Here is a 72,089-nt window from a genome sequence, read left to right on the forward strand (position 1 = left end):
ACTGCCATATCTCTCAATGTTGCAAATTTATCTCCTCTTTTTCTAAATAAAACGAACTTTAATTAATTACAACTAATTAACTAACTAACTTGTTACTCTTTTTTTTATTGATTTATGTGTTGTCATCGCCAATGAATAATTACAAATATATTAAACTTGATCCGAGAAGCGGAAGTGGAAGACAATAGTGTAATAGAGACCTACACATTAACAGACAGACAGGTGCATGATAGAGACCTACACATTAACAGACAGACAGGTGCAAGGAGTCTATGTAAGCTGTGTAGACAGAAAGAAGACTGGAATAAATATTGAAAAAAATGAGATTAAAAGAAAGAATAGAAGAGACAATAATAGAGAAGAAAGAGACTTAGATGGAAGAGACAGAAAGAATATTTCCATACTAAAAGTGCAACACGAAAAACATATTAAATACATCTCTCTTCCGAGTCTCGCTGGCGAATGAATATTGGGTGTTTATCCATTACTTTAGACTGCAAACAAACGAGTCACGTGGTATACTTTGTTTTGGCTGCTATCTCTAAAGTCAACTAGCACAAGAAAATCTGTAGGTCAGAGAATTGGTCATTTTAGTTATTTATAATTATTTGTATGTTCGAAACGAACGAGAGAGTCATTCTCTGGCACTGCCAGGGTCGAGTTTCGTTAAAGAGAAAAAAATTGTAGTCCATTTAACAGTTTCCACTGAGGAATTTTCTGCAGATGTGGCAGGTCTGAAGAAGTACCGTCCTCTGACAGGCAACGAGAGAGTTCCTAGGAATGTTGAGGGTTTTGAAGGTGTCTGTGAGGTCAGTTGTCATTATCCCTTCGGTTAATATACCAATGGGCTTATATTGGTCTGAAGGTCATGACCTACTTCTCTTCTTATCACATCAATTACTTCTTTTATTATTCTTATTTGTCACCGTTTGTTTTATATGTTATGAATGTGGCTGTGGTTATCAATGTAGGCGTGGTGGTGACATTGGGTTCTTGTTACAAATCACTGAATAATGAAATGACGCTGGGTGTAGCAGATACAATAAGTTTAATATAACACCACATAGTGAATACACCATACAATTCGACCCAGGAATGGTCAGTATTAATCCAACAGTAATATACGAATATCACAACTTAGTACTTGTTCTATAACCAACTACTTTAAACATCTAACTCTACTGCTTATATCTTAAGTGACTCAATACAAGTGCTTGCTACAAGATCTCTATGTGGACTGACTGCCTTTAACTCCCTGGTTCACCTAAGGTCAAAAGTGTTCACCTTAGTGCAACATGGGTTGTGAATAAGATTCACAATATGGAATTAACATACACAATACAGAATTAGGGTTTCTACTCTATGGCACCAACTTTGAGGTGGTGACATTACCTATCACCCCCCTTTTGAAAAAAAATTTTGAAGAAATTTTTTTTTTTAGCTTGACGACATACAATTGCAGAGTTCAAATAGAACTACAAACTTGCAATAAAATATATAATATGACAGTGTTACACAAAATATTTGCTGAATCAAAAAAAAATTCATACAAGGGCAAAATTCTCTAATTCATCATATTCTTGTAAGGCAATTCAAATAATTCTCTGAGTCAAATACTTAACATCTCAAATAATTCTTTACATGTAGTTCTAATATATACATCAATGTTCAAATGTGTTCAATATTTACAAGTCTTTTTCATAATAATATGTGCAAAGTGTGACAAAAATTTCAATGACAATCTCCTATGTCACAATGTGAAAAATTAATACAAGTTTTAATTCACAATATCTATTTATAAAAAAATCTTTGACACTATAGAAATGTTAGAAGTCTGGTTTTTGACACCAATAGTACAATATGTACATATCATGTAGAAAATGTTACAAGTAAGTCTCAATATGTAAGTGATAAGTATAGAAAAATTCAATATATGTGTCAAAATTCAACATCAAATTGTTTAATGATCATTGTTACAAATTCAATGTATCTGTTTACTTCAATATGAGGTTTGACATCTCCATATAAAATTGTTGTGCATTAATATTACACAAGTAAATATGTATAATTCAAGTATCAAAATATTTGCTCAAAAGTATGAACATCAAATCAAAATAAATATCTTTCATAGTGCTTGTTACATGCACCTTATGTTTCAATTAAGTATTTCTCTATATGCCAGTTCAAATAATTTGTAGCTAGTAATGGCAAAAGTTTAATATTACATTATGTTTATCAAATAATTATTGAGTACAAAGTTCAAAAAACTCTTTTGTCAAAAAAGATTCAACTGAGAAAATGTGTCAGTTGTGATACAATCTTTGAGTTTACATTAATTTGTTCAAGCATATATATACAAGCATAACATCCTAATGGTTTAGTTGTATTCATTTTTAATCTGTTGTGAAAAAATGTGTAAGTCCAATTTAAAAGAATAATATCAAGTGTCTCTTTCAGTACTTGAAATATCAAAAAGTTTGTACAACAATCTTCTTGTTTACATCAATGATTGTTACAAAAATATAGTCCATAAGAATAGTTTGACAAAAATGTTTTCAAAAAAATACAAGTGTATGTCAATATTTGATTACACTAATTGACATTAAATAAATAAGTTACATTATGAATCAATCTCCTTTTTTCAATAGTATTGAAAAATGTGACTAAGTTATATAATTGTGATAAATGACATAGTAAAAAAAATTGCAATCTTGTTTACAATAGCTGTAGAAAAAATTTTGTCCAAGTTGTTCTCAATACAATGAGAAAAAATAATGTTTACATTGCATGGAAAAAATTAAGCTAGGTACTGAATAAGTTGGGAAAAATTCAATATTTGTTTACATTGTTGAGTACAAAAATGTTATTCTTGTTGACAAAAGAATGTGAAAAAAATTGTTGGTTACAATGTAGTAATCAAATTCCAAAGTTTGTTTACAAATAGAGTTTGTTTTTTTTTTTTTAAAAATGAAGTCTTAGTTCTAGTTCAATGTTTACAAATAGTACTCATTGTTTACAAAATAATGCTCAATGTTCACAAAATGACATCATAGCTGGTTGTAAAAATAATTTTTTACTTTAAGGTGTGAATCTTAAATCTTTGACATTTAGCAATACAAGTTTTGACTAACATGACATAGATCATTATCTAAGTCATTCTGATTATCTTGAATATATCTGGACATAAAATCAGCAATAACATTATCTTTCCCTTTTATTTGTTTTATTTCAAAATGGAAATCAGCTAGGATCATGGTCCATCTTGTAATTCTACTATTAGTATTTGCTTTAACATTTAGAGTGGTTAATGGTTTATGATCTGTAAATATTAGGAAAAATCTGCCTAACAGATGTCTTTTTAGTCGCAGTGTACACCACACTATGGCTAAACATTCTTTTTCTATGGTACTGTATCTTATTTCTGCCCTGGATAATCTTCTACTAAGATATTCAATGGGGACCAGATTATTGTCATCTCTCTGCATAAGACATGCTCCTATGGCAGTGTCAGATGCGTCTGTGTATAATTCAAATACTTTATCTTTACTGGGTATATGTAATCTCTTATCATCATTAAATATTTCTTTGAGTTTATCTACTGCTTCTCTACATTCTTTAGAAGCTGCAATTATTTTCTTATATGTGTCCTTGTTGCTGTTCTTTACTTTTAATAAGTCATAAAGAGGAGATATTAATTGTGTATAGTTACTAATAAATTTCTTGTAAAAATTAAATAATCCTATAATGGCTTGAATGTTTTTTTTAGTTTCTGGTGGTTTAACTTGCATTATTTTATTTAGGTTGCTTCTAGTAGGCCTTATTTGTTTGTTTCCTATTTCATAGCCTAAAAATTCTATTTTAGTTTTCCCTATATGTAGTTTATCAGGGGCTATAGTCAACTTGTTCTCCCTCAGCCTATTTAATACTTGTTTGAGAGTTTTAATGTGATTTTCCCAAGTTTTTGAAAATATGCAGATATCATCCACGTAGAAAACTACATCTTCTATTCCCTGCAGCAACTTGGCCATACATTTTTGGAATGTTGCCGTACTGTTCACTAAGCCAAATGGCATCACATTCCATTGGTACACTCCTACTAGACCTGGCAAATTGCAGCTGAACGCGGCAAACTTTTTGGATCTCTCCTCCATCTCTATTTGCCAGAACCCACGGTTCAAATCACAAGTGGTAAATATTTCTGAGCTTCCTATTTTTTCTATCAACTGTTCTGGTAGAGGTAGTGGTTCTGCATCAATCACTGTTTTGCTATTCAATTCTCTAAAATCACAGCACACACGTAGAGTGTTATCTTTCTTTTTGACTATTACTATTGGGGACACATATTCACTTTGTTCATCTACCCTTCTGATTGTTCCATCCTTCAGTAACTTATTTAATTCTTCTTTAACTTTGTCACAGTATGCTGTTGGTATTGTATAGTTTTTTTTTTTTTATTGCAGAATAGTCTTTCAATCTGATTTTATGCTGAATTATGCTTGTCCTCCCTAGTTGATTTGTAATCACATCCTTGTACTCTCTCAATACATTTTCTACTTGCTCTTCATTTGCTGCTGGTGTTTCAATATGTTGGGATACAGCACAGGCATGAAGAAAAAAATTTAGTTCGCTATCTGTCTCATCTTCAAATATCTCACATTCTTCCGCATCATTGCCTTGTACTACCATAGCATGTTCTCTTCTGGGGCTACCTTTCAGTTTGTTGACATGTAATTTCCTCACTATTCCATTCATCTCAACTTCATATGTTACGTTTCCTACTTTCTTTTCAATAGTATATGGACCATCATAAAATTCTTCCTCATCTCGCATTTTTACGTAAACTGTATCTCCTTCTTCAAATTCTCTTAACACTCTATTTTTGTTTTTAATGTCTCTGTGTTTCTTTGTGCTTCTTTTAATATTCTCTTGTGCCGTTTTGACCGCATATGTTAACTGATTTTTGTTCTTCACTATAAGTGGGAAATCTTCTTCTTTAATCTCAAGCATGTTTTGTTTCCATAAATGTAATGGTCCTCTCATTTTTCTGTTATGCACTAATTCATATGGAGAGAAACCTGTTGATTCGTTCTTGGCTTCACGGTACGCAAACAATATATATGGTAGCATCTCATCCCAGTTGTTTGGGTTTTCCATACATACTTTGTCCAACATAATCTTCATAGATTTATTCCAACGTTCTACAATACTGTTCGCTTGTGCATGGTAAACTGTACTAAAGACTTGATTGACTTCTGTTAACTTTGCGAATGCGGCTGTTAGGGCCGCTTTAAACTGAGTTCCGTTATCACTGACAATGGTTCTAGGAAAGCCTATCATGGTAAATAATAGTAATAACGTCTGACATATCGTACTTGCATCAATGTGTTTTAATGGGAAAGCTTCAGGCCAGCGTGTGGCAAAATCCATGAATGATAATATGTATCTATTTCCTTTAGCTGTTACTGTTGGAAGTTCAGCTATGTCCATAGCTAGTTTTTCGAATGGTGTCTCTACTGTATCTGTTTCTTGTAGAGGTGCTTTGTGTTTCCCTGTGATTGGATTTCTTCTTATGCACTGTACACAACTCTTAGTATATGCCTTCACTTCTTGCTCCATCTTTGGCCAGAAACAGTTGTGTCTTATTTTCTCTAGTGTTCTTGTGTAAGCCATATGTCCAGCCAAGGGACTGTCATGACATGTTTCAATGATGCTTTTTCTCAATTGCTGAGGTATTACTATTTGTAGCACTTCATTTCCATTTCTTATTTTCTTATGCTTTATAGCTACTCCATTTATTTTGCTGTATGGTCCTTCAGTTCTGTTGCATAAATTCTTGCATATGTTCGAAATTGTTGGATCATTTTGCTGCATCTCAATTAATTCATCTTTGTTGACATTCATGTTTGGAATTATGGCCATAAAAGATTTGTCTTTCTTGTCATTTTTTATTTTTGATGTGTTCTCCATTTGACACTCTATATGTACAGTATCTTTGTTTGAAATATACTGTTTGCCTTTATTTCTTTCACTGGTCACTTCACTTGTGTCTATGTTTCTGCTTTCCTTATCTAATTTAGCTTGAGCTCTTGTTGTTACTGCAGCTACTTCTATATTTTCTTGATTTACACTATTAGCCCATTTTACTAAGGCTTCTTCTGACAGTTCAACTATATTCTCTATGTTCCCTATAATTAGTTCTTCAGCTGGGTTGTTCATTACTATGGCTTTGTATTGACCAGTGAACCATGGTGATTCAATGAAAACTAATGCTGTTTCACATTCTTCCCATAAGTCTTTATTCGCATAAGTCAGTGTGACCTTGTCTTTTAGGATCTGTTCAGGTTTTACTAGTGATTTCTTTACAATGATTGAGGTGCAGCCGCTGTCACGTAATGCATATACCTTAATGCCATCCACATAGGCAGGATACACTTTTAATTTGGCTACCTTTGTCTGTATATATGCTACTGTTTCATATTCTATTGGTGTTTCAGTTGCTACAGCTGCTATGTTTTGTCTGGTATGATTGTTATAGTGGTAAGTATGTTGTCTATCTTGAAATTGATCTCTTCTAGACATTCTGTTGTTTTGCCATCTTCTGTTTGTTTGATGTGATCTACTGTTAGTTGGACTGTAGCTTTGCCATGTTCTTCTGTTATATTGTTGTTGATAGGATCTATTATAGTTAGGACTGAAGCTCTGGAAAGTTCTGTTATCTCTTCCATATCTATGGTTTCTATTTACATATTGCTGTTTTTCTGATGCCATTCTCTTTCTGCACTCTGCTTTGGTGTGACCCAATATGCCACAGAAAAAACATTGTATGCTCTTGGCATATTTAAATTTATTTGTAGTTCTTGGATGGTTTTCTGTCACTGTTGCAGCTACATTGTACAATTCCCTTTTGTCAATGGTGATGTTTGGGTGGGAGTCCTTGTATGTTGTTAAGTTTGATATCAATTCAGCTTCATTTTTTATTTTTCTCTCCTTCAGGAATGAGAATGCTGCATCTGTAACATTTATTAACACATTCTCAATGAGAAAAAAATCTAAGATCTGTTTGGGGTCATCTAAGTTACAGTTTGCGAGTTGTAGCCACTTTGTCATGTTCTGGCGCATGTCATGTATTGTTCTTTTTAAATCTGTATTCTTTGCTAGTTTTATTTCCCTAAAAAGTTTTCGATAGTGCTCCTCCGTTTTGCCAAAATGTTCAATTAGTCTTTGTTTTACTGTGTTGTAGTCTTTTCTTTGCTCCATAGTTAGTGTGTCGATGATGTTTAGTGGTTCACCTCTTAGGTTAGCTAGCAGTTGTTGAGCCATTTGTGCACTATTCATATTTGCTGTTTGACAGATGTATTCAAATTGAATAATGAAATTCTCTAATGTGTCTTCTTTTGGGTCAAAGTTCCTAAATTTGCTATGATACTGATGATGAGATGAAGTTTGACTTGCTGAATTGTCTTTATTTTCTTTTGCTAGCTTGGCCATTTTTTCTTCATGTTCTTTTAATTTTATTTCATGCTGGCGTTCTTTTTCTTTCTCTAAGTTTTCTTGTTCTTTCTCTCTGAGTCTTCTTTCATGTAGCCTTTCTTCCCGTTGCTTGTCTTTTTCTACTCTAATTCTATCTATTTCAATTTTAATGAATGCAGCTCTATCATCTTCTTTTAACTTTAGTTTATCCACTATCTCTATTAGTTTTTCATACTCAGCCATTTTCAAAGATTCAAATTAGTAATATAGTTTAGTAATAGATATGTGTACACTAGGTAGTTGTAAATGAATATTGTACGATAAATAATTATTATAGCTCAAATAGTAATTGCAGGTAATAGTAGATATATATTTTGTGCGAAACAATTGAGGTTATGAGGTATCTTAAGTTATTCTTGGTACTTTGTCTAGTTCGTAATGTAATACTTTACTGATCAATTATGTGATTATGTATTTCTAGTATCTCCACTTGCAATGTAAAAATTTATTGCAACAAATAATTCACAATTATGTGAGCCTTATTAGTCTGATAAATAGTGATCAATGTATCAATAGTATCAAAATAGTTGAATGTGTTTGAAGAGTATATACAATATAAATCTTGTCAATCTCAAATCAAAATATATCCCATAGTTTATCAAGTGTGTAGTGTAGTGTTGATAATAATAAAAAATAGGTTGAAATAAGAAGTAAAATAAATATATATACTAATAAGTAATTAGACAAACATAAATACACTATAGATACTAAACAGTCTGCTTTAAAGAGACATTACAAGATAGTAGAAATAGTAGACAAAAGAATTACAATGAGAAATAACTATGACGCAAAAGAAAATTCAACAGATGTAAACAAGACAATATCAATACAAGAGTTTAACAATATAATAGATACTTGACGAAATACAAACTTAACTAATACAGCTATACGATCAAGTATTTACTTTATCTAAAGAGTCCCTACCAATACCTGGATGCTTACTTGAAAAAAAATATAAATGCTCAGACTCAATAGATAATTAAATTTAGTCCCTAAAGTCAAATGTATATATAAATACAAATGTAAACAATGAAAAAAAATTGTGGTGTAGTTTAAAGAGAACTAATCAATATTGATAATACTAAGGGTAATTAAAGTTACTTCCCTTAAATATTCACTTGATGCTTGACTTGTACATAAAGTTCCGGTGATGCTCCACATAAAATATGTCCACAGTACAGTTCATAAGTAATCCACTTGCTAAATCCGCAGCACAACGGTACAGTTCATAAGTAATCCACTTGTTAAATCCACAGCACAATGGTACAGTTCATAAGTAATCCACTTGTTAAATCCACAGTACAATGTTACAGTTCATAAGTAATCCACTTGTTAAATCCACAGTACAATGTTACAGTTCATAAGTAATCCACTTGTTAAATTCACAGTACAATGTTAAATGATACGGTACTCAAGTTCTTGAACAATAATAATCCAATAAATACTTCATATGTTTGACAGATAATCCATTAAACAATTCATATAGTTGACAAGTAATCCAATAAATAATTCATGTGCTTGATAGGTAATCCACTGTTTCGTACAGTTGCTGAAACAAATATAAATAACTAAAAATGACCTTAGGTAGTGACGACAAGAGAGGTCTAAGAGTGAGAGCGCTCTCTTATTAAATGTGCTGTTAGACAGCGACAATAGGAGTGTGTCATTAGAATTATGACGAGCACTCGATGTAGATGATTCTTGAATATGTCAGCTACTTCGACTGACCATTGTGATGTTGCTAGTTCAGGCTGTCTTGAAGTCAACCAATTACTCTGCAATCGTTTGGGTGTAATTGTTCGGGTGTATTACGTGCAGTTGAACGACAATCCAAACAAGGACTATACAACATCTATTTTAACAAGTGAAGAGATGTAGTCAACTCTGATGAACAATTGTACATGGATTTATTCTGATAAAAGGCCACAGTAGAAGTCTCTGTCACTAAACACGTCGTTACCCTGGAGTGTTCTATCGCTAACTGATTTTCCAGTCTCTAACCCAACATATCCCAAACGTCACTAGTCCCGTTCAATATGCGTCTTCTATGGTGCGTCGCTAAATAACTAACCTATATAAATAAGGTGTCTAACAGATTCCTCCCCCCCTTGAAAAAAAAATATGTCAATATTTTTCCACTACTGTCAAGTCTTACAAGGGCATTTTCAATTTAAGGGGAAGACAAACAAACATAAAATCTTGACATCTTCATCTTGACATCTTCATCCTAACTTGACAGTTCCTCATATTCAATGTCAATGTTCATAACATTCCAGAATCATCTTCATTAGTACACAGTTCATCATAACATTCCAGAATCATCTTCATTAGTACACAGTTCATTATGGAGGAAAATGTGGCATCTTATGGGCACGTCATACACTCACAAAAAATGTTCTTCACTGGCAGTAATCTGATAAAATACAATATTTCAAAAAACAATTATAGACTTTATTTACACATTCAATAAATTTATTTTTTTTTCTTACCACCCTTTTATACGCTTTTGTCCATTTTTCTTTTATACTCACCCTTTTCCATAGAACTAACTTTCGTTAATGGTATATGAAATGATTCACAAAAAAAAAAAATATCCATACTTACTTTTAAATGCTTAACATCAAATTTACTTATCTTCCTTTTTCATAACATATAAATGGTGTCAATATATTAATATATATTACATACTCAATATAATCATAGTTTATTTACAAAATTATTTCACTTCAATGTCATTCTAGACAATAGATCAGCTACAATATTCACAGATCCACTAATAGCTTTCACTTCAAATTTATATTCCTGTAGTGCTAAGAACCATCTATAAACACGACTGTTTTTCATGCTCTTTTGCTGTATATACTGAATAGGTTTATGATCAGTTAATAAAATGAATTTCCTTCCTATTAAATAGCTCTCTAGCTTAGTAATTACCCATATTACAGCTAAGGCTTCTCTTTCAATGACACTATATTTTTTCTCTGCCTCTGACAATTTTCTGCTTACATATAATATAGGATGTAAGTTATCATAGTTCTGCATTAAACAACCACCAATAGCATTACCAGATGCATCAGTTGTGACATAAAATATTTTGTCTTTATCAGGTAGTCTTAATATTAATTCATGACTAAAAACATCTTTAATTCTGTCAATAGCTTTCACACATTCCTCATTACAGACTACTTTTTGAGGTTTTCCTTTTTTAAGTAAGTCATTTAGTGGATTCACTATTTCTGCTAAGTTCTTTATAAACTTTCTGTAATAATTTACTATTCCCAATATGCTTTTAATTTGTCTTTTTGTTGTAGGTATTTCAATATTAAGTACTTTCTTTATGTTATCTTCAATAGGGCTAATCATGTTGTTATTTACTTTATGTCCTAAGAAAATTATTTCTTCCAATCCTATTTCTACTTTTTCTGCTTGAATTGTAAGTCCACTTTCTTGTATTATTTTGAACACTTCTTTTACATCTACCAAATGTTCCTCCCAACTATTATTAAAAATACATATGTCATCCAAATAGCAAATAACATTTTCTTTGTTTCCAATTATCATGTTCATCATTCTATTAAATGTGGCAGGTGCATTTACTAATCCAAAACTCATATAATTCCATTGAAAAATACCATATGGTGTTACAAATGCTGTGTAAGGTTTTGCATTTTCTGTTAAAGGTATTTGCCAATAACCTTTAGTTAAATCCAATTTAGTAAAAAATTTTGCTCCATTTAATTTATGTAAAATATCCTCTATATTTGGCATTGGATATGGGTCAAATTCTGTGATGTTGTTAAGTTTCCTATAATCAATACATAATCTTATATCTCCATTCTTCTTTTTGGCTATCACAATTGGTGAAGCATAAGGAGATGTTGATGGTTCAATTATACCTGATTCTAGTAAATTGTCTATTTCTTTCTTTACTTTGTCTTGTAAATGTAGCGGTATTCTATATGGCTTAAGCTTGATAGGTTTTGTGTCTGTTACTTTAATGTCATGTTTAATAATATTTGTTTTTCCTGGTATGCTGGAAAAAATTTCTTTGTATTCCTGTATTATTTTAGTTATGTCTTTTGACTTTTCCTTAGTTAAATTATTAAGATTAATCTTTTGCCAAGTTTGATTCTCTTTTGTTTCTATTCCAGGTATTTCCTTAATATCATTTTCATTGTGATTTTCATTTGTTATTATCATTAAGCATTCTTCTCTTTCTGAAAATGTATTTTCTATTTCCTCCTGAATGTTTTGTATTAACTCATCTTCTCTATCATAATACAGTTTCAAATTATTTATGTGATATGTTTTAATTTTCCCATTTATTTCAATTTGATAATTCACATCATTAATTTGTTTTATCACCTTATATGGACCTTTCCATTGTTTACCAATTTTATTTTTCAGGTCATTTATCAATATTAATACATTGTTTCCTACTTCTAGTGTTTTCAATTGTCTTTTCTTATTTATATTCTCATGAGCACTTTGTTTGTACTTCTTATTGTTGTTATATGCTTGAGTCCATATTTCTTTCAGTTCTGTTGTGATTGTTGTTTCACTGTCATTATTTAATTTATTCTCATTGTCTATTAGATTTTCTTTAAAAACATCTAATTCATCTCTAGGTTTTCTTCCATGTATTATTTCATATGGTGAAAATTGTGTTGCTTCATGGATGTTGTTTCTATGAGCAAATAGTACATAGTTAATGTAATGATCCCACTTGTTCTGATTATTCTGAATTATCTTTGTTAGTGATCTTTTTAATGAACCACCATATCGTTCACATAAACCGTTACTCTCCGGGTGGTAAACCGAAGAGTATATGTGTTGTATATTGTATTGTTTAGTCCATTTCTTAAATTGTTCTGACTTAAACTGAGATCCCTGATCACTCAATATAATTTTAGGTATACCATGTCTTGTAATTACTTTTTGAGTTATGGCATTAATGATATTCTCTGCACTTGTATTTGATAATGGGATTGCCTCTGGGTATCTACTAAACATGTCTATTACTGTTAGAATGTATTTGTTATTATTTTCAGTTTGAATTAAAGGTCCTATTAAATCAATAGATACTTTCTGAAATGGTTCTGTAGGTTCATCCATTTCTTGAATGGGTGCTTTATTCACTAAGCTTTTGTTAGATCTCTTTTGACATATGTCACATGAGTTTATGTATTTGTTTATTGTTGCTTTCATTTTGGGCCAAAATACTTGTTTTGACAAATTCCTATAACATTTCTTTACTCCCCTATGTGCTGCTAAATTATTATCATGTGTCATGATTAAAACATCTTTCCAATATTTCTGTGGTAAGACAAGTTGTTTTATTTTCTTGTTATCATTACTTGTTTGTCTAAATAATATTTTATTCTCTATACAAAATTTTTCCATTGGGTTATTATTGTTTTTATCTGATATTCTTGAATAAATTTTCCCAATAATATTGTCATTCATTTGTTCTAATGCAAATGTGGGTGTTGTTTCTTTTTCACTTTGAAATATTTGTGTTTCAAGACTATTTTGTGTTTCATTTTCTATCTCTCTTTCCTTAACATCTGTATTTTCTATTTGTATTACTTTACTGGTTTCTTTTTCTTCATCCTTACTTATTACATTTATTGTATTTTCCTGTTTCTCATCTTGTTTATCCATTGATCTTGTTATTACCATACTTGTTATATTTTGTGTTTCTATGTTTTCATGATTTTGTCTTATGTTTTTGTATTTGTTTTGCCAGTCTTCTAATTCTTTTCTAGAACATTCTTTAACTCCTTTTATGTTTCCTACCAACATATCATATCTCATTTCTGGTATTGCAATGCCATCACAATAACCAGTGAAAAATGGAGTTTCAATGTACACCCTTATAGCTTTAAATTCCCTTACAGTGCCATCTGCTAGTTCTACTTTCTTAGTAAACCCTTTATACCAATGAGGTTTGACAAATTTAGTTTTTACTGCCAAAGTGTTACAACCTGAATCCCTAATTAATTCCACCGGAATTCTATTTACAAACCCTGGGTACACTGCAAAATTGTTCCTATTTCCTTCCATGAAATATACCCTATCTGTACCTTTATTTTTGTATTCCCTACTGTAACTCCTATATCTATAATTTCCCCTGTCATTCCTATCTCTACTCCTATATCTACTGTTATTTTGTTCATTGTATCTATTTCTACTTCCAGACCTGCTATTCCCTCTTCTACAGTTAGCTGCTATATGACCTTTTCCTTGACATTTAAAACAGGTTATTTCACTATATTTTCTATTTCCACTATTTGATCTGTTTCTATTTCTACTTCTATCAACATTTTCTTTGGTGTATCCTATTAAATCTACTTTGCTCTTATCCCTATCAGAAAATGGTTTATTTGGATATGCATTTTTGTATACTCTCATTATTTCTGTTATTTCATCTATAGTTTTTGGATTTCTTTCTCTAATAAAAGATTGTAATTGAGGATCACATTTATTTACAAAGTTGTCCACTAGAATAAAATTTTTTAATCCCTCATAAGAGTTATTCACTTTTTCTAATTTTACCCACTTATTGAAAAAATCCTTTTCCATATTAATAGTAGTTTGGGGTTCTATTCCTAATGATGGTATATTGTCAAAGTATTTCTTTCTAAAAGTTGTAGCATTATGACCATAGGCATTCAATAACTCTCTTTTTAAAACCTGATAGCTATCATCAATATGATGGTCATGATTTTGGCATATTGTTAGAGCTTGACCATGAACAAAGTCTATCAGTATTTCAGACCATTCTTCTTCAGGCATATTAAATGTAGACATTTTTGCCTCATATCTTTTCAAAAAATCACCAATGTCATCCTTCTGTTCATCAAAACTTTGTATCTTCCTTTTTAGCCATGTCTGCGAATTAGGGTTGTCTCTTTGAGTGGTATAATTATTTGAGTTATTTGTGTTATTTCCTTGTTCAGTTTGGGCTCTGGCTTGTGCTGCGTCCAATCTCATCTTCTCCATTTTAGCTTCATGTTCTCTCTGCCTTTCTTGGTCCTCTTTTTGCTTCTCATATTCTTCCTTTCTGATCCTATCTTGTCTCTCTATCTCTTGTCTTTTTTCTTCTTTCTGTCTCTCTATCTCTTGTCTTTGACGTTCCGTTTCTTCCTTCACAACTTGCTGTACATAAGCTGCTAAATCCTTTCCTTTTAACTCCATGGCCTTTCCATCCTGTATAGCTGTTTCCTTAACCTCCTTAAGGTCCACATATGATGATGTAGCCATTGTATTTTATATTTTATATATATTTTTACTTAGCTTGTGGCTCCTACGACGAAGAAAAAATATGTCCAACAGGTTCACCAACGATCTCTCACCCGTTATGAATGAACGGTTTCTCTGGTTGTAGGTCGATTCAGCATATGAAGATCAGGCGTTGATAATATACTGGTTAAGTAGACCAGACGTTGCGATGATTACGGTCCTGACGAAGGTCACCCTGAGTTAACGGCTCGTTGAACGTGCGATCAAGAACATGTAGATCTAGAACAAAGTCACTCTGCGATGATTCTGATGATTCTGTGTTCAGCCGTACTCCGATGAAATCTTATATCTTCGAGTGCACGACCCTCACCTGAGTAAACGTTCTGCTTCGAGGTCCGGTTCGATGTTCGGGCTTCGGGCGTCGGGGGTCGCCACTGTGATGTTGCTAGTTCAGGCTGTCTTGAAGTCAACCAATTACTCTGCAATCGTTTGGGTGTAATTGTTCGGGTGTATTACGTGCAGTTGAACGACAATCCAAACAAGGACTATACAACATCTATTTTAACAAGTGAAGAGATGTAGTCAACTCTGATGAACAATTGTACATGGATTTATTCTGATAAAAGGCCACAGTAGAAGTCTCTGTCACTAAACACGTCGTTACCCTGGAGTGTTCTATCGCTAACTGATTTTTCAGTCTCTAACCCAACATATCCCAAACGTCACTAGTCCCGTTCAATATGCGTCTTCTATGGTGCGTCGCTAAATAACTAACCTATATAAATAAGGTGTCTAACACCATATATCAGCTGTCTTCAGACGATGACTTGAATGACTTGTAGTACTAGATTTTCACCCACACCGGTTGTAGTATCACGGTTGTCTAGTTTCACCCACACAGGTTGTAAGATCAGGGTTGTCTAGTTTCACCCACACAGGTTGTAAGATCAGGGTTGTCTAGTTTCGTCCACGCAGGTTGTCTCAGCATATCATGTTAAAGTGACTTTGAACAATGCTGTCATAAATGTCGTTTTCGGCCGCTTCTGACACCATAAATGTCACTGTGTGGTTTTATATATTATGAACGTGGCTGTGGTTATCAATGTAGGCGTGGTGGTGACATTGGGTTCTTGTTACAAATCACTGAATAATGAAATGACGCTGGGTGTAGCAGATACAATAAGTTTAATATAACACCACATAGTGAATACACCATACAATTCGACCCAGGAATGGTCAGTATTAATCCAACAGTAATATACGAATATCACAACTTAGTACTTGTTCTATAACCAACTACTTTAAACATCTAACTCTACTGCTTATATCTTAAGTGACTCAATACAAGTGCTTGCTACAAGATCTCTATGTGGACTGACTGCCTTTAACTCCCTGGTTCACCTAAGGTCAAAAGTGTTCACCTTAGTGCAACATGGGTTGTGAATAAGATTCACAATATGGAATTAACATACACAATACAGAATTAGGGTTTCTACTCTATGGCACCAACTTTGAGGTGGTGACATTATTATTATTGTAAGCAACAACAACAACCTAGCGAACATTAATGAGCATTATAATAAAGCTTGTCTTCGAGTCCGAAGATTAATGAGGAGTGCAGTATTTCCCGTGGCTACGCAGACCCAGCTGTGAACTACATATTATGCCACGTCCAGGGCAAGCATAACAATTGTCCGCCGGTGGTCGATTTAGATTTTCTTTTCGCCATCTGCGTCTGTCCTTGGCAGCGGATTTTCTTTTGATCTCAAATGTGTATCCCGCGGCCTTTGAGAGTGAGCATTGTAAAGACAGTATAAATACTTGTGTATAAATATATGTGTCAGTGCACCTAAAACAATTTAAATTCGATTACACACAAGGAGAACACGACAGAAGAATCTGAAGTATAGTGAGTGGTGGCAAAATATGTAGGTCAATCTAGCGTCTTGGTCTTCACGTCAAATAATGCTTTATGATAACTGTCCAGTCAATATTATTTAAACTACATGAACTGATAGTCATCCTCTATCACTGAGAGAATTGAGAAGTATGAAGGGAAACGCATTCAATTTAGTCTCTTCATAACACTGTGTACTGAGATCATTGCCGGTGATGTGTGGATGTGTAAGGCAGATAATCTCTCTGACAGGTCATACAGATGTTCTTAAAAATGTTCCGGGCCTAGAAGACTTCTGCGCAATCAGCTGTCACCAAACCAGAGTCTATTGGCACATTTCTGTGTATATTAAGGCCGTTCATTCCCACTTTTATTACAATACACACATTTAACTTGTAACGATAAGAAAACTAAAATCTAAAACCTGGGTAGACAGGGAGCTCGAAAACGACTCTAACGATTTTCCAAGAACATGGCTTGATGTATATCGTTGGGAAAAGAATTAATAGATCGTTGGCCACATGACGAATGCTTTAATTTATTCTTAATGATTTTTAAAAGTATAAAAAGAAATTAGCTTTAATTTGACTAGAGGACTATTCATCTTCGGGTATTTCCGCATGTAGGCACTATTCATTAAAGAGTTAAATTAATAATCAGGAACATTTTGCGCGCCCACTTCTGAGTCTAGATCCCAATGGCTAGCATTAGAATATTATCAAGTCTTTATTCTCTAAAAATGTGGCGGAGTAAAAGTTTTTCCTTTTTCTTTTTGAACTCTAACATTCATTAGTTATTAAGATCCAAAAGAATCGCTTCTGGGATTGTTACAAAGGAAGGTATTGTCTTTTTTTTTTCTATTTTTTTTTCTTTTTATTAATTAGTTTCCAGTGAGATTCAAGAAAAGTTTGTTTTGTTGTTTTTTTCTAATAAATAAGAGATTTGTTGCTGTTTAACTAGTTGTATTATCTTATGAAAGTTGCCTTTATCTTTTTTTTTGTTCGATTACCAAAATAGCTGTTATTTGACTAGAGTAACACCTTTAGTAAAATCACTAAATTTAGAAAGCCTTCAGGACAGAAGGCTCAAAAGTAAAGTAGCAATAATACATAAAACACTGAACCATAATCTTCAAATACAAAAACAAAATTTAATAAAATACTCTGAAAGACACAAAGATAAAGGCACATTCCTCGTCCCATATGCTAGGACAAATTTGTACAAATACTCCTTCTTCCCTAGTGCTATTAGAGCATGGAATGGGTTGCCTGAGCTAGCCAGGAAAACCAGTGACTTGGCAGAATTTAAGTCATTGGTTAATATGCATGACTAAATGCATGACGCGTAGGACGTAATCATCTTCTTTTTTGAAGTAACGTCTGTATTATATAAGATAAGATAAGATAAGAAAGGACGCACTCTCTACCAATGCCATCTCTGTATTTCATCTTTTTTTATTTTAGTTTTATTTGTCATATGCAGTATTTACGGAGAAAACGACTTCGTCTGTATTAATTTTTATAAAATAAGTAGGTCACAGATGGGTCTTCGCTAACATATCAGGTGCTGAGATTCTTTAAAATATTCGACCAGGAAGACCTTGTCTAGTTCTGTAGCAAACAAAAACATTTTTTAGGTCGTAGTATTTCTTAACAAAATTTTTTTTAATGTTATTATTATTTTTGTTGTTGATACTTTCTAGACAAAAAATGTGCCGTGAAAGAAAGTGTCAAGTCTAAACAACGTCTGGACTAATGGTCTTTATTGACTTCTCTTGCATTTTGTTTCTGAAATCCACAAAATACTTTACAGAATTGACTTCGTTTTGTGAGTTTTACCTGGTGTTCAGGTATCGTTGAGAGGAAGGAGCTGAAGTAATCTTACGTAGAGCCTGGACACACCTCATGTAATCTTACTTAGAGCCTGGACACAACTCATGTAATCTTACTTAGAGCCTGGACACAACTCATGTATCTTACTTAGAGCCTGGACACACCTCATGTAATCTTACTTAGAGCCTCGACACACCTCATGTAATCTTACTTAGAGCCTGGACACACCTCATGTAATCTTACTTAGAGCCTGGACACACCTCATGTAATCTTACTTAGAGCCTCGACACACCTCATGTAATCTTACTTAGAGCCTGGACACACCTCATGTAATCTTACTTAGAGCCTCGACACACCTCATGTAATCTTACTTAGAGCCTGGACACACCTCATGTATCTTACTTAGAGCCTGGACACACCTCATGTATCTTACTTAGAGCCTGGACACACCTCATGTAATCTTACTTAGAGCCTGGACACACTTCATGTATCTTACTTAGAGCCTGGACACACCTCATGTATCTTACTTAGAGCCTGGACACACCTCATGTATCTTACTTAGAGCCTGGACACACCTCATGTAATCTTACTTAGAGCCTGGACACACTTCATGTATCTTACTTAGAGCCTGGACACACCTCATGTATCTTACTTAGAGCCTGGACACACATCATGTAATCTTACTTAGAGCCTGGACACACTTCATGTATCTTACTTAGAGCCTGGACACACCTCATGTATCTTACTTAGAGCCTGGACACACCTCATGTATCTTACTTAGAGCCTGGACACACATCATGTAATCTTACTTAGAGCCTGGACACACATCATGTAATCTTACTTAAAGCCTGGACACACCTCATGCCATCTTACTTAAAGCATGGACACACCTCATGTAATCTTACTTAGAGCCTGGACACACCTCATGTCATCTTAGTTAGAGCCTGGACACACCTCATGCCATCTTAGTTAGAGCCTGGACACACCTCATGTAATCTTACTTAGAGCCTGGACACACCTCATGTAATCTTACTTAGAGCCTGGACACACCTCAAGAATACTTCAACAAACAAGTGTAGTTATAAACGACCAAGTTTAATCAACGTTTCGTTATTGTGACCATCAAAATTTCCATTCATTTTAGTTGACGTCATATTTGGCGTAAGAAAAGACATGCAATCCTCTGGAACAGAGCTGCACAAGTTACACTGTAACATTAAAGTCATGGCAAGGCGCTTTTTCAGACGAATATGCAAAACGAACAAACACATAGGATGCTAATACATATATTTATATAAAGTTCTATAGCCAATCTCAAAGATCAAACATAAATTGGTTTCAATAGCTCCCCCATAATTAATATACGGAACAAGAATATTCTAATCGTTACTACTATCCTATGATACGATTATTCGGTATCTCTTGAGTAAAATTCTGCTTCTAGCTTATACTTGCTTATCCTGTGGAACTATTATCTTCTTACTTTCTATTTTTTAGACGTCATGCCCATCAATGGCATTAAATCTAGTATCCTCTGTTTCTCGCTTCTGCTACCAACCCCCTAAGCCTATCATATGGAACTAGTATCCTCTGACTTTAAATTGTTCTTCTTCGATGCCTGAGTCGTAATCTCCAGACTGTCCTTCGCCCTTTTCAACTTTTTCTTCCGGGCCGCCCTTGAATTCTTGACTTTACGACCTTCGTCTGACGACTTCGCCCTTATCTTTTGCGGTGTGGAAACTGTCGATGTGGCCTTCGTCTGGACATCTTTGACCACTGCTTCTGGAACTTCCATCCGGGTCACTTGCACTACTTGCAGCTCCTTCTGTATGGTGGACGGCTCGTTCAGGGCGTCTTCGCTTGGAATATACGGCCCCACTAGGTGGCCTTGACTCAGCTCTTCTTTCAGGCCGGAAATGGTCCGCCATTTTGGTGAAAGAACTTTGCGACAATAGATGAGGTTGGACACCTTCCTTGCGCGGCCGCACCACTCTCGCCAAAATAAAACCTGGTGAGTGGACAGAACATTGGTCATCAGTTACTCATTATAAAAAAAAAATCCGTATAATATGTGTGTTGATGAGCTGAAAAAAAACGCTTGACTACATACTTGAGAACTCTAGATTCGTTGTACACTTTTGTGCTCAGCGCCAATAGGCAGCAAGGGAACTTCTCCTAGGTAGCTCTGTAACAGTATTGATAACAGTAATGCAGGTGTAGGAGGCGCGGTGGCTTAGTGGTAAAGCGCTTGGCTTCCAAACCGAGGGTTCCGGGCTCGAATCCTCTTGAAGACTGGGATTTTTAATTTATGGATCTTTGGGCGCCTCTGAGTCCACCCACCTCTAACGGGTACCTGACATTAGTTGGGGAAAAGAAAAGGCGGTTGGTAGTTGTGCTGGCCACATGACACCCTCGTTAACCGTAGGCCACAGAAGCAGATGACCTTACATCATCTGCCCTATAGACCACAAGGTCTGCAGGGAAACTTTTACTTTACTTTTACTACAGGTGTGTATATAATGTCTGACTTTCTGACCTGTAGGAAGGATGAAGGACCATTCAAGGCATGCTGACTGGCTGTATAATGGCGTTTTTGAAAGGATGATTTGTTAGAGCGTCTGGTTGTTTAATTCTGAATTAATAATATGTCAGGAAGAAGTAAGCCGCTCTATATAAAGGATAATAGTTTACTAAAGTTATTTGATAGATTGCTTGAGAGTTTCTTCGCTACTTTGTGGTGTGGAGGGGAGATGAACAAGAGAATACACCATGCCATTCATTTCTATTATTATTGCATGCTTTCCATACAAGCCCCTTCCACAAAGGTCAGACACTAAACACCCTGTACCCGACCCACCCCCTACACCACACACAAGAACCTACGTGCACTGACCTTACTACTGGGTAACAATGACACCCTGTACAAAGCTACTTGTAATAAATATTTATAAAACTATGTGGATTATTGGACTTGAAATTAATTAGCATAAAAATAATTTAAAAATGAGATTGGGGGATGGGACGGAAGGAGCATGTCTAAAAAATAATAATAGATAGCTATTGCCGTAGCTCTATCAAATCATAGTTAGCGTTTTTACATACACGCCTTTTATGTTTGTTAAAGTGTTACATACAATACAATGGCAGACGTTAGTCTTTCACTTTGGCTTGATGATAAGGGAGGGCACTACTTCGCTCCAAAATCAGAACTCACTAACTGGCTACTGCTAGAATAATGCTGGTGTACATACTCTAGTGTTAGCTGGAGTTCTTTATGTACATACTCTAGAGTTAGCTAGAGTTCTTTATGTACATACTCTAGTGTTAGCTAGAGTTCTTTATGTACATACTCTAGTGTTAGCTAGAGTTCTTTATGTACATACTCTAGTGTTAGCTAGAGTTCTTTATGTACATACTCTAGAGTTAGCTAGAGTTCTTTATGTACATACTCTAGTGTTAGCTAGAGTTCTTTATGTACATACTCTAGTGTTAGCTAGAGGTATTTATGTACATACTCTAGTGTTAGCTAGAGGTATTTATGTACATACTCTAGTGTTAGCTAGAGGTATTTATGTACATAATAGAGAGAAAAGAAGACAACAAGAAACAGAAGAGAAAATGACGTGATGGAGAGACAAACAGAGATAGAGAGGAGAGATACAGAGAGTTAAAGAGAGATAGAGAGGAAAGAGACCCAGAAGGAGAGAAAGAGAGGAGATGAAAAGGAGAGAAAGGCGAGAAAAGAGAGACACAGAGAGAAAGAGAGAGTCAGATGGATACTGGGCGAGAGAGGGGGGAGAAAAGACCGAAAGAAAAGGAAAAGTGAAATACAGAGAGAGACAGAAAGAGAGACAAAGAGAAACAGAGACAGAAAGACAAAGACAGATCGAGAGACAGATTGACTGTCTCAGAGAGACAGAGAAAGGGACAGAGGAGGCAGTGAGAGAGACAGATGGAAAAACAGAGGAGAAAGAGGGAGAGAGGGAGAGACAGAGAGAGACTGAGAGACTGCGAAATAGACAGATGGAGAGACAGAGGGAGAGACAGATAGAGAGACAGAGAGAGACTGAGAGACTGCGAAATAGACACATGGAGAGACAGAGAGAGACTGAGAGACTGCGAAATAGACAGATGGAGAGACAGAGGGAGAGACAGATAGAGAGACAGAGAGAGACTGAGAGACTGCGAAATAGACAGATGGAGAGACAGAGAGAGACTGAGAGACTGCGAAATAGACAGATGGAGAGACATAGGAGAAAGATGGAAAAAGAGACAGAGGTAGAGGCAGAGGGAGAAACAGAGAGAGACAAAGAGACAGAGACAGAAAGAGACAATAAAATGATGAGAAAGAGAGAGATGTACGTATCTCTAGGATGTGCTATTCTATGGAAACACTTCTCGTCTGGTTCACCTCAGTCTTCAGTAGTATCGGCACCACACACAGGCTGTAGGTGTAGTAGACCAACCACAGACACGTCTCCACGTCCGACCGGCTAATAGACGAGTACGTCCTGACCACTGGAGACTCGGCCGTTGTGCTCGTCTTGGTGTCATTCTCAAGGTCGTCGTCCAGCTCCCAAGTGACGTTCATCTTCTGAGGCAGTGGCTCTGGGTAGATCTTGTCAAAGGTTATCTGCAGATCTGCACAACACACCAGACATGACGTCATGTACACGGGGTGAAGTGCACTGACAGTAAACAAGCAAAATGTAATTGTTTTAAAACAGAGCTTATCTAAGGGTGAAAACTCCGCACTTATAATTATATCTCCCAATAAAGTAGAAGCTTTTTCCCTTATTCGATATCAAACAAAATAATTAACTACCAATAATTAATTGACTTATTGGTTAATTTTGTATTGATTCAATAATTTTTTTTTTTAATTTCACCTTGATCCAAGAATGGGTGTGGGAGAAATAACGTGTACAATTGTCTAAGGGGATACACGCTATGTATTTAGCCATATCAGTGAATACTGAAGGATTAATTTCCAATGTTGCTATGCAACAAATTAATTAAATTACCACTTATTAATTCGCTAATTGTTGTTTTTTTAATTGATTAATGTAGTGTCTATACCGATGAATAATTGTGCAAAGTTTCAACTTGATCCGAGAATGGGTGTGGGAGAAATAAGGTGTATAATCTTTTTACCAGACAGACAGACGGAGTTGATATGAGCTTAGTGAAAATAGATCGATGATAGTGGAACAAGGGTTTTTTCTGCCTTGGATTTGGTCAAAAAAAATATATAAATACATCTCAAATAAGACTGCGTAGCCATGTGATAATAACTTGTAGTTGATCTTCAGGCTCGAAGACAAGTTTTATTATTTGTATGGTGGAACATGAACTCTTTAAAATGTGTCTGTCCCCCTGTCTGTCTTGCAAAGTTATATGGGTCTATGCAATGAGAATACACGCCAATGTTAGATTTACTTTTCACATACAACGACTTCAAAATTTGCACTGAAAAATAAGAACATTGGCTTTTAATATAAATATTAAATAGAAAAGATTAATTTAGTACATTCATATTTACTGATAAAAAAGGACAAAGGAATATTTAGAAATTTATTTCTAGTTTTGATTGGTGGAAAGTGAAAGTAGCCCCGCTTAAATGACAAAGAGCGAAAAAAATAATTTTACACTCATATTGGATTTCTCTTAAAAGAAAATAAAAAGTTAATTCTGTTCTTTTTTTAACTCTACTAAAAAAAATGTGTGAAAAATGGAGAAAAAATTAATACTTTCAAAAACAAAACTTTTCTAAAGAAAAGAACCGCTAACTACTGCCATTTTGATGAAAATAACAGGGTTTAGTTCCCTTTCTGGTAAATGCTTAACTAATATCGTTGGGGGGAGGGGAATAATTTTATTTTTATAGAAGTGTTTGCCATACCCGTACCGTACCCTCCCACCTCCCACACGTGACGCAGGTCTAGAAACCTAATAATAATAATAATAATAATAATAATAATAATCTGGCAGCGCCAGAGAATGACTACTCGTTCATTTCTAACATAATAATAATAATCTTTATTATCCGTAAGGAAATTTGTCTTACAATTTGTGCTTTACACCAAACAAAAAACATTATAACTATAAGAAACCAAAGTGTACATTCACACCAGACTCACTCATAATTTACATGTGACAACTTAAGCTAATGTCAACATGCGTGGTGGCTGAGTAGTAAGGAGCTTGACTGTCGAACCGAGGGGTTTGGGGCTTGAATCTCAGTGAAAAAAAGGAGCTTTTCAATTTCGTGATTTTAAGGACGCCCTTGAGTTCACCCAACTCTGATGGGTACCTTAAATTAGTAGTTAAGGCGGTTGGTCTTTGTTCTAGTCACATGACACCCTTGTTAACCGTCGGCCATTGAAAAAGATAAGCTTTACATTCTCTGTTCTTTAGATCGCAAGGTCTTAAAGGGATACTTTACTTTTACATTCTAACTGTATAGCTTGTACTCAGAGGCGTCCTTAGGAGGGTGGCTAGTGGGACAACCGCCCAGCGTATTAGGCGGAGGGGATATAGAGATAAAGAGAATCTTTTCTTTACAATAATTTTGGGCCCTGATATGTCACTCGCCCAGGGCCCCTTGCACTGCTAAGGCCGCCTCTGCTTGTACTCACAAGGACCGAAGACGATGAAGAGGCCGATGGGAGACGTGGCGAACAGGAAGGCCAGGCTCAGCCAAACGAAACTGCGGACGAATTTGAAGTGCAGGGTGGCCTTGATCTCCACGTACATGGCGTTGTAGTGGTTCAGGGCTGACACCCCTTTCCTCATGGCTGCTTTGAACCTCCGCTCCCTGGCCAGGAGCAGTATTAGGGAGAGCACCACGGCGATACAGGGCAAGGTGGCGAACGACATGGCGACTATCTTGTACCATGTGACATCTGGCGAGAAAACAAAATGAAGAGGCGGGGGAGTTGATTATAATGGTTCAAAGTTGGAGGACAAGACTTAGAAAAATAAAAACCAGAATCATTTGAAAATTATAAATGGTTGAGTTCTTAAAAGGCAGCTAAAATTTGCTGCAGCGTTATAAAGTAGAGCACGCAAGCATTAGCAAACACATAGCAGCACATTAACACACATGTAAATAGGTCAGGTTCTAGAATAATAAGAGAGTTCTTTTGATTTGTGTTTATTTAGCGCATAAAAGCGGCAAAGAAAACGGCAAACCTTCTCCAAAAAAAAAAAAAATCATCCCACCCACCCACCCCCTTCCTTTTCAAAGTATGACCACACAAGTGATTGGACCAGATTGCACTAAGCATACTTTAAGTGGCATAATGGCGCGCTATATACTAATAAAAAAAGAAGAAAGGTAAACATAGCATTATGTTGACGGGAATTTGGCGTCGTCAAAGATGAGGTTAAAAAGGGCAAAGGTCAAAGAACTCCTCCCTTCACCCTCCCAACCATTTCTATTTCCGGACACTAAAGATTGACATGTAAAAACTTCTAAGATGATGTATACAAAACAATATTGGCAAATAAAGAAAGAGTAACATTAAGAGTATTACAAAAAATTGGTTAAACGAGTATGTTTGTATTTGTAAGTCGCACCTTAGTGCCAGCTGATTTTCGCCCTTATTCCCGATAGCATATTTAAAAATAACTTGTTACGTAGATTTTTTAAATGTGGTCGAAAAACTAGAGATAGATGGTAGCCTTTCCGGTGCACAAAGTGTCGATAAACAATTTTTTTAATGTGCATGATCATTTTTTGTACACTTTATAGCATTGCAGAGTCAAGCGTTTGAAACTCTTCCGACTACAGGACAAAATAAAAACAATATGAAGGAAGCAATAAGATATTCATAATGTGACAAACTTAGTATAAAACACATGGGCAGCTAACAGATAATATAGATTTGATTAGAAGATACAACATCCACATATACATATATGTATGTATTTTTGAAAATACGTATCAATTCATATATGTTATTTATTTGTCAACTGTGACATTCAATTTAGCGTCCTTGACATTGATTACTTTATCGTGAAAATTTCGACGCGATGATGGTGTTATGGGAAGTAACTGCTGAAAAAAAAAAGCTTCATTATTCAATGCCAGTTCTTTCCCATTATGTCCACAGTTTATAATTTCAAATCGAGACAGATTTTTTTTTCTGACGATAACTAGTTACAGAACCTTATTTTCCTTTCAGAATTCATGTGTATGTCTTAGTGCTTTCTTTTACCGAATCAGTGGAATGATCTTATTAAGTTTGTGACGGACAAACAGACAGACACAAAATATACAATGACAGGTATACATACAAACACAATATAGGACTAGACGTAGTAGAAAACTAAAGTAGACCAACACAGTGGCGTAGCAACCGTGGGGCGAAAGTGCACTTTGCGCCCGTGCCCACAACCAATAGGGGCGCCAACAGGATCTTGTAAGGATAACAAATGTGTTGACTGTAAGAATTGAAATGTTTAAAATTAAGACATTATTTTACATTAAATCAATGTTATTGTTATTGTTAAATTACATTTCTGATAAGCTTATCAAAAGAGTCGTGAAGCAAGTTATGCATTAAAGGAAAGTAACTCTGAAACTGTAATTACAGCGTTTCATTAAATTCTAACATAGTTTTTATTATTATTACTATTAAATAGCAATAACAGAAATAGTAATGTAAACTGCAAATTTGTAAATATTATAAAGTGCTTATTAGATACTTTTATTTATTTTTTGTTTAATTGGCATATTGTTTTGTAATATTACGGTATGTATTTCCCTGTCGAAATACACAAAAACATTTTATTTGTTTACAGAAATTTATGTCTTCTTTGTTACCATAGTTTGGGCACATGTATTAAAGTGTAATCACAAATGTTATTAGTAATAAACTCATACATAACAATTATCAAATATCGTTGTTTTACTAATACATGTTGAGTTGGCTATCAATATGAAAATGTATATGCACAATTATGTCTTCACTCTTATTTAGTCTAAGAACCCTCTACTGAGCAGATCAACAAGGAGCTTGTGCTACACAAATGCTTGTTTCCTATGAAGTTGATTTGAAACATTCAGTCAGGACAATTGCGCCGTGGGAAGTCCCTTGGACCTTGATTTGTTGTCCCGACCCTGTTAGGACAATGTTTACTGGTTCCCATACCAGTGACAAACAATACACATTCAGAGTATCTGAAGATTCAGCATGTGACTCGGAATCCTAACAAGTTACATGTTTGACCAATGATACATTGACTTTGCAAATGACCCCCAAGTTTTAGGACCTCGTTCTAGTTGAGGAACAAGTACCTTGTGTAGTGTCTATCTGATGAGTAATGTTTTCTTGGAAATGTACTGTCACATTAAATACAGCTGGTGACATACAGTAGGACATCCTAGTTTGATATTTGAGTGTAGCCCATAGAACTCATGCTTCTGAGAGTGAATACATTTAGCCTTGGGCTTTGTTGATAGCAGTCAGTACGAGGCAGTGACTTTAGAAAGTTAGTAGTGAACAGTCATTGAAAGGAGCAAGAAGAGAGCAGTTATTATAAAGCGCTAGTAGTGACTTGTAGCGAGCACCCTGTTATTACTATATTTGTCAAACATACTTCTATAAAGAATTGCTACTGATTAGACTTAGATTACTATTATTGTGTATCTCATTTTCTATATGGTGATTCAAGATATTGTAAATATTAAACGTATCATTTTTTGTGTCTGCCAGAGGCGTAGTAAGGGGGGAACAGGTGAGCGCCACGCGCAGCTTATAATTCTATGTGATGTTCATGGAAAATGGGATAGAGGGCGCCCATAATGTACCTTGCACCGGGCGCACGTTTTGTTCACTAAGCCTCTGGACTGTCTGCTATATGAAGTGTTATTTCCTCATTACGCCTCTGGACTGTCTAATATATAAAATGTTATTTCCTCACTACGCGTCTGGACTGTCTGCTATATAAAGTGTTATTTCCTCACTACGCCTCTGGACTGTATGCTATATAAAGTGTTATTTCCTCACTACGCCTCTGGACTGTCCGCTATATGAAGTGTTATTTCCTCGCTACGCGTCTGGACTGTCTGCTATATAAAGTGTTATTTCCTCACTACGCCTCTGGACTGTCTGCTATATGAAGTGTTATTTCCTCACTACGCCTCTGGACTGTCTGCTATATGAAGTGTTATTTCCTCACTACGCCTCTGGACTGTCTGCTATATAAAGTGTTATTTCCTCACTACGCCTCTGGACTGTCCGCTATATGAAGTGTTATTTCCTCACTACGCGTCTGGACTGTCTGCTATATAAAGTGTTATTTCCTCACTACGCCTCTGGACTGTCTGCTATATGAAGTGTTATTTCCTCACTACGCCTCTGGACTGTCTGCTATATAAAGTGTTATTTCCTCATGAGAGATGTTCTAACGTACAAGTATTTAGCCTGATTATGCCTACATTACAATTATACATTTATCCTGATTGTGCCTACATTACAATCATACATTTATCATGATTGTGCATACATTACAATCATACATTTATTCTGATTATGTCTACATTATAATCATACATTTATCCTAATTATGACTACATTATAATCATACATTTATCCTGACAACGCCTACATTCTAACACTATAACACTAACCCTATTGTCACCAACGACCATCCAAAATGACCCAGTCACAACAGTGGTGCTTAAATCGTTAAATAAAATTGAACTATCTGATATCAACTTTTCACTTGTAAATTATGAGTGAGTCTGGTGTAAATGTATATTTTGGTTTTCTATGGTTATCATGTTTCGTTTGGTATAATTCCCAAATTGTAAGACAAATGTCCATAAGGATAATTAAGATTTTTAGTTTTACTATTATTATTAAATTTGGCTTCCCTCACATTTAACTTAACGGAAGGTGACCAAACATTGTATTTCTGTTTTCTAGCCTTTTCTACGCCACTGGACCAGATTAATACAAAACATATGGTGGTTTGATGATGACCACTTTTGTCATCCATGGGGCTGAGGGCTTTGATTTGTGAACTGAGGTTTGGTGCCTCCTCATGTGGCTGGTGAGACTAATGTGAGCCCGGAATGTGCGGCTGCCCACTGGGCAGGTTGTTCCAGCTGGAGCTAGTGTCGTTTGCCTTGCTTTTCTTCTCTGATGCTTTTCTTCTTCCAGCGCTGTTCTCTTTTCCGCATTAATTTGTGCGTCAGTTTTCACAGCACGACGCCATGATACTCTATCATGTGCTTCCGTCTCCAAGGTGGCTGGGTCAATGCTGAACGCTTCCAAAGAAGCTGTGAGGGTGTCCCTGAAGCGTTTTTTTTCCACCTTGTAATCGCGTCTCTTCTTTAATTGACTATAAAGAAGTTTTAAAAATTCAGGAGTCTTCCATTTTGCAGCTGAGACTGCAGGATTTTGTGAATGCTCTAAAGACAACTCTTCGAAGGACTTCAATATCAGGATTTTTTAAAATTAATTTTACAACATTTAGTATTTTTCTGAGACATGCCATGTGTGAGTGGTTCAGTTGTTGTTTTTTTCTGCATGTTTACTATATACTGTCCACGTTTCTGAGGCAAATAATATTTTAACAAGATCAACGTAGTAGAAAACATAAACAAGACTAGATCAACATAGTTAAAAAAAACATAAGGTAGACTAGACCAAAATTGTAGGGTACATAAATAGAACAAGATAACATAGTGGAAAACATAAAGTAGACTAGACTAACATAGCAGAAAACATAGTGTAAACTAGACTAACATAGCAGAAAACATAGTGTAGACTAGACTAACATAGCAAAAAACATAGTGTAGACTAGACTAACATAGCAGAAAACATAGTGTAGACTAGACTAACATTGCAGAAAACATAGTGTAGACTAGACAAACATAGTAGAAAACATAAAGAAGACTAGACTAACATAGCAGAAAACAAAAAGTAGACTAGATTAACAAAACTGAAAACATAAAGTAGACTAGACTTACATAGCAGAAAACATAAAGTAGACTAGACTAACATAGCTGAAAACATAAAGTAGACTAGACTAACATAGCAGAAAACATAAAGTAGACTAGACTCACATAGCAGAAAACATAAAGTAGACTAGACTAACATAGCAGAAAACATAAAGTAGACTAGACTAACATAGTAGAAAACATAAAGTAGACTAGACTAAAATAGCTGAAAACATAAAGTAGACTAGACTAACATAGCAGAAAACATAAAGTAGACTATACTAACATAGCAGAAAACATAAAGTAGTCAAGACTAGCATAGCAGAAAACATAAAGTAGACTAGACTAACATAGCAGAAAACATAAAGTAGACTAGACTAACATAGCTGAAAACATAAAGTAGACTAGACTAACATAGCAGAAAACATAAAGTAGACTAGACTAACATAGCAGAAAACATAAAGTAGAATAGACTAACATAGCAGAAAACATATAGAAGACTAGACTAACATAGCAGAAAACATAAAGTAGACCAGACTAACATAGTAGAAAACATAAAGTAGACTAGACTAGCATAATAGCAGAAAACATACAGTAGACTAACATAGCAGAAAACATAAAATAAACAAGACTAACATAGCAGAAAACATAAAGTAAACAAGACTTACATAGTAGAAAACATAAAGTAGACCAGACTAACATAGCAGAAAACATAAAGTAGACCAGACTAACATAGCAGAAAACATAAAGTAGACTAGACTAACATAGTAGAAAACATAAAGTAGACCAGACTAACATAGTAGAAAACATAAAAGTAAACTACACTAACATAGCAGAAAACATAAAATAAACAAGACTAACATAGTAGAAAACATAAAGTAGACTAGATCCACATAGTAGAGAATGAATTGCACAACAAAAGCCAAAGAAAACTATAAATAACTAGTCGACCGGTGGCGTAGCATACGCCGCTATTTTGCAGGTCCGGCCTTAGGCCACTGCAACCTATGCGACCGCAGTGGGCCTCGCACTTTCATAGGACCCGCACTTTCATAGGACCCGCACTTTCATATGACCTGCGCTAATTCAAGGTGTATAAATTATTGAATTAAACCATTTATAACTTAAAAAAGATTTCCCGCGCCCTCCTGTCGATTTACCAGGAGCTCCTGGAAATCTCACGAAATTGCAAAATATACGAAAAAGTTCTTAAAATATACGGAAATATGTAACAAAAATTGTCATTTTGGGGTGTCATTCCCTACCCAAACTTGGCCCCGCAAAATCCATTTCACATAATGCTTAAGTCCGGCCCTGCCATTTAGTGACGGGTGAATATACATATTAGATTACTTGTTCTCTTTCCATGACTTCTTGGTCACAACGGTTAAGTCCGGCGCTGTTATTTAATGTTTGTAAAATGTTTTACATGTTTCGGATGTTCCTTTAGAGTTAAAGATAGTTTACTTCCTAGTCCTAACCTCCCGCAGGACGCAGGGGGATGGGAGCGGGCAGGGTTTGATAAAATCAAACGACAGTCCAGCGCGCAAACTGCACGACCAGGCAGCCATCCGTAGTGACGGGTGAATACTACTTGTTCTCCCGCCCTCTTGTTTTTTCGTTTGATAACTATCCGCAGAAATAAAAGAGTGATCTTTCCTTTACTTCTTCTTCTTCTCATCCAAACTCTTGAGCCGTGAAGAGAATTATATATAGAGATTACCTTCTTACGTAAAACAGTAATTAAAATACAGAGACATTTTTGTAGTAGCGATAAACAGACATAAAAAAAACAGATAGAAAAAGTCATTAAAAGAAAAGGTCAAAAGAAAGGCATGTAGGCAGACAGACATAAAGTCAGACATCTCAGCAGACTTTGGCACTGCCATGGCACAGTGTCCCACCTGCTCCCAGTTCATTGTCCCACCAAGGCATACATATCGGGTAGTGGGTGTCTCCTTGAATCAAGCTCTCAATGTCCACACACAAGACTCCACTCACAGAGAACACCAGACTGGTCAGCACGAGAAGGTAGCTGATGTTACGGCAGGCGCGTCTCCAAATGTCCTGCCAGGGTCAAGAGTGTTAATTACATTTTAAAACTAATAAAATTAAAAAAAAACATTTTAACAAAGGTTCTACAAGGGAAAGAACTGTACATTTACAGCAATATATATCAATCTTGTAAGATTTATTTCCCTTTTATGTATCAGACTAAATGAATTAATTATTAACTGGTTAATTTTTTTAAATTAATTCATGTTTTGTTAATTACAATGAATAATTGTGCAAAGTATCAGCTTGATCCGATAATTGGAAGTGGGAGAAAAAAACGTGCACAAAATTTGTATCTGACAGACATACTGACAGACAGACAGACAGATTGGGTAAGTTGATATAAGCTTTGTAAAGCGAGCAAAAGATAAAACTGTTTTTAGAAAAAAAAAAGCTTAAGTATTTAAAAGTATGTCAATCTCAATTATGTACAATTTATTTCTCTTTTTCAATATTAGATACAATAATTCATTATCATATATTGACTGACTAATTGACTACTTTTTAAATTGATTCATGTTAGGTACAAAAAAGAATTGTGTAAAGTTTCAACTGGGTTCAAGAATGGGTTTGGAAGTAATACACTTAGCCAAGGGACAAAACCCAATATATTTAGCCATATATCTTAATACTGAAGGATTAATTTCACTTGTCGGTGAAACCCTAACTGTTATGAATCTTTTAAGCCATAAATGAACTCCTCCACTAAATTCCAGCCATCCTTCGAGGTTTTAAAATGTTCCATTAGACAAAGGAGTTAGGTTTTTCTGTGTGAGAAGAATTTCTAAGGAAATGTCGTGAAAGATTAGTATATTACACTGAAATATCGTTATAAGAAAGATTATACATTGAAAGTTTAAAAGATAAAATAAAAGAGTACATGATGAAAGATTATAAAATGAAAGAATAAAAGGTGGTAGATTTTAAGATGGAAGATTAACCTATAAAAATGAATGTTCATAAGTTGAATATAAGAAAATGAAACGATAAAACATCACCGGGAAAAGATTATAAGATGAAATGATTATAAGATGAAATGATTATAAGATGAAATGATTTTAAGATGAAATGATTGTAATAGGAAATCTTATAAAATTATAGTTCAGTGTCTTGCATCCCTAAAGATTAGCTTTTTTTTTTCCAAGAGTTAGCTAGGTGTTGAAATCAATCTAGGTCACACAACTACAGCACAGACAACACGTGCTTCGGGAACGCGGCGCGAACTTACCCAGACGATTTCCGGTCTGCCAATGGAGATTGCCCTCTCGATGATCATGGCCACTAACATGCTGGATGTGGCAATCATGGCGAAATTGTGAGCCCACAGGAGGAGAAAACATGGATACACCTATGTAAGAGTTGACGAAAATAAAAATAGAGTCAATTGTCCTTTGATCATCTAATACCTACATAGTTCGTATTATATTTTCTTTACGTGTAAAACTAAGTTCATAGAAATGAAAGGGAAGTAATTCTTGAAAAACATTAAGTTAAATTCTTAATCTTTGATTGTTTCCCTTTGCTTGCAACGTGTAAGGAAAAAGAATTAAATTAAAAATAACTTATTTAGAAAAGAGTAGTGATACAATTTATTTCCTTAAAAACATATCCTGCCTGGGAATGCATTTTGTTTCTGACATTGGAGGGCCTCAGGCATAGTCAGACTAGGCAGCCTCCAAGGACCTCCGACCGGTGGGTGCCTCGCACAGAAATAAAAAAAAAATGCAAACCTTGGATCAGATCTGAAACATAGAAGAGCACTAGGACTCTATGTTTACTAGTCAAACTCTGTCTCTACTTCGGAAATTGCGAAATATGAATTTCATTTATTTGTCGATTGAGGTAAAGAGATAGGCAGCTTTCTATTAAATTGCGTGATTTTTAATTTTAGCACTTTTTGATTTAGTGCCATCTAATTCTATTCGCCCTGGGCCTCCATTTCTCTAACGCCGGCCGTAACATACTACTTCAGAGGCCACTATACCACTGCTTGTACATCCTAAACAAGGATGGCTGCCTGGTCGTGCAGTATGCGCGCTGGACTGTTATTCAGTTGTCTTTAATGGTCCAGGGATCAAACCCTGCCCACTGCCATCCCACGTCGTCCTGCGGGAGGTTTGGACTAGGAAGTAGATTATCTTCAACTCTGAAGGAACATCGGCAACATGTAAAACATGAAACATTCCTTTTAGACCTGGCGATCTATGAGCCCGATGATATGTAGTTCATCTGTTTCTTTGGCCATCGGGTGAGCCGCCCTTTACCCAACTAAAGTTAGGCAACTATTAGAGTTGGTTGAAGTTAGGGGCGTCCTTAAAATTAAAAATCCAAGTCTCCACTGAAATTCGAGCCCTTGACCGCTCGGTTCGGAAGCCAAGCACCTTACCACTCATCCACCACTCCCAGGAATGTAAAATGGTAAAACGGAATGTTAATAGCTACTGGTAAACATTCAACAATATTTGTACAATGTTTAAGAGTGTTCTCATATAAATGTTTTTTCCAATGTAAATTTGAAAACAAAAATGATTTGATAATACAAAACCCGTGGTAGTTATTTTTTTTATATATAAAATCTACAAACATTCCATAACACTTATATAGGGATTTATAATTAAAGTGAGTGTAATGACATTGTTACCTGTCAAAGAATATAAATATAAGTAAGTCTCAGTGTAAATACTACTGTATGTCTCGGTGTCAATACAACTGAATGCCTCGGTGTAAATACAAATTAATGCCTCTATGTAAATACAACTGAATGCCTCGGTGTAAATACAAATTAATGCCTCTATGTAAATACAACTGAATGCCTCGGTGTAAATACAAATTAATGCCTCTATGTAAATACAACTGAATGCCTCGGTGTAAATACAAATTAATGCCTCTATGTAAATACAACTGAATGCCTCGGTGTAAATACAAATTAATGCCTCTATGTAAATACAACTAAATGCCTCGGTGTAAATACAAATTAATGCCTCTATGTAAATACAACTGAATGCGTCGGTGTAAATACAAATTAATGCCTCTATGTAAATACAACTGAATGCCTCGGTGTAAATACAAATTAATGCCTCTATGTAAATACAACTGAATGCCTCGGTGTAAATACAAATTAATGCCTCTATGTAAATACAACTGAATGCCTCGGTGTAAAGACAAATTAATGCCTCTATGTAAATAAAACTGAATGCTTCGGTGTAAATACAAATTAATGCCTCTATGTAAATACAACTGAATGCCTCGGTGTAAATACAAATTAATGCCTCTGTGTAAATACAACTGAATGCCTCGGTGTAAATACAACTGAATGCCTCGGTGTAAATACAACTGAATGCCTCGGTGTAAATACAACTGAATGCCTCGGTGTAAATACAACTGAATGCCTCGGTGTAAATACAACTGAATGCCTCGGTGTAAATACAACTGAATGTCTGGGTGTAAATAAAACAGAATGCCTCGGTGTAAATTACAACTGAATGCCTCGGTGTAAATACAACTGAATGCCTGGGTGTAAATGTGTTGATATATATTCGATTCCATTCAATTTTCTATTTCTGGCCAACATCATTTTCTTGCACCATGTTACGCCAATGTAGGTTTTGGGGGGGGGGGTTAACTTAATAATGGACGTACCTGAACGTGCTGGATAAACTGGTGAAAGGTTTGACCCATCCAGACGTAGAAAGGTCCAGTGATCATCAACAGACAGTGAAGCTCGAGATACAGTTTGAACATTGGCTGCAGGACTAGACCACGGAGGAAACTAGACTAGAGGAGGACGAGGAAGACATAACAAGATTCAAAGTTTGGAGGGGAAGATGGGGGCTACATTAAAAATATACTTCGTTAGGTCAGTGCTATCTAATTTATTATTATAGTAAAAACTTCAAACCTAATTTAAAACCAATTGTAATTGAAATCCTAACTAACGTTGAATCTTAAATTAACCACTAGTTAAATTGTTAAATGTTACTTAAACTCACAGCTGAGCTTTAAGTCCTAACATAATACCTAGCATATGTTTCAATTACCTATCATCAACTGTAGTCATCAACTGTACTTGTGTCTTAGAGACTTCACTAACTTTGGCGTCCCCTCTTAGTTCACATACATACTACACTTTTCCCCCTATTTGCCAAGAAAACAATAACAGTAACTCTGTGGTTTAAATCTCTGAGTCTAGTATATTATCAATTGTCTCCCTTTGTTCACATTAAAATATTTCCAAATATCGTTATCAAAGTGCTGGCCAACGACTTTCAATATGTTTGTGGTTCTAATGTCAGGACAAGATAATAAACTTAATAGACGATCATGTGATGTCAAAAGAGAATGAGGAAAAGAGAAAAAAAAAAGTGCAGAATTGATGAGATATTGGTCCAGGAATAGCCCCCAAGAATACAGTCTCCCTAACAGTCAAGTTTGTAGTGTAGCATTCTGAATCTTAATTTTACTCTAACATAATATATCAGTCTTAAGAGTAAAACCTGTAGTAAGATGACCAAAAAAAAAAAAAAAGGAAAAAAAAAAGGGGGGGGTGAGGTTTATCCCTCAAAGGTGTGCGCATGTGTTACTGACGTGTATCGAGGAGGGTCATGGGGACTCGTGTGGGCAGACAAAAAATTATTTAGAAGTTATCATTCTTAGCTTTGGCTTTAGATGTCTTTGAACTGATGTTAGCTAAATCTGTTTAGCTAAACACGAGTTTTAACTAAAGCTTTTCTTGTAAACGATATCTAGCAACAAACAGCTAGATTAGCTTCAGTGGCGTAACTAGTGATTTGGAGGGGGGGGAGACTTGACCTCTTTAGGGGCCCTGCATTTTGATTTTTGAAATCACGCCATGAGATAATAAACTAATATTTAATGTAAAAACACATTTCGGGCACTCCTTTGGGGGCCCCGGTAAGGAGGGGGATTTTCAAATTTGACCCTCTCCTTATAAACCCTGCGTAGTACAGATCTAGTACCTTGAGGACCCAGATGCCGAAAACGTTGAGGCCCAGGGTGATGGCGACCAGCCAAGGAAGATAGATCGTGACGAAGCAGCGCAAGTGGTCAGATATTCCCAGCGGGTTGTTCTCGTTGAAGTTGCTTCCCTTGTGCCGGCCGGACATTATCTCCAAGGGCTGATCATCCTCCGGCACGACTATATCAATGGCGTACCTGGCCATACTCATCTGACCACCGTGCCTTGAGCCAATGAATATAGCATCAAATGGTGTCAGAGGGTAACGTCAGAGGCGACATGATACAGTGTAGTGGGATCTATTTTCTTTGCTCAATGTCACAACTTGAAAACATAGCAAGAAAAATATATTAATTTCAATTTAAATTGATATGTCCCAATGTATCAATTAAAAAAAAAAACAACAACGTTTATATGGCGCAACTTTCATGTTGTAGCAAGCTCAGGGCGCTCTAGTTCAGTCTCCTTTGTGACCCGTGCGAGGGGGGAGGAATATCTGGGAGAAGGTTTCCTTGCTGCCTTTAAGCTCTCAGCAAACACATCTCGTTAGGGACTCAAACTCTAATCCCCTTGATAATCAGTCAAGCGTTTTATTCCACTCTGTCACATATTCCACATTTTAACAAATTATCTTATAAATATATATAGACTCTATATAATCCATTTGTGTCACATCGGGGCCGCAGTTTGCACATCATTGAACTAATCTAACACATTTAATTAGATGGCTTCATTGCACCTGTTGTAAAACCATGTTGGTTAATTTTGTTTTAGATATAAGGAGGCGTATTAGGGGTAAGACAAAGAGTTATACTAAATGTAGGGGGGAACAATTTAAACTTGTAATTGTGTAATATGAGATCATGAGTTATTACTGAAGCGTTCCTCAAACTGTTTTCTGCTAAGGGGCTAAGAGTTGTTTGTAGGTCAATCAAATCAATTTATTGTTTAATTGACAAAAAATATTGTATTTTTCACTTTAGTTATCAATCCAGAGATAAATATTAACCAACTGAAATGGCATTATTACAATTGTTTCAAACTTTTAATAAGCATAATATTTTTTTTTAATTCTTTATAAAAAAAAACAAAGATTATCTAATGGGGAGAACCCCGCACTTACAACTATCTTTCAATAATGTATAAGTCATTTCTCTTATTCAATATCAAACAAATAATTAATTACCAATAATTACTGACTTATTGGTTAATATTTTAATTGATTCATTTTATATTAAGTACAATAAATAATTGTTTAAAATTTTAACTTGATCCGTGAATGGGTGTGGGAGAAATAATGTGAACAATTATATGTTTTGCCATATCTTTGAATACTGAAGGATTAATTTCCCTTGTCGGTATCAAACAAAATAATAAATGACCAAATAGTTGACTGACTATTTTGTCCTTCTTGAAATATGTCTAGTTTCTGCCACTGAATATTTGTGCAAAGTTTCCACGATGCGAGAATAGGTGTGGGAGAAATAACGTGGACAAGCTTTTTACCAGACTGACAGACAGACAGACAGACAGAGTGAGTTGATATAAGCTTTATAAAAAATTTTTAATAAAAGACATCGTTTCATCTTGAAAATATGACTTTTAAAGAATGTATTTAGTTTTTGCTTGATACGTCTGCAACACTATCGACTCCTATCAAAACGCCTCTACTTGCGCAATTCTTCTCTACTTTCTAATGTCAGAACACGGTCGAATTTCTCCCGACTATCTTGTATCGTTAATTTAACGACTTTTGTGGGATCCAAATAAAGGTCAAGGGGACAATCGTCTTACTCCCAACTCAAGATGACATTACGTGCAGCGAGAGGCTCATTACAGTCAGTACGTCCTCTCTACCTCCTGTGTGTCTCTCAAATAATAGTACTGGCTAGCTCTGCCTCTGTTTTATAGCGCTTATGTCAAGTTGTTCTGTCTGTCTGTCTGGTCAAAATCTTGTACAGGTTATTTCTTACAATTCCCATGTCGGATCAAGTTAAAACTTTGTACAAATATTCAATGCTGATGACAACACGTGAATAAAAAAACAACGTAAATAATAAGTTGATGAATTAGACGTAATTAATTAAGTTTGTTTTATATTGGAAATGAAATAAATCTACGACAGGTGACCAGTGAAATAACCACACAAAAAATGCAGGCAATTAGGTTGTTAGTTACACATTTTAAACTAACTTTTGTCATAAGCACATCAATAGCTCAGTGGCAAAACACGACGGCCTTCCAACATGGAGGCTTGAGTTCGAATTTAGACACAACCAACGTTTTAAACAAATCGCTTTTGAAAAGAAAGCACGGAAACCTTCTAAGATACCCCCCTTCTACCAGATACCCCCCCCCCTTCTACCAGATACCCCCCTTCCCTTTCCACTGATCCACAAATAGGAATTGAACATTACGCACTGAGCATGAGATTGCGTTAAACAATTAAAAATTAATAACAAATATTACCAGTCGCACAAATTAATTATTTGTAGTCTTGACTCTAGATCTATTAAAAAATATTTGCATCAATGATTGAAAATAATCGATGCAGTTTCACTCAATATAACCTTAGGTGTTGTTTTTTAAAAGTATTAACTTTATTTATTTATTAGACATAATTTGACCTGCGTATTTTGTTACTAGGTTGAATAAAGCACTTCAGCTTTGATTACAAAAAAAAATGTAGTTCTAGACTAAATAAACACCTAGATATCGGCATGTCCGATCAATTTTTTACTTTTTTTCATATGAATCAGAAAAAAATGCGTTGAATTCTGTGAAGTACATAAAAAGTTAAAATCTAGATCTACGTAAATCTAGAACTTGATTGAGGTGATAGATTTAAATCCTGTATTACTCTAAATCTACATCTAGGATGGAATCACATAACTTTCTATGTATATATCTAGATCTACACTGTACCTAAAACTGGAGCATTTTTCTGTATGTCATTAATAACTAGATTTACATTAACATGATCCAGATGTACAAAATAATATTTTAAAAATCTTAAGAAATTTCATTTCATTTCTTGTTACTACCATAACCATTGTAAATAAAAATATATAGATCTAGATCTAAGATCTATCTAGACTAGATCAAAACACAATGATAAAGGCACATTCCTTGTATCATATGCTAGGACAAATGTGTACAAATGCTCCTTCTTCCCTACCCTGGTCTAGTTGCCTGAGTCAACCAGAAAAACCAATGACTAGGCAGAATTTAAATCCTTAATTAACATGAATGACTAAATTGAACGCTTAGAACTTAATCATCTTCTTTTTTAAAGTAACGTCTGTATTTTATAAGATAAGATATGATAAGATAAGAAATGTTTACTTTTAACAACGTACCTTGGTAAAATATGTTTACATTCTGATCAAGGCACAATGAAACAATGTGAGTTTAGCTCGGTGCAAAGTAAGATGCGCAATTCTGTCAATGTAGAATACTGTCTTTTAGCTGTGATAGTTTTGTATTGATAATGTAGATGTTATGGAGTGCAGATGTTATGGAGTCTAGATGTTATGGAGTACAGGGGCGGACTGCCTATATATGCATTGGGTAAATGTCCGATGGGCGTAGTGCCACCGATGGGCTGCATGGATGCCACTATATATTAAATTGATAAATGTTTTACAATATTCTTTTATAAAATGGGTCCTCTGAGCTTCGTATTTAAAAGAAATCTCTCTACTGTGTAATGCTATTTTAATCTAACACATTTTTCGAAATAATATAAAAACCTACATCCTGTAGACAGTGCTACTTTTATGGGCTTCAGACTGAGCGATTAAAAAGCAACATAAGGCCTATATTTCTTGTAAACACATAGAGCTCACTGTATGCATGTGTACAGTTATCGATACTCAAACTTAACATGATGATTTTGAGGACAGGTATGCCTATATCTGGATGTCCATCATATGATATGCAATTTATTGGCCTGATTGTATAGAAATTTATAGATATTGACACCCAGATGGAGTGTATTATATTTGATTTTCTGACTTTTATTGAATTTTATTAAGATGATGCAAAAAGTAACTAAGATATAGGCAAAGATAAGACATTAGTATTAGAGACATATTTGTGATTAGAATAAAGATGTGTATAGATAAGAATCACTTTCTTTCCACCTTTACTTTTAATCACAACGCAGCATTTTGTTTGTTTGTTTGTTTGTTTTTTTGTTTGTTTGTTTGTTTGTTTGTTTGTTTGTTTGTTTGTTTGTTTGACTGAATGTTCACGTGCTAAACTGGGATGTGTAATTGGTTTAGCAAGCAAAATCTAAAAAAAGACTTTTAAGAAAAGCTTATATAAAGGAAAGAAGTCCACATTTACAGGTATATCTCCGAAACATCTGAACAGGACGCTTTTGTACCCCTAATAGAACACCAAACATAAAGTTAATTTACAGGAAAATCAAAATCCCAGACTTCGCTACCAAGACCGCTTGGTTCTGAATCCATGTGCTTTACCACTCAGGCCACCATATCCCCATATCAAAGCAATACTAATAATTTCGTTATTATAATTACTAACAAATTGTATTTCATAGAGCACTTTTACAAAGTGTAACGCCCAACATGATATGACAACCTAACAAACACACAAAATAATTGAAAAGGCAGAGTGATCTAAAGAAGGTTTCAAGTACATCTAATGTCTTACTTGAATATAGTAAAGCATGAGGTTTGACTTAGATCAATGTGGAGCGAGCTCCAAATGTTTGGTTCGTATAATATAGACGTCCTCAAAAGTTTGGAGAGGAAAACTTATCTGAGGGACATTTGGAGAGTTCGATATGTAGATTTAAAAAGTCAAACGTCATCTCCATGGAAATTGGGGGAAAATTGGGGGAAAAAAAGTTGGACACTACTAACAGAATACTAACGTTCTAGGGTCATGTTTTTGTTTTAAAGTTCTTACAAACTAGTTCGTCTTACATTCATACAGATGTGTGCACTTTAAGAAATCATTAATTGAAAACAAAAACTTCAGTTTCTGTCCAGTGGCAGGGTTGTGCCCTGTCGGAAGAAGACACGCTAAACAAGATGACATTATCTATCAAATGTCAGGGTTTCAGTGACATCTCGACCCCCAAGAGTCCACACTGCGGCCTTGTATCTACACCCGTGGAATCTGTGGCCGTGTCTGTCTTGCAACCATATCATCTTCCGGGAGAGACAAAAGAAAAGAGAATACGCGCCCAAGTTTGCCCTAAAAACAGACCTCGGAATTGTAAAAACTTGATAGAGATAATCTCGAACGATTGTGTTTTTAAGATAATTTCTTTATATTTCCCCCAGTTCACTTTCATTTCTTCTGTCTTTCTAATCTCTTTCTCTCCATCCCCCACCGGATAATTTCTCAAGCGTCTCCTGAGAGAGCACCCCCATGTTTCACTGCCCGGACGGTCGGACAGAACCCATTTTTTTCCCCCGGCCAAAGCCAAATAATAAATGCTCCCCTCCGGACGTTGCTCGGCCTCCGAGTTGAAGTTTTTTTCCCTCTACAAATTCAGAGGCACACAGAAGTAAATTAATGGCTTCTCCCTTCTGGCCGGAACAACGGTGCACTGCGTGGACCAATCAGAGATGCGAGAGCAGAGAGTGTTAGTTTTTCTAGAGTAAAGTCTACCCTGTTTGAAAAGAAAGAAAATTAAGAAAGAAAAAAAGAGAGAGAGAACACAAATCTAGGAGTTTATTTGAATCGAGGACCCTCCAGATTACACATCCCTCCATTCGTCTTTGATAAATTGTTTCGTAGAGAAAGCAAGAGCTAACTTTTCACAGAGACGATCATTGCAGAAATATAAGTTTAAAAAATAGGACTCATGAGAGCAACAAGTGCTGCCGAAACAATGTCATGAATATGTATTCGTTTAGTGTTGTTGTTATCCTTGCTGACAGTATCTAGTACTACGGACCGATAGAAATAGGAACTTGTACGAAGTAATGCCAAATTATTTAGCCAAAAGCATTTTATTATAAGAAAAGCGAACGAGTATTCATTCTCTGGCACTGCCAGGGTCGAGCTTCATTAGAGAGAAACAAATTTCAATGTAGTTCCTTTAACAATAATAACTAAAGAATTTTCTGTTGATGTGGCAGGTCTGCATCAGTATCGCCCTCTGACAGGCAACTAGAATCTTCTTAGGAATGTTAAAGGCCTTGAAGGTATCTGTCAGGTCAGTTGTCATTATCCCCTCAATCGATATAACAACAGGCTATATTGTTATTTTAGACAACTTCCATAACCGCTTAATCTCCAAGCTTAAGTTCCCATATTTTCCCTGTCAGTTTTACATTATGAGACAGTGATACGGCGGTGTCAATGATTGTAGCGTTTTGTTATTATTTTGTCAATAAACAGCAGATCAGGGCGAATTAAAATCCATCGTTTTGTCAGTCCAAATAGGCCTATCCCGGTATAAAAAGTGATGGAACCCTTTGTGGCTAGTATTAGTAATAAGGAGGCGTATCCTTAAAAACCAATTACGTGTCAAACCCAGGTGTTGGTGTTTATTATTATTATTGTTATTATTATTAAATACCTTATGCCAATGCTCCTATAGCATGCCCAGTACGCTCTGGTCTATTTCTTTACGTGGCCATGTGCAGGAAACAAAATACTTTTCCTAGCTTTTGTTAAATCGTGCATTTAGCATTCCTAGTCTCCATTGGTATTCGAACTCAAAACATAACTTTTCACTAGCCAAACGGTTCATGTGACGCAGCCATACAAATTATGTAAAAGTGTGAATGTTCGCATTCAGCGTATTTCTAATTTTTTGTTTTTAACAATGGGACTCGCTAATATTGTCTTCTCAAAATTGTCTCTACAAAATGTTGTCTTCAAAACATTTTCTACAGAAAATATTGTCTGCGTCAAGTGCTACTTTCATTATTCAAAATACACAGAAACATGGGAGTCAAGTGTGGGAATACCCGCTGAGCGTATTCAAAATACACAGAAACATTGGAGTCAAGTGTGGGAATACCCGCTGAGCGTATTCAAAATACACAGAAACATTGGAGTCAAGTGTGGGAATACCCGCTGAGCGTATTCAAAATACACAGAAATTTGGAGTCAAGTGTGGGAATACCCGCTGAGCGTATTCAAAATACACAGAAACATTGGAGTCAAGTGTGGGAATACCCGCTGAGCGTATTCAAAATACACAGAAACATTGGAGTCAAGTGTGGGAATACCCGCTGAGCGTATTCAAAATACACAGAAACATTGGAGTCAAGTGTGGGAATACCCGCTGAGCGTATTCAAAATACACAGAAACATTGGAGTCAAGTGTGGGAATACCCCTCTGAGCGTATTCAAAATACACAGAAACTTTGGAGTCAAGTGTGGGAATACCCGCTGAGCGTATTCAAAATACACAGAAATTTGGAGTCAAGTGTGGGAATACCCGCTGAGCGTATTCAAAATACACAGAAACATTGGAGTCAAGTGTGAGAATACCCGCTGAGCGTATTCAAAATACACAGAAACATTGGAGTCAAGTGTGGGAATACCCGCTGAGCGTATTCAAAATACACAGAAACATTGGAGTCAAGTGTGGGAATACCCGCTGAGCGTTTTCAAAATACACAGAAACTTTGGAGTCAAGTGTGGGAATACCCGCTGAGCGTATTCAAAATACACAGAAACATTGGAGTCAAGTGTGGGAATACCCGCTGAGCGTATTCAAAATACACAGAAACATTGGAGTCAAGTGTGGGAATACCCGCTGAGCGTATTCAAAATACACAGAAACATTGGAGTCAAGTGTGGGAATACCCCTCTGAGCGTATTCAAAATACACAGAAACTTTGGAGTCAAGTGTGGGAATACCCGCTGAGCGTATTCAAAATACACAGAAATTTGGAGTCAAGTGTGGGAATAACCGCTGAAAGTGTGTTGAAAATTGCCTGATATAACTTTAAGATTACTATATTTGAAAAATTATAAAGGTTAAACTCTAGTGTTTTCTATGTGGTCAGTTAGGTATTAATTTTTTCTCCAAAGAAATACATAATATATCAAATTTTTACGAAAATCGTTAGAGCCGTTTTCAAAATATCCCGTTCAGGATCGGGATCCGTTGTTTCACCCATGAAGAGTATTCTAATTAATAAAAGGACTTGTAAAAATGAGAAATCAAGTCGTGAATGTAACAATATTCTTGATCTTGAGTTTCAAGACTAATGTCGCTATTTCAAGCTACATTCAAATATTCAATACAGCGCCTTTATACGAAAACTTGGTGCCCTAGAATTGTGTCAGCAGCCACGTCTTAGGATGACACTGTGCTACTCAATTAAAAGAATATTCTTACAAAGTTTATATCAACTCGCTCAGTCTTTCTGGTAAAAAGTGTGCACACGTTATTTCTCCCACACCCAATCTCGTATCAAGCTGAAACTTTGCACAATTTATTTTTACCTGACAACACATTAATCAATAATAAAAAATAACCAATTAACATGGGAAAGAAATTGTACTTGACAGCTGTGGTAGTATGCGTTGAAGGACATGAGTGAATTTGTTTTAAAATTTTAAAAAATAAAAAAAAAAAAAACGATCATGTATCCCCTCTCCCCCCCCCCCATTTTTTCACAATAATAGGTAAAAATATTTATAAACGCACAGATTTATTATGTCATGGTCGATGGAATATACTATTGCATGACTGATTCAATCTAATTAAAAAAATTACACTTAATATAAGCTTTGCTATTTTTAAAAGTATTGTTTTATGTTGTTCTTGTTTAAAAAATTGCCTAGTTAGAAAGTGGAAACAACACTTTAGATCAGTTAATGTGAGAACCAGATTTAGTTAGATGGATGTGTGTGTGTTTGTGTGTGTGTGTGTGTGTGTAAATTGATTTCTGTAAAAAAAAAATTTGTTTTGTGATGAGTGCGTAATATCAGAGACGAAGATTGCTCAGCAGTGCACGTTGGTAGGGGTCTACCTTACTCCATCAAAGGGGTCCGTTCGGCTGATTTGCAAATATTAGTCAATGTGATGGCTTCAAATTGTCGTGGTTGTAAAAAAAAAAAAACAGTTGAACTAGTTTTACTCAATAAAAAGTAAGCTAGACATGTCTAATGGTTGAAATAGTATCGCACCCGCATTGCAGTACCTAGTTGTGCCCGTTTCGCTTCAGTCCCATGGTCCGAGGTGACTCCGAGGTATCGCACCCGCATTGCAGTACCTAGTTGTGCCCGTAGTCCCATGGTCCGAGGTGACTCCGAGGTATCGCACCCGCATTGCAGTACCTAGTTGTGCCCGTAGTCCCATGGTCCGAGGTGACTCCGAGGTATCGCACCCGCATTGCAGTACCTAGTTGTGCCCGTAGTCCCATGGTCCGAGGTGACTCCGAGGTATCGCACCCGCATTGCAGTACCTAGTTGTGCCCGTAGTCCCATGGTCCGAGGTGACTCCGAGGTATCTGATTTGTTTAGAAGTTAGCGGAGGGAATTTTGGGATTGTGTGGAGGGGGGGGGTAAAGGGGGGAGGAGGAGATATCTGTGTTTACAGACGAGAGAAGCGTGTGTCTCCAGTGGTCCATAAATCATGACCCTTGACACCCCGTCCCTCGCCTCCCTGTGGCCATTGGCCGTGGCTAGAGTGCGGCCACTGAGAAGAACAAACACACAAAGACCAGATAGAGACTTACTGTCGCAGCGTTCGAGTCTTTCATGCGTGTGACTTAAAAGTATCTCACACACACATATACAATGAATTTCCCACACAAACTATAATTGTGGTGAGCGTGTGGTGAAAGATTACACTAGCCTTCTTCCCCCCCCCCTCCCGCCCTCTCTCCAGATTGTGTGACTCGAGTAGGTAGTAAGGAGACTTAGAGAACTGTTCGACCCGCGTACTTCAGAAAGCTAATGTTTGAATTTTTTTTTTTGAAGCGTCCTGATAATCTTAAGTCGGACGATGACGTCATTAATGCTTTGATACAACAACAACAACAACAATAGAAGTTTAACATCTTTCCAGATGTTCTAACATCTTACTTAAGACAAGATAGAGACTCGGCTTCCAACACTGGAACGACTTGGTCTAATTAGATAAATGTTTATTGAAACAGTTTTTGTTTTCTCCTGTGACCTGTTTGTTATTGAAAAATGGAACTATTTCCCCATCATTCATTATGAACAACTATAGCCTTGTATGTGTTGGCAGTTCTGTTATCCTTTGTGAAGCCTTCAAATCAACTTTTGAATCAAATTTAAGAAAACAAAATAGTCTTGATATTTCAGTTCATTACGCAAGCAAATAAGAATAAATGGGCGTGTTTCTTGTATAGTCTGCGAAAAAAAAAATGGATTGATCAGTACACAATAATAAAGAGAAAATGTTTTTTCAAATGTATTTGACTGTTTAATGGCTAGGTTTCAATCGATAGGTCAAAAGTTAATATTTGTAGTAACATTTTTATAAGGTTTACAAACAATAATTACATTTTAGAGATTTTCATTTACGGCTTAAACTTTTTCTTGTAATTGTTGAACAAAAGAAATGAGATGTTGATGAACTGTTTGTAAAAAGTCTGGGAAAATCTCTTTAAAATATTTTTAATCGCGCAGATTTATTATTGTTAGTCTAGATCAATGGTCTTCAACGGGGGCGTTAGCACCCCCAAGGGCGATTTCGTGAATTTGGGGGGCGCTGAGCACAATGTTGGCGGTATGGGGCGCTGCGCATAAAAAGGGAACGAAGAGATTACAATGAATCAATACAAAGAAAAAAAAATCTTCAAACCTAGCGCTGGCTAACTAGATATAGACCAATTAGAGTTCGCTTGCTTCTCATTGAAAAACAGAAACAACGTTTGAAATTGAAATAGGGAATCCCCTTTTCTTAGGTTTCATTTAGAGGGCATCTATTGTCTTTAGTTCTTGCGCGCGTCTACGTGTATGATTTGATAACCAAACTTATTTAGGCCTATACGCTTTATAGATTCGAGTTGATTTTTATCTACATCTGTTAATGTAAATATGTTAATGTTAGTTTAAAAATCTAAAAATAACATTCAAATAATAAATGAGAAATGGACGAGCTCTTTTCCAAATCTCAAGAAAGATGGTGCCTATTATAATCTATCCCGACAAGCTCAACGTCTAATCTTTCGACTCAGGACCGGACATAACAGAATGAGACATTTGTACCGGAAGCTCAAAATTGGAACCAGTGAAATCTGCTCATGTGGAGTGTCAACTCAGAATGCTGACCCTGTCCTCCAAAACTGCTCTCTTTACCAAGAGGCCCGTACAAGACACTGGCCCCAAATAGAAATAGAAAGAAAACTATATGAAGAGCTCCCTGATTTGGAAACCACTGCGCAGTTCATGTCATATACTGGTCTAGTCATCTGAACGCCCAACATAGCAATGAGAACGAAGAAGAAGAAGAAGAAGAAACATTCAAATAGAAGAATTAATTTTTTTTTAAATAATAAAATCATTGACAAAGTCGGTCGTAAGGAAAACTCGCTAGTGTGCACACTTTAGCATCTCGAAAGTTTTATGGAATTGCCACTTGTATCCCAATGTTCTGTCTTGAATGATTACATTTTCAAATGAGTTTCTGAAACCAAGCCGGCTTCTTAAACTTACTGCTGTACTTCTGTAAGGCCTGGGTTTTGTCTAAGGGTCAAACCAATTTATTCTATTATGCAATTGATTAGCTAATTAACACGGGTTTACCAAGATAACAAGGGGTATTTTTTGCCTGTATGATCTCTTCGACTTTTATACTTAAGTATAAGACTGTCTGACCATTAAAAGTACTGACATTTAGTGAACATTTGATATAACTTTTAGCAATTATAACTAGTGACCAGTTTTTCTAGTGACAATAAAAACTAGTAACCCCAAACACCACCTACAATAATAAGTATAGTCCATTTTAGCTAATGATCATCATAACTAGTTACCATGTGACCATTAACTATATCTAGTGACCATTGTAACTAGTGACCATTATAACAGTGACTATTATAATTATAATTAGTGACCATTAACAATTACTTGTGACAGTGTCAAGTAACGACAACTATAAATAGTGACCATTATAATTATTATTATCTAGCGAACATAAACTATATCTAGTGAGTAGTGACTATAATAACTTGTGACAATAATAACTAGAGACCATTATAACAAGCGACCATTGTAACTAGTGACAATTATAACTAGTGACTTTAGGAACTGGTTGTGATGTGTTGGTTGGATTGTATCAGGCAATTAAGTAATGGGGCTACAATACTTGCAACCAGTTCCTCCACAAGTTTGTCCTCGAAATTCCACGAAATGGCCCTTGCCAGATCCTCAAAAAGTCACCAGGCGCCCATTCCCTGGTCAAGATTGACATATTTATGGCACCCCGCCATTCATCAGAGATCGTTTCAGTGGCCTGCGAGGTCATCGAGGGTCGAGACGAAATTGTGCATCGCCGGGTCCGAGGGCGTCGCAATGGTGAAAGCCGTGCCGGCGACAATAGATTGTGGTCAACGGAATAGCTTGATGTACCTTCATGAGGTTACGAGGGTGAAAGGGGGGGCATGGAGGGTACTGCATAAACAAGGGCACATCGTAAACTATTCCACTCAGCTGACCAATGCCTGGAATTCTGGGGCAATCAGAGGCACTATTGCTTCCAACAATGATTGGTTCATGCGGGCTGTTTGTTGTATTCACATGTTTTCACGGTCTCTCGATTGGGGAGTAGATTTATAGCCAGATCAGGAGGTGGCAGTAAATTGGGGGACACTACGGTAGACGTATGGAGAAACTGGTCAAACAATTAGTACCCCCAGACTGACCACTGGACGAGAGTGGCAGTGAACAATTGAAACTCTTCAAATTATAAGTGCAATAAAATAATTGTCAATATGTTGAACCAACAGAATGGCACACTTATTGAGCGAGGGCGGGTGGAGGAGGGAGAGAAGACAGGGGAGGAGAGAGAAACAAAAGAATCCGAATGACGGAGTACTTCATACGTCTGATTGAGAATTTAGCAGAAGTGTGGGTTTTTAAAATCTTGCTACTCCTTTTGAGAGAGAAGGGAGATATTTTTTTCTTTAGCGTTGATTATTTTACTTCAATCCCTCTATCTTGGTCTATTGCAAAGGAAAGGTGCTTTATTTGTCTAATGTTACCCAGTCCTCGTGTTTTCTTCCACCTGTTACTGTGTCATGGTTTTGTTTTAAACGTGTCGCCAAGTGAATTTACAAAAGAAACTTGATTTTTCATTGCATTTTCAAGTCCTCAGAAGTAAACATCATTTTCCTTGGCCCTTTCAGCTGTCTATATATGTTCACCAAGAATCCAAGGAAAGAGTTTAGCTTGATGTGCCTCTGAAAGTTTTATCCATACGTGGTAATAGACATTTTAAGTCAAATTCCAATATAAAAAAAAAAGCCGTTGGGGGCGAAGGGGGTAAATAAGTTTAAGCTCATTTGTTTCTAAGGCAGACGGTAAGTGAGAGTACCAGCCACCTTAACCTTTGCTTCCCCATCTTAAGTCAGTAAAGTCACTCATTAGAGTTTCTAAGAATCCCGAATTAAATCTCAGTTTTCACAATGATTCAGACTTGAGACTCCTAAGTCCGAAGCAAGGCACTTTACTGCTCGGCTACCAAGCCTCATAAATTTAAACTATATTTATTATTAATATTTCAAACCTTCATATCAAATAAAATGCCAATAATGTACGTAGGTAAGTTCTTAAACATGTTAAAGCGTCTTTATATAAGATAGGAAGATATAAGTCTATATATAAACCGGTGGCGTTTAAACATTGGAACTATTTTCTTAGTTATATTGCAGGCATGCCAGAGAAAATGAAACAATATTTCACTGTAAACTTTGAACTAAAATTCATTTTTTGCAGCTGGTTTTCTTGTCGATCTTTCCAGGTGAAATGCTTGCACGAGAAACTTCAATACAGCTAATCAGCTAGCGTCATTGGCGGCGCGTGAAACGAGAGACTCGATTCATTGGGTGGAAATACTGGCAAACATTTCTTTGTGATGACTGGACATAGAGAAGGCATGAACGCAGTAAAGTCACAAAGTGTGGGCAGTTTAGACCAATAGCTCGTTGCCACGTCACAGGTCGTGGCGTTAGACCCGGGACTTGCCAACGAGCTCTTGGTCTAAAATGCCCACAGGTTGTGACGTCGCTGGTCAGTGTTGAGGCCTTCTATGACGGTTGTTCTCGATTGGACCCAGGGTAGAGGGTGAAGGAGAGTAGAAAGAAACAGACTGCCCGAATAAATGAAGGCCTCTAAAGGTCTTTCAGATCTTGATATCTATGGGGGGGGGGGCAGATACTGTAAATCTCATCTGTTATTTTTCTGTCCAATGGTGTGGCTAGCACAACGACCAACCGCCTTTTCTTCCGAAACATATGTCAGGTACCATTGGAGTTTGGTAGCGTTCAAAAAAGAATATAGCCTAAATGTATTTCTTTGGACAAACTTTTACAGTACAATGTCAATCCGCAATGTTGCCCTATTGAATAGAAGAACACCTTTATAAAAGACATAAGAAACAGGATTTGTGTTTGAGTGGCCAAGCGCTTAACTTACAAACATGCGGGTCTCGGGATCAAATCTCGGTGCTGGTAAATTTCTGGATTTCTAGGACACGCCCATGAGTCCAATCGCAGTATGGGAAAGTAAAGTCGGTTGTGCTGACCACATGACACCCTCGTTAATCGTCGGCCCTAGAAATAGATGACCTTTACATCATCTGCCTTCTAGATATCAAGGTCTGAGATCGCTACGTTACCTAAATAAATGTGTAAATCTAAAATGTAGATATCTTAATCTTTAGATCCGTTGATTGATACGAGATCTAAAAAGTGCCCAGCAAAGGACAACATAACTTAGCAATAAAATTGTTAAAAAAAAATAATTTTTGACCAAAAATCTAAAACTATTTGCATAAATGTGTTTAATGAAAATGGTAAATAGTCATCCCCCTTACTAAAAGGCCTCCAGTGTTTGTTACTATTAATAGTGAATAGTTGTAAAAATGGTGTATTTTTATGAAATAACTGCTTGTATAATTGATATAAAAAATTAGATTTTTCGCATTCAGAAAATAACAAAGTAACCGTTGTATAGAACTTTGAATGATCTAAAATATTATGATGTCCGATTTTCATTTTCTCTTCTGGTTTCTGAGATCTAAACGGGACGGACGGACGGAAGACACAAGGACAGATGGACAGACAGGCCACACAAAACTAATAGCGTCTTTTCCCCTTTTGGGGCCGCTAAAAAAAGGATGTAATGTTTACTATTACACATTTTTTTCGCAGAAATTAAATATATCAATAAATCAAATTAGAAAATACACATGAGTTTCCTTTTAATGACAGTAATCTTCTTTATTCAGATATCGATTTTTAAATAAATAAAACTAAACAAAAACTAAACAAAGTCTATGACGCTAGATTACAAGATCACTCTTGTTGATATTTTTTTTTTTCTAAATGCAAATCGTTTATAAATTTGATTTCACAAAATTTTCAGAAAAAAAAGCAAAACTTTCCAATTTCGAGCTTCCGGAACATATGTTGTGTGATTAAGTGTTGTCCGGTTCTGGCGGAGAAACATTAGACGTTGTGATCTTGTCGGGAGAGCTGATCGTCGACTGCGTCTTTCTTGTCATTCGAGTGAGAGCTTGTCCATTTCTTGTTTATTTTATTCACTATTAGTTCCTTCATAACTTCTACAAGGGGTTATAGCAATACACAAACTTTGAAGTTTATAAGTTTCACTTTGAACCTTATATTGTGAAATGCTAGGTATAATATTTTATGTATTTTTTCTTGTTTTCAAGTTTCTAAATTGTGTCTATGAGACTCGTGTGGCCCAGCCAATAATTTGTCTTCCAGGAATCAATCCACGTTTCTCGTGGGCCGCCTCTCTGACCGATGTCTCATTCAAAGCTCACTATTAATGAGGCGATGAAACCCATTAAACTTCAATTGAGACGTCCCCAACCCCCCGTCACTTCTCCCAAACAATGAAGTGAACTCTTTCGCCCGAGCGGAGGTAGAGGAGCGATGAGGTTCAGAGCCGAACGTCATTTGATGATAATTGATAAGATTTCAGAAGAGGGCGCTCTCTGGAGTGCAGCCACAAAAAAAAAGGAGCTTATCAGAGAACCGTGGAGGGGGCGGGGTAAAGCGCCAAAGCTAAACACACCAATATCTTTTGGTAGTTCTAGTCACGTGACCCTCTTGACATGCTCTGTTGACTTACATCATTTCAAAACACTTCATTTTTCAACCTTTGACTTCTGAACAGCTCTAGTCTTTGGTTTCGTTTGGTTTTGTTGACATTTTTCAACAGCTTGAAACTTTTTAATTCCCCCAACACCACGTGCGCACAGGCGAGTTTGGACAAAAAACAAATCGTACTATCGAAATCTTAATAGACATCTCTTTAATGTCCTACAACCAATCATTGCATAGGTTTCTTCAATATAATCCAGAGAGGGCTTCGTGGTCACCAGAAAAAAAGATGCTTATAAGTTATGCAGACATGATGAACATATAGCCTAATATTTCGAGTTGATACGGGAACCTACTTAATGGTACATAAAAAAAGTAAAGTTCCCCTTTCAGAACTTGTGGTCTATAGGACAGATGATGTAAAGATCATCTGTTTCTGTAGACTACGGTTAACGGGGGTATCGTGTGGCCAGCACAACGACCTTTACTTTATCCCAACTAATATCAGGTACACATTAGAGCTGGGTGGACTCAGAGGCGCCCAAAGATCCCGAAATTAAAAATCCCAGTCTTCACCAGGATTTGAACCAGAGACCCCCGCTACATAGTACGGAAAATGACATTGAAACTAGTGAAATATTCATCAAATCTGCATACTTAACCACAAGACACGTACATTATACTGGTCCAAGAACACAACTGTATGGAGAATTGCCTGACCTGGAAACCATTGCACTGTTCATCTCAGATATAATCTAGAGTGGGCCTGCAAAGCATCCAAACAATCCTGATGCAGTCTCAGCTGCGATGGTCAGTCCAAGTCTGCAGAATGGAAGACTCACGCATACTGAAAAGATTCTTTTATGGACAAGTACAAGAAAGAAAGCATTCACAAGGTGGACAAAGAAAACGCCTCAGGGACACCCTCAAAGCTTCTTTAGAATCCTTCAACATTGACCCAGCCTTCTGCGAGACGGAAGCACATGATAGAGCATCATTGCCTCGCGCTTTGAAAACTGTCGCACGAATTGCTGAGGAAAAGAAGACAGAGCTGGCAGAAGAAAAGCGCCAGAGAAAAAAAGCAAAGCTAATGACACTAGCTCCAGCTGGAATAACCTGCCCAGTGTGCAGCCGAACATTCCGGGCTCACATAGGTCTCACCAGCCACATAAGGAGGCACAAAACCCCAGTGCAAAGCGCTCAGGCCCCTGGATAACAAAAGTGGTCATCATCGAACCATGATGGCCGAACTATATATAGATATATATTGTACTGGGTACTTGAATGTGTTCACTCACTGCTCTTGATTTGATCTCATAGAATCACTGATTTGATAACTTGATATTCGTTACTTAGATTTAAATTATAAGAGTCCGACACATTCAAGCGGATACAAGAACAATACACTCGAAAACATTAACTTCATAACAGCTGTGACGAATTCAAACGATGTTTATATTTACAAATGGAGGTGATCGTCATGCCAGTAACTCCGTTGGTTTTTAACTAGCAGTTCCTTCGCCATGCTTCTTGCTTCAAGCCCAATCCATATTCTCCTCTTGTGTACACCTATTTTGCAATGCCATTCGTCTGTCGGGCTACGTCACTACTTTCTACTGTCACTAAATACAATGCACAATAAATTTATTTACAAAGTAACATACTCTTTAAGCTAAACTAGGTCACTACAATATGACAGCGTTGAACAGCTGAGAAGAACAGCACACTTATTGTTTATGACAGGAACCACAGGAGTTCCATCAGCTCAGCACCAACCAGAACAAAATGGCTGGTAGAAGAAGTGAATGAAGGCTGTTTCTATTCTTCCCTTCGTGATTGGCTTACATAAATCTCCTTACAGTATAAATGTCTCCTAGTCTTTTCAATATTGGTATTATCATCAATTACATTTTCAACAAATCAACAAACAAACAAACAAACAAACAAACAAGAAAACAGACTTTGCTCTTCATATGACATGCATCATTCCTTGACGTGTCCAGCGAGTGTGGTCAGGCAGGACTGGAACACGGGACGGACAGAAGCCATGCTTTGAATATTTTAAAAAAGGGGGGCTAATTCATCAAGGCCCTAGTTCGTTAAATAATGTCATTTGAAGGGTAATGAGGCCGTGGGTCATTAGTCCGACCTCGCCCGGCCACATCGTCTTGTTATTGTTGTGTGGTTCCGATTTGTTTCGTTTTGTGATTTGATGAATTGAGGTCAACGATCATTGCATGTGACTACTTTGAAAGGACCCAAAGAAACATTTCTAGTTGGCAGCACAATGGCAAGGCTAAACATTTATAGTGGTCATGGATTCCAAAATGTACATTCATTGTGCTTCCCAACATTCTCGTGGGTTGTTTCACGTTGGAGCAATTAATTGTCTTCGTGAAAGAAGAGCTTGACAAGAACTATAACTCCAGTCAGAAGTGTGATGTCTCTTGATATTGGTGCTGACACTTTCAAGTTGTACATGAAAATGACGTTCAGTTTGTCGCTGTGTTCGACACTAAAACTTTTGGTATAACTTTAAAAAATTCAAAGCAGTGGATGGAATCTTAAAGATACGTCGCTATGACGTCTAGAAACGTTCTTGAAGTATTGCTTATAACTAGTGACACAATGTTATTATTGACAGATAGAACTTCATTTAAACGGAAAGGGAGGGAACCTAGAATAGCATCTTAAATCTTTTGAAGTAAGAGGTAAAGTGAGAAGTTTCTGACCTCTGCTCGTTTTTTTTTTCGTTTGCTTGTTTGTTTGTGAATTGCTTGTGTATTGCCTAACTTTCGTGCATACAGTATTCTCAGTACGCTATGGTCCTATCTCTTTTATGGACCTGGGGGAGGGGGGGGGGTCCTCAAGGTTCGCAAAGACCTTCTCTCAGGGAAAAGTACCAGGAAAAAGAAGAAAAGGTAGAGAAAGCGATGGGAAGACAACATAAAGAAATGAACGGGCCCGCTATTGAGGAAGATTCGATCCAAGGCAGAAGACAGAGAGGAATGGAGAAGGCGGTCAACAGATCTTGTGTGGTGCCCAAATGGTTCAACAAACTAAGGGATAAGTGAATGTGAAAAGGGAGGGGGGTGTATCTGGAAAAAGTTTTTCGTTCTGCCTTTAGGCAGTGGCGTAGCATCTATGGCGCGAAGGGGCTCAATGAACCCGGGCCCGCGACCTTAGGGGCCCACTGCGCTTAGGCCCATGACTCTTGACTTGTTGAGAACTTGGGGGTGACACCAAATAGAAAAAATAAATTTCCTTTTTGTAAAAACTGATAAAAAATAGAATTCTAAAAGCTCCCTCAAAATTTCCTGAACGTTGTACCAAAATTAAAACTAACTTCAAAACCAGTGTTTGAAGCTTTAATGTAAGGATTTACTTTGCATCAGGTTTTGTAACTTGTAATGGTGGCTAGCCCTAGCCGTGCGTTTGAGGTGACAATCGTTTCCATATCGTCCCATTCTTTTTGTTGTCCTTGTCTGTTCATAAAACCATTGGTAGTATTACAGGAATGGAGGGGGGATGGAGAGAGTTTGGTTAAGGAACAAGGATAGTCCTGATTGTCACTAATTAAAAAATTTCGATACAACTACAAATTATTCAATTTTTTCAAAGCTTAATATGTTTTTATTTTGTTTTCTATTTAAAATATGTAATATCGATAAATTGTAACTATAGTGTATAGTCTTCAAATCTTAGCGGTCAGGCTGCTCGTCAGCGGGAACACGCACCAAAAAAATCTATAACTGTGAACAACTTTGGATCTTCACTCATTGATGAAAATCTGATAATGTATTGACCACTCGCCAATGCTCCTATATCTGCGACTATGACTTTATAATTGATGAACTCCAGCGGGTATATTACAATGAACAGTGTGTTTGATCTCAATAACCTTGACTGCTCAATAGTATTATATGCTCGTATATCTGCGACAATGAATTTATAATTGACGAACTGCAGCGGGTATATTACTTTGAACAGTGTTAATGATCAAGAACCATATACAACTTCTCAATAACCTTGACTGCTTCAAACCTGCTTGTCTTGTGTGTTATTGTAAGTGAAAGTATAATCTGGTAGTCTGACAAAAAAAAATTAGTCTGAAATAATAAAATTAGTCTGACATAATAAAATTAGTCTGACATTTAAAAAAATAGTCTGACATAAAAAAAAATAGTCTGACATAAAAAAAACCTATTGAATCCGAAGAAGTTTACATTGTGAAATAGTGTAAGACATTCAATCAAGACGATGTTTCCTGGAAAGTCTTCATCGCATTGTTTTGTCTTCCGTATTGTATACAAAATGTGAATGTAATCATTATATCAGAATAAACAAGATTACAAAGAGAGTTTGTGTTACACAAACTCAGAGGCGGCCCACGTCGAAGTCGGATCCCTGTCGGATCTGCATATTCGCAAATAATATTCAAGAGGTGATTTAATTTTGATGTAAAATGTTTTACACGTTTCGGATGTTCCTTCAGAGTTGAAGATAATTACTTCCTAGTCCAAACCTCCCGCAGGACGACGGGGGATGGGAGCGGGCAGGGTTTGAACCCTGGGCCATCCATAAATCTGAACGACAGTCCAGCGCGCAAACCGCACGACCAGGCAGCCATCCGATGGTCAAAAGTAATAATGTTTCAAAGATTCATTTGCCGTAAATTTAAATTTAAATTTAATAAAAATAGTAGATTAGTTTTAGTATATTAAAACATTACAATATTGATCAAAACGTTTGGAAATGAAAATCTACACTTTTTTTTACACTTTAAGTTTAGAAATTGAAATTCTACATCTTAATCTAGTCTATTTTAGTCTAAACTAGATCTAGAAATTCTAGATCTAGACTCTAAAATAATTTTCATTAGAATATAAATCCAGATCTAGATATACTGTAATAAAAATCTAGATCTAGTTTAAAAAATCTAGATTAGATCTAAATCAAGATATCATTCCTTTTTTAAACGCGAGTCACATAACGAGGCTTAATAAACATTACTATACCGAGTTCTTTTTTCATTTCATTTGAAGAATTAATTCCATATAACGTCAGAGGGAAAAAAAAACACTACGTCACACGGCCTAGCTAGACTAAAAATCGCCTTCATCTATAAGAGCCATTTATCGAGTGTTCATAGACTTTGGTGCACCGAGTGCACCATGTAATATAAGTTAGAAGAGCAAACAAACATTTGTTGGCGTTGATTAGTTTTGCACAAAAAAATCCAGAACAATCAATTTTAGATACTTAAAACTATTGAGATGTTATGGGAGGAACATTAAAGGGTAAATCAGATTTTCAATAGCTTTTAGAGTTCTAGTTTTTTAAATCTAATCGTGACGGACAGACCGACCAACAGACAAAACGCACAAAAATAAGCTTCTTTTATTAGGATGGGGGCACTAAACAAAAAATAAATAAAATCTGATTTTTAAAAAAAGTTTAAGGAATTGGTTTAGCACCTGATCATGCTGCGACGTTACGCTACTGCACGAAAATCGCTGCATAAAAAGTCCATTTTAAAAAATGTGCGTGATATTTACATAAAAAGTGCATTATTAGCCTTTATAAACAAACAGAAATGTTTTCTTTTAATTTTAGAAGCTAGTTGACCAGAAAAAACGTCTTTAACTATTATTTGTATTTGTTGTAAACATTTCCTGTACATTTTTAAAATATATTTGACTTAGTGATACTGAGAATACACAAAAATTGTCCATCTTTGTTAGCGTATTGTAACATTGCCTCCCTTACATTTACGTAATTGTTTTAGAATTGGTGTATTTTTATGAAAAAATCGCTTGCATAATTAATTTTATAAATTAAACGGTTTGCTTTTAGAAAACCAAATGTAGCCGTTGCACCTAAACTTTTCAAGCCGGATTTAATGATGAAATAATATTTTTCATATCTCTTCTAGTTTTCGAGATCCGAGTGTGACAGACGGACAGACGGACATTTTGCACAAACCTAATAGCGGCTTTTTCCCCTTTCAGGGGCCGCTAAAAGGAGATGAAATCTGAAAACAAAAATAACATTCAATATTTAGCAAGCCAAAGAAACATCAGAGTGTTAACATAGGAGACGTTCAAGTGGAATAGGCTTGTGCAACTGCAATGAATGAGGAAGCCGACTTGGGGAGCAGGTTTATAACAAGATCTAGAAGATAGACAGATAACTAAATGGTTTCATTCTCTGACCAATGCTTAGTATTTGGTTGATACTTGGTTCATCGCCCTTAAAGAAATTTAACGCCATATATTTATACAAAAACATCAGAAAATTGCTATGAATATTCAAATTTGACAGGAAATCAAAGCCCAACAGATTCAAAACGAGATAATAGATCTGTTGGGCAATGCAGTTCTGGACAAAATACCGGTACTCTAGGATGCCCATTCTGTAGCATTAGTCTCTTTCATTGGTGGCAGCGCTCAAACTAGATTACTCAAAGAACTTAGCAATGAGCTTGCACCACCTTTCAAAATACTTTTTTCAGGCATCGCTTAACCAGGGTAGAGTTACTAGAGTACCAAGGGACTGGAAAGAAGCTAATGTGTATTAAAAAAAGGAGAAAAATCTGACCCAGGAAACTACAGACCAGTATCACTTACCAGCATCACATGTAAAATCTTAGAACATATAATATGTAGGAACATTATAAACCACTTAGACAAACATAATGTCCTTACTCCATACCAACATGGCTTTAAGAAATATAGACCATATGAAACACAACTAATAGGACTAAATGATAGTGATGGGAACTAAACTAATTTTTTTTAGTTAAACCAAAACTAAGTTTGAACTAAAAAAAAAAGGAATTAAACTTTTAGTTAATCACAAATTGAAAAAAAATAGTTAAACTAAACTAAGAAACTTTAGTTGAACTTTTACTAACTATTTTGACCTTTTTTAAGGACGAAACAGCCAAACATGAAAAATATAATGTATAAAGTACAACCAATCTCTTTAGCAAAATGTAATAAACATTTATTTGTGCACATGAAAAAAAGATTTTAATGTCTTTATGGGATAGATGTAGATCTTAACAGAATCACTTGAATGATACTATTATAGAAAGAAATTAGAAGTAATATAAATTACCTTTAGAAGTAATGATAAAACTGCATGTTGACTCTCTAACTAACTCTAGATTCTAGAATATTCTGGATCTAATATCTTCTACAAACGAAATGATCAGAAATATAATCTGGATCTAGAATTAGATCTAGTTACTAGACCTAGATAAAATAATTAATATTTTAATCTAAAAATAATCTAAGAAATACTAGTTACTACTACTACTAGATCTAAAATCTAGATAGAGTCTAGTCTAGTAGATATCTTAGTAACTCTAGATCTTGAGATTTTAGATTATTATAATTATGATTATAACTAGATATATGGGTATTTAGATCTATATTTATATACTCTGTAATACTCTAGTAGATAATACTAGATCTAGATCTAATAGATCTTGATAGTAGATATAAGTATAATTATAATAGAAGTAGATTTAGATCTAGTCTAGATTTAGTTAATTTAGTATTAGATCTAGTATAGTGACGACTATTATTAGTATTATACTATTATAGTCATTATAGATCTATCATCTATGCATCTTAGGTCTTAGTATAATAAGTAATCTAGATATATCTAGATCTAATCTAGACTCTAATTCTAGAATAGTAGAATTTCTAAACTAATAGATCTAGTCTAATAAAGTAAAGTAATATCTAATAGATTTCAATTAATAGATCTATATTATTGACTTATAATTTTAAATTTACATCTAGATCTAAGACTAAGACCACTAAGAGTTAGACTCTACTTAAGACTAAGAGACTAAAATAATTAAAGACTAATACTAATAGACTAGACGTCACTAGACTCTAACTCTAGATCTGGTAAAAAAGTTTTAAAATAAAAAGAATCGACATTTCTTTTAGATCTATAGTAAAGCAAAATTCTTTGCCTTCAGCTATACAGGAACACTGGTGTTTAATAAAAAGCAGCAAAAATGTAGATCTATAGAAGCAAGGAATTATCAAGCAGTGAAACTTGCTAGAAATATAATGAACACGTTTATTTTTCTCGCCTTTCAAATACCTTGAATTGGCGGGAATAGCGACCATTATAGGGTAAAGTTCAAAAGGATTTCTAGTGACCTGTGCACCCTCTAGTTTATTCTCCTCTCTATTGGTCATTATTTATAGTCTCCAAATTACATAGATCTAAATATTTATTGGTATGTATGTTTAAAAAGTTTGTAAAATTTGTGATTAAACTTTTTAGTTTGTAACTAAAAAAAACCCATTAAACTAGGATTTTAACTAAACTTTTTTTTATTTAAACTCTGGCCTTAACTAACTTTTTTTAGTTAAACTAAAAGTTAGCAACTTTTTAGTTAACTTTTGCCCATTACTACTAATTGATGATTTCTCAAAAGGTTTAGACAACAGTGAGCAAATAGATGCTATCTTACTAGATTTTTCCAATGCTTTTGACAAAGTTCACCACCATAGTTTGCTTAAAAAACTAAAATATTTCAGCATTAATGGTTCACTGCATCAGTGGATTAAGATTTTCTGATAGGGAGAGAACAAACTGTAATAATAAATGGCTCTAAATCAACACCGATAACAGTAAACTCAGGTGTACCTCAAGAAACAGTCTTAGGTCCACTACTATTTTTAATTTACATAAACGATTTACCAAATTGCATTAGTTCAGAAACAAAAGTCAGATTATTTGCAGACGATTGCATAATATATAGAACAATAAAAACAACACAAGATTCAGAAATTTTACAAAGAGAATTAGATGAATTACAGAAATGGGAATCAAATTGGAGCATGTCTTTCCATCTAGAAAAATGTCAGTTATTAAGAGTAACAAAAAAATAAAACAAATTAATTCCACTTATCTTATTCATGGTAAACCAGTAACACAGACTAAAAACGCAAAATACCTAGGTGTTATAATAAGTGAAAAACTGTCATGGAATCCCCATATTGATGAAACTATTTAAAAAATCAAACAAAGCATTAGGGTTTATTAGAAGAAATTTCTATAAATCAAATAAGAACATAAAACTAAAATGTTATTTAACCTTGGTTAGGCCAATAATAGAATATGCATCCTCTGTTTGGGACGCCTCAACTCGAGAAAACATTCAGAAACTGGAACAGACACAAAATAGAGCAGTGAGATTCATAACAAACGAATATTCATATTTGACTAGAGTAACACCTTTAATAAAATCACTAAATTTAGAAAGCCTTCACGATAGAAGACTTAAAAGTAAAGTAGCAATTATACATAAAACACTGAACCATAATCTTCAAATACAAAGACAAAATTTAATAAAATACTCAGAAAGACACAAAGATAAAGACACATTCCACGTTCCATATACTAGGACATATTTGTACAAAAGCTTCTTCCCTAGTGCTATTAGAGCATGGAATGGGTTGCCTGAACGAGCCAGAAAAACCAGTGACTTGGCGGAGTTTACGTCATTGGTTGATATGTATGACTAAATGCATGACGCGTTTGACGTTATCATCTTCTTTTTTGAAGTAACGTCTGTATCATATAAGATAAGATAAGACAAATAAAAAGTTGATATCAAATTCTTAAAATTTTTGGATACAGTTTAGTGATCTCCGTTGACGGAACATCCAAAGAAATAGAAATTAGATAGTCTTTTCTAAGTTTTCATGTATGTGAGTATCAAACGTCAACAGAATTTGCTGAACTAATGCTCCAAGTAATAAAAAAAATCCCCATTTATCCTTAAAGCAAACCCCTCAGAGACCCTAATTTTCTTAATTTTGCATTAGGAATGTTTTTTTCTAGATAATTACATTGAAGGGACCATAAAATTAGGTTGAGTAAAAAAAAAAAAAAAATTATGCAAAAATGGGTCCAAGATGGCCGCCACAATAGTAAAAATATATAGTATATTTCAACACTTCTTACTCAGCTCCTAATGAAGTCTTAACTTTCAGATTTGGCAAATAAGCTTAGAATATAATGCTTGAGGTCCCCTATCAGTTTTAATAAGATATAATGAAAACTTTTTTTTTTATTAATTTTCAAAACATAGAATACTAAAAAGATGGAAAGTTATTTCATTATGGTCCACTAAAAAATTAATTTTATAAAATCCCTTTAATGTATTGCAATGAAACTGCTAGGGGCCCTCCACAAAGATATAAGGAATGTATGTGGCAAATTTCAAAGCCATAGAGCAATATTTGATCAAGTTATCAATTTCAAATGTTGGACACCTATAGAGAAAAAATCTTTTTTCGGAAAACTGGAAAAGAAACATATAATATTCTTTATTTTACTTACAGATGACTTTTAATGCCCTCCTGATGTGTACATATCCCCTTCTGAAGCTGCTGTGGTATCCAGGAAGCCTTTTTTTATGGCTCTTAATGTTTTTCTTCTTTTCTTTGCTGCTTCTGACGACTTGATGTCAGAAAAACGAATGCGTTTTTTTGTCGCGGTCAAAACACTTTTTATATGTGTAGTATCCAGGTTCTATACCGAGGTATTCTAAACATTTAATGATTGATACTGCTCCATCATTAAAATAAGAGATAGCACTATACACTGCCTCTTCTATAGTTTCTTTCTCTACATACAATTCTTTAGGACATCTTTCCCAAATCAATTTGTTCAAATTTTCATTTCTGTTCTGTGTCTTTCCGTGAGTGCATTTTCGCAACAGCTCCTCATTTGCCAGATCTACAAAAATGGGTTCCAAAAATTTTATCACAGCTTCAGGGAGACCATTTTTATGCTTGTAAGACTTTGGGTCAAGCTTGTATTTGCACCAAGAGTTGTCAGGGCAGTAATCATGTCTTGGTATTTTTTCAGACGATCCAACATGAAAAAGGACAGCTTTGACGTCTGCTTTCATCTGATCCAAATTACCACTATTTTGACGGATGGCAAATCCAAAGTAATTTTGGAGTGTGTCTATTTTTTTGCTGGTTAATCTGCCGATACCACTAATGCCCTTGCCATCGTCAAGCTTTCGTCCTTTATTGTCATTTACTAGCCGCCTCAGTCTTGTCCCGCATCTTTTCTGGACGTGGCCTACGCATTCCAGTTTTTCGATAGGCTTCTCTCCATATGGCTTAGAATCGACCACTTTTTTGTATGAAGAAGAATCTCCATCACCTAAATATTGAGTGTATCTGATATTTCTGGTTTCAACAGAGCGCATAAAAATGTTGACTGGACCTGCAGCTTCCATTGCTCCAGCACTACCTGCATGATTAATTTTGCAATTGTGTTGTAACCTCCAGGACTCATATTCAACTGTTCCCTTTCTTTTTTCCCAATGCTGACATGCCTTACAAATATTGGAAAGAATTTCTGTATCCATACACTTTCCATTTTCAACGGAAATAGCCGTTACCACTCCGTGATGGCTAGAATGACCTCTGCGTTGCCATGTCCCATCAACAGAAACAGAACAATCAACTACATCATCTTCAGAATTTTCTGATATCTCCCTTAACTCTGTTACTGCTTTCTCCATACTTTCCATGGCTACCTTTTTACTAGCTTCAGCAACTGTTGTAAACATTTTTTTGTAGTTATTTCTGGTCATTGGCGGAGGGCTGTTGAGATATAATGTAAACATATCAAGTGCATTATATCCTCTTCCAATGGCTCTTGCAAATGAAACCATTCTTAAATTCACTTCTTTGTGGCCACAATCCTCTCTACTTGTTTTGAATCTTGTCTCCCATTCATTGCAATTACTGCATCTTAATATAATTTCATGGGCGAAACCACTCCGTCTTTCGTCATCGAGCTCTACAGATAAGGTGAACTGGGAGCACACATCACATGCAACAGTAGCAGATAGAAAAGCAAACAGAATACTAGTATCCATTAAAATAAATGAGTTGGTATTGTTTAAGTTCCTTTCTTCTGGTAGAATATTACTTTGCATTTTAATTTTCTTGGCAGAAGGACCAGGAGTGACATTTGTCTCACTATCGGTATTAGGGAGCTCTGTAATTTTGCTTGCTACAGACTCAATAGTTGTTGTAGGACAAGTGTGTTGATTGCCACGAAATTGTCTTTTTAATGTTTTTCTGGCCTTTTTTTTATTTCCCATTTTGAAAGAAACAGTTCAGGCTTTCAATAATAAGCAAAATAGTAATACTCACAACAAAAATAAAAGCACAGTAAGTCCAGCACTGACAAAGCAACAAAAATTTTAGAAAAAATATCCAACATGTGAAGTTTATATTTTGGAACTATTTTTAAAAAATTTTAGAGTTACCTTCCTTATTGTAACTTCTTCCTGTTCAGATTTACTTAGCCTTTCATTATTTCGCATTTTTAACTTTTACATTATTAATTACAATTATGTTATAGCCTTACAAACGATGAATAAACAATGGTTGCTAAGGAAAATTGTGTAAGGGGTGGGTGTCTAAAAATGCTCACATACAAATATTTACAGCAAATAAGTAGTAAATAGCTAGTGAAACATATAGAATAAATGTTCTGGTTTTAAAATATACTATTTTCAAAAAATGTGAAATTACTTAGTTTTTCTTGAAAGTTAGAGGGGTTTGCTACCTTAACTAAACTACTAGGCTAAAGCTATGAGGTGCTTCCAATATGACTGGATACTAGAATGGCATTTGGGCATTGTTTCACCAGAAGAAGCCGCTCGCGCATTTAAGAATTAGATGCACCTGTTTCTTACTTTGCTACTTAGAAGGCCAGAGAAATGTTCAGTAAATAAATATTCCATCTATTTACTTTTTGTTAAATAATGGACGTAGAACTAGAAATACTAGTCTGTATCAATGTTTCAAACCGTGACACCTAGAAGTGTTTTAGGAATGTAAATATGTATAATGTGAACTTGGGCTCATAAAACATTTCTTTATATATTTGATTTAGACTCTTAAAACATTTCTTTATTTATTTGAAACTCTGTTAACTCGTTTCATTCTGTTCAAAAATTGTACAAACATTGACATTCTTGTTTGAGTCTGAACAGAGTGAAACGTAATGATATTATTAAAAAGCTACTCTACTTGTATTGGAATGTCTTTTATTCAATGTACCGATACATTCAGATTGTTCAATTGTTTTGTCATACATTGTATTCATCTTATTGGGGAAGGGGGCCCACCAATATATTCTTTAAACCGGAGCCCACGGGTATCATGCTACGCCACTGCCTTTAGGCGCTTATCGAACATCTCTGCTCGAGTCAAAATTCTAACAGGAGCCGCCTTATTAGGTGGTCAAGCCGTAGCCATGCGGTTTCGGCCTCTGAGCCTCAATTAAAACACTGGCACCATCTATGCAAAAATTGCAGAAATAGCTCCACAAGTACCATGGACATAGTCACCTGTCAGTAGTGATATGTAGGTCATCTAGTACACTTAAAGTTTTTTTTTATTATTATTATTTTTCAATCCCCAAAAAAAAAGACACTAAAATAGACAAAGTGGGAAAAAAATGCTATATGGCCATTAAATCTGACTTAAAGAGATGTGATTCGGCTTACATTTCTTTGAGATTCGCTGGTCAAAAAAAAAGAATGTTATCGTTTTTTTGTTTGTTAGTTTTTTTGTAAACTTTTTTAACATTTTGCATTTCTTGTGTTGACGTAGCTTGTAACATACGACAAGATGGTCTCTCCCTCAGGATTAAGATTTGTGGTTTAGTTCGGAGTCACACTACTGCGCTTTCTTTCATTTTTCTTTACAATTACAGAGCATTAGTTTGTTTGATGTCACATTTGCATGTCATTTCGGTCGAGACTCCGGAAATGTCAAGAAGCATGTCCACTGTGGAAATAAAAAAAGAAATCCAATTCGTTAGCTCTGGGTGTTGCCTTCTTACAGAGCTACTGCTACTGCTGATATCCGGCGTCCAATGTTACATGACTGCACTAGCCTAGATTTATTTGCTTTTGGCTTTTATGAAGATTAATATTATAGTTCAACTGTAACTTAAATACGTAGCTATGTTTTTGATGAGAAGATTTGGTTTTATTTATTTCTAGTGGAAAGAATTTACCGGCCCTTCTCTTGATATTCTAATAAGAACAGCTGTTGGCCGGAAAATGTGGAGTGAATTGGTGACGCGAACTGTCACAGCGCCCCTACGATAAAAGTCAAGGGACAGAGAAGATAAAAGTTGAGAATAAAAAGATTCCTGTAAAAGTCCGTTGATAAATATGTTTACATTTTCGGTACCCAATAAAACAAACATTGCACATTGTTTCGTGTCGTATCAGAAAATGGTTAAAACTTTTAAAACTCCCTTTAATTTCCACTAGATCTTGGTCAAAGTGTTTTCGTAAACTGAGTTTCATTGCTTGCTGTTTTAATTGGAGAACATGGCAATTATGTTTTATTTGACTAGAACACATCTGTACAAAAATAAATTTTTTCAACTGAGCAGGATTTGGAATGCTATACATCGACAGTGCACCCATCCCGGAGTGTGCCGACGATGACAGGGAAACGGGAGGACACAGACAAAAAAATTCATAAAACTGTGGAGGAACAAAGCAAGTGGTTTATGAAATAGATGATAACACTAACTACATTTGAACATGTCCTTCAGTAATGTGAGATGTCTAATATGGGTCTGTAGAGTGTGTTCTAATTTAATGAATGATTGCGTGTTTCTGTACGCGCAGTATTATTCTTGAGTTCGTAGTAACAGACTTACAGATCAAGACTTTTACACTAAAGTAAATCAACAGGTGTATACAGAATATTAACGTGTAATTCATAAGAGGAAACAGTCTAGTCTCCGCCACTATAACAAAGATGTGGCTCTTATGAAAGCCTAGCCTCAACTGGTTTTAATCTATCTAATCTATAGTCTCGCTTTGAATTAGTGTCGTCACAATTGCGCATTCACTAGCAGTCCCCTAAAGTGCGTGCCAACAGTACAAAATAAAGAGGGGGTGAGATAATAATAATAATAATAATAAATATTATAATTATAATTATTATTATTATTTAATTTATAGAGCGCTGTTAACAAACATATTGAAGGTTCAAGGCGCTGTGATAACATTACAAACACAAACACGAGAGCTAAAATGACAAACTAATCTAAACATGTTTTATACAGATTTGTCTTGATGTTCTTCTTAAATGTAGTGTAGTATGTTGTCTGTCTGAGTGGGGAGTGAGTTCCAAACCTTTGGTCCGTGCACTGAAAAAGCTGCAGACTGTAACTTTTGAGGGAGAAACGTGGCGCCACTAGAAACGTTGAGTCAATGAAGCGCAGGGCTCTCTGGGGGACATATGGAGTGATCAGTTCACTTAGATACAAGGGCATTTCTTTAATATAGATACACTGATGATAAAGTGTGGTCACCTTGTAGTCGATAGATAGATAGACAGATAAGTAGATAGATAGATAGATAGATAGATAGATAGATAGATAGATAGATAGATAGATAGATAGATAGATAGATAGATAGATAGATAGATAGATAGATAGATAGATAGATAGATTTGGACAAACATTTGCATTGTTTTCAATGTATTAATTTTGATCACTTTACTATCATTTCTATGGTAGGTCAGGTTAGGATGCAACATCTTGAGCGTTCTAAATTTAAGTCACTGGTTAAAGCTCTGCAAGTGACCCAACTCTCCGACGTAATTGTTCTCGCTGGCAAGTCGACGTTGTCACTCGTTCCTCCTCGAGGCTCAGGCGACTCACGAAACGTCAGATCGTTTCCTAAGCTGCTAAAAGTGATCGCTCTATATGATGCACGGTAATTATAGTATGTCTCTCGTTGTGGTCTCACCAGAAGAGGAAGGAAGATGAGGAGACGGGAGGGTTGAAAATGAGTGATATCCAAATAGAAATGACAGTTTTTGATTCCCATACTTGGGCGTATCAGATTACGGGCGAGTTTGGCGGTGGGGGCTAAACATGACGATTAGTGGAATATCGGATAAGCTGGAAAAGTGAGAATCCGCCTTTGAAAGCCGAGTGATCCGCCTCTAAATAACGTGATAGGGCCGTGAAGGGATCTGGCCGGTGACAGGTGCCACGTGAGGGTCTCCCCGCGGAGACAAAAGTGTCACGGCTCCCGCTTGTCCGCCCCGTCCTCAGGTAGCCGCCTCCGTCCTCCTTGTACCCTCTTTTTTTTTTGTCCAAACAGTGGATTAGTTCTTGTTAGTAGAACTCTTTCCGAGTATGTATGTGTGTGTGACAATGTCATGTGTGTGTGTCAGTGTCATGTGTGCGTGGTGAGGGGGCGAGACGGCGAAGTCACCGAGCCTGCTATCGAGTTTGAAATAAGAGCAACCCAAAGTGACCAGGATTTGTGTTGAAGGCGGGAAGAGCAGGACAGTTACAACAAAAAAAAATTAAAACGGGAAAAAAGAAATGAAGGCGTACAAACTCAACACTTATTCATATTTGTTTTGTCTCTTTGTTTAGCACAGAATTCAACATCCTCAGGAAAATGTCTCTAAGACAAAGGCACGAGGCAGAATTGGTCAACAAAGAAACACACATTTTGAATATCTCCTTAAGAGAAGTTTCCAAGTCATGTTAAGTGACTGTTAGATTGTTTCGTTTTCAATTGTCTCATTCGAATTACAAATATTTCTTTTTAAAAACAAACAACTCTGGAGAAAGGCGCCACAGAAAGATGGGGGTCGCGCGGAGGGGGAGTGTGGACCTCGGCTTTGACACTAAGAACTTAAGATCTGAGCTCAGTGCTAAAGATAGGTATATTTTATGACCTGAGTCCTGTCTAACAGATTATCTTTCTAGCTGCTCAGTACTCTTGTCTAGTAAGTTCCTTGTAGCTTTGACTTGATGACCAGGGTTTAGTTCCTGAACATTATACTGGGATATAAAAAATAAGAATTTCGAGTTTCAAGTTCTACAATCTACAGTGTAGGCCCTACTTGGTCTGTCATTTACTTAGCAAGAGAGATACAGAAAGTATATTCGTATGTAATCCTCCCTTGTCTTAATAAAGAAGAGCGCAATCCAAAACGAGGCGGTCTCGAGTTTGAATCCATGTGAAGACTGGGATTTTTAAATTTGTACTTTTTTAGTGAAGGCAGTTAGTCGTTTGGACCACGTGACACGTTTAGTAACTGTCGGCTATGGAAACCTTACATCATCTGTTACTGCCCCAATATGACACAAGGTATAAAACAATTGTATTGGAATGTCCACACTTCTAGTGCTTTTTAGGTATTATCTCGCTATTATTTTTACACAAACAACAACAGACACACACACACACCGAGTGTAATCTTTACCGAGTGTAAAGTGATCATCCTGAAAATCATCTCCACTGGCTCTTCGCCTCGTTGTGGTGGAGCAAGCTCCACGCTCCGGCGCTCCAATGGCAGTCATCTAAATCAAGGAAACTTAGCTCTCCACCAGCCGCCCCCATATCCTGCCATGTTGGGTAATTTCCTGGCAATGTGAGACCCGCCATCCCCCCTCCCTACCTCTCATATCTTCCCCCCCCCCTTTCTTCCCCTGCCTTGTTCAACTGACCTGTATCGGGGGTGTCGGGAATCGTCGGCCAACAAATGACTGGTCTGGGTGGATGTGACTTATGAGCCGTTGAGCTGTACGGGTTGGGGAGACACGGCTGCAGCTGGGGACACAATAATTCTTTTAAAAATTATAGACATAACGATGTCAGTGTTAGACTAGATATTGAAACTATGACACAATACACCGGTGGCTTTTTCTTTTTGTGTCTTTAGTGAAGTCAATCAATGACAGGATGTAATCAAGTTGTATTCTTGGGTCATTGTAAACTAGATACCCCCCCCCCAGGTAACTATCAGAGTTGTTTCAGGCTACAAGGCAAAGAGAATAACAAAGGAGGGAAACAAAACGGGAGAGTGACAAAAAGTGCAAGGACAAGCCATGGAGACAAGAGCCCCACCAATGACCTGAATGTAATCTGCTTACAGCCTAGACAGAGACCTCCAATGACCTGAATGTAATCTGCTTACATCCTAGACAAGAGTCTCACCAATGACCTGAATGTAATCTGCTTACATCCTAGACAAGAGCCCCACCAATGACCTGAATGTAATCTGCTTACATCCTAGACAAGAGCCCCACCAATGACCTGAATGTAATCTGCTTACATCCTAGACAAGAGCCCCACCAATGACCTGAATGTAATCTGCTTACATCCTAGACAAGAGCCCCACCAATGACCTGAATGTAATCTGCTTACAGCCTAGACAAGAGCCCCATGAATGACCTGAATGTAATC

The 72,089-nt window shown here is 36.0% G+C and overlaps 1 protein-coding gene and 1 long non-coding RNA gene across 2 annotated transcripts in view; both read right to left on the bottom strand.

Annotated features, from left to right (window-relative positions):
- Window positions 1–19,589: 19,589 nt before the first annotated feature.
- On the bottom strand, window positions 19,590–40,900 carry LOC106053896 (uncharacterized). Its single transcript, XM_056004937.1, has 8 exons — window positions 40,850–40,900; window positions 37,492–37,814; window positions 36,155–36,289; window positions 33,744–33,863; window positions 32,365–32,527; window positions 25,143–25,409; window positions 22,916–23,145; window positions 19,590–20,512 (listed from the first exon to the last, which is right to left on the bottom strand). Exons 2-8 carry the CDS (start codon window positions 37,699–37,701, stop codon window positions 20,075–20,077), a joined length of 1,563 nt encoding a protein of 520 aa, XP_055860912.1. The 5' UTR covers window positions 37,702–37,814; window positions 40,850–40,900; the 3' UTR covers window positions 19,590–20,074.
- Window positions 40,901–66,808: 25,908 nt separating this feature from the next.
- LOC129929002 (uncharacterized) overlaps window positions 66,809–72,089 on the bottom strand; it is a 7,574-nt gene continuing 2,293 nt past the window's right edge. The window contains exons 2-4 of the long non-coding RNA XR_008780445.1: window positions 71,351–71,453; window positions 69,009–69,103; window positions 66,809–67,635 (exon numbers count right to left, since the gene is read on the bottom strand). This is a non-coding gene — a long non-coding RNA (uncharacterized LOC129929002). The remainder of the gene's footprint in view (window positions 67,636–69,008; window positions 69,104–71,350; window positions 71,454–72,089) is intronic.

Source organism: Biomphalaria glabrata, chromosome 11, assembly GCF_947242115.1.
Source record: "Biomphalaria glabrata chromosome 11, xgBioGlab47.1, whole genome shotgun sequence".
Taxonomy (NCBI): domain Eukaryota; kingdom Metazoa; phylum Mollusca; class Gastropoda; family Planorbidae; genus Biomphalaria; species Biomphalaria glabrata.

What these genes read in the sequence shown, in the direction of transcription:
- LOC106053896 (XM_056004937.1), bottom strand. Translation starts at nt 37,701, where the DNA reads ATGAGTATGGCCAGGTACGCCATTGATATAGTCGTGCCGGAGGATGAT. An exon ending in TCGGCATCTGGGTCCTCAAG is followed by an intron (nt 36,290 to 37,491) that starts GTACTAGATCTG and finishes GTCCTCCTCTAG; the next exon opens with TCTAGTTTCCTCCGTGGTCT. An exon ending in GGACAATGAACTGGGAGCAG is followed by an intron (nt 25,410 to 32,364) that starts GTGGGACACTGT and finishes TTTTCTCGCCAG; the next exon opens with ATGTCACATGGTACAAGATA.